The sequence below is a fragment of the Lupinus angustifolius genome, chromosome LG04 (genome assembly GCF_001865875.1).
Source record: "Lupinus angustifolius cultivar Tanjil chromosome LG04, LupAngTanjil_v1.0, whole genome shotgun sequence".
Taxonomy (NCBI): domain Eukaryota; kingdom Viridiplantae; phylum Streptophyta; class Magnoliopsida; order Fabales; family Fabaceae; genus Lupinus; species Lupinus angustifolius.
Window position 1 is genome coordinate 26,060,919 of NC_032012.1, and position 69,899 is coordinate 26,130,817.

General features: G+C 32.5%; 11 protein-coding genes and 1 non-coding gene across 15 annotated transcripts in view; 6 read left to right on the forward strand and 6 right to left on the reverse strand.

The window, feature by feature from the left end:
* Positions 1–793, forward strand: part of LOC109346668 (guanylate-binding protein 4-like) — an 8,700-nt gene extending 7,907 nt beyond the window's left edge. The window contains exons 16-18 of one of the 2 annotated variants that reach the window (XR_002107545.1): positions 1–170; positions 337–594; positions 745–793. The exon at positions 1–170 is cut by the window's left edge and continues 102 nt beyond it. Coding sequence is in view for 1 of the 2 variants with exons in the window: in XM_019586358.1 (XP_019441903.1) it covers positions 1–170; positions 337–475 (309 nt within the window). In the remaining variant the exon portion in view is untranslated. Of the gene's footprint in view, positions 171–336; positions 719–744 lie in introns of those variants that run through there. The other variant, XM_019586358.1, reaches the window with a different exon arrangement.
* Positions 3,048–7,043, forward strand: LOC109346669 (transcription factor UNE12-like). Its single transcript, XM_019586359.1, has 6 exons — positions 3,048–3,542; positions 4,737–4,856; positions 4,993–5,058; positions 5,370–5,435; positions 6,132–6,209; positions 6,287–7,043. Exons 1-6 carry the CDS (start codon positions 3,237–3,239, stop codon positions 6,500–6,502), a joined length of 852 nt encoding a protein of 283 aa, XP_019441904.1. The 5' UTR covers positions 3,048–3,236; the 3' UTR covers positions 6,503–7,043.
* LOC109346670 (auxin-induced protein 22D-like) lies at positions 9,817–11,141 on the reverse strand. The gene is made up of 3 exons (XM_019586360.1): positions 10,771–11,141; positions 10,353–10,658; positions 9,817–10,251 (listed from the first exon to the last, which is right to left on the reverse strand). The coding sequence occupies exons 1-3, from the start codon at positions 11,004–11,006 to the stop codon at positions 10,119–10,121; spliced, it is 675 nt and encodes a 224-aa protein (XP_019441905.1). The 5' UTR covers positions 11,007–11,141; the 3' UTR covers positions 9,817–10,118.
* LOC109346671 (auxin-induced protein AUX28-like) lies at positions 17,768–23,061 on the forward strand. Of its 2 annotated transcripts, XM_019586363.1 has the most exons (6): positions 17,768–17,779; positions 20,016–20,315; positions 20,762–20,982; positions 21,955–22,090; positions 22,624–22,685; positions 22,798–23,061. In XM_019586363.1, the coding sequence occupies exons 2-6, from the start codon at positions 20,044–20,046 to the stop codon at positions 22,836–22,838; spliced, it is 732 nt and encodes a 243-aa protein (XP_019441908.1). In that variant the 5' UTR covers positions 17,768–17,779; positions 20,016–20,043; the 3' UTR covers positions 22,839–23,061. The 2 variants fall into 2 exon arrangements, with proteins under 2 accessions (XP_019441908.1, XP_019441907.1); XM_019586362.1 differs by lacking the exon at positions 17,768–17,779 and having other exon boundaries at positions 19,921–20,315.
* Positions 24,550–27,030, reverse strand: LOC109344766 (FT-interacting protein 1-like). Its single transcript, XM_019583514.1, has one exon. It carries the CDS (start codon positions 27,028–27,030, stop codon positions 24,568–24,570), a length of 2,463 nt encoding a protein of 820 aa, XP_019439059.1. The 3' UTR covers positions 24,550–24,567.
* LOC109346672 (TMV resistance protein N-like) lies at positions 28,076–33,231 on the forward strand. The gene is made up of 6 exons (XM_019586364.1): positions 28,076–28,671; positions 29,375–30,473; positions 30,565–30,846; positions 30,932–31,846; positions 32,012–32,656; positions 33,118–33,231. Exons 1-6 carry the CDS (start codon positions 28,187–28,189, stop codon positions 33,193–33,195), a joined length of 3,504 nt encoding a protein of 1,167 aa, XP_019441909.1. The 5' UTR covers positions 28,076–28,186; the 3' UTR covers positions 33,196–33,231.
* TRNAD-GUC lies at positions 34,096–34,167 on the forward strand. The gene has a single exon. It is a non-coding gene; the product is annotated as a tRNA-Asp (tRNA).
* Positions 34,773–39,900, reverse strand: LOC109346673 (F-box/LRR-repeat protein 17-like). The gene is made up of 11 exons (XM_019586365.1): positions 39,353–39,900; positions 38,796–38,897; positions 37,555–37,699; positions 37,246–37,430; positions 36,846–36,950; positions 36,516–36,613; positions 36,210–36,427; positions 36,008–36,074; positions 35,805–35,890; positions 35,496–35,594; positions 34,773–35,086 (listed from the first exon to the last, which is right to left on the reverse strand). Exons 1-11 carry the CDS (start codon positions 39,859–39,861, stop codon positions 35,021–35,023), a joined length of 1,680 nt encoding a protein of 559 aa, XP_019441910.1. The 5' UTR covers positions 39,862–39,900; the 3' UTR covers positions 34,773–35,020.
* LOC109346674 (glutathione reductase, chloroplastic) lies at positions 42,285–47,608 on the reverse strand. 2 transcript variants are annotated; one of them, XM_019586366.1, is made up of 10 exons: positions 47,191–47,608; positions 46,155–46,380; positions 45,759–46,037; positions 45,496–45,672; positions 45,178–45,231; positions 44,913–45,061; positions 43,467–43,530; positions 43,213–43,383; positions 42,983–43,120; positions 42,285–42,588 (listed from the first exon to the last, which is right to left on the reverse strand). In XM_019586366.1, exons 1-10 carry the CDS (start codon positions 47,541–47,543, stop codon positions 42,547–42,549), a joined length of 1,653 nt encoding a protein of 550 aa, XP_019441911.1. In that variant the 5' UTR covers positions 47,544–47,608; the 3' UTR covers positions 42,285–42,546. The 2 variants fall into 2 exon arrangements, with proteins under 2 accessions (XP_019441911.1, XP_019441912.1); XM_019586367.1 differs by lacking the exon at positions 42,285–42,588 and adding an exon at positions 42,836–42,874.
* On the reverse strand, positions 49,797–50,796 carry LOC109346675 (photosystem II reaction center W protein, chloroplastic-like). Its single transcript, XM_019586368.1, has 2 exons — positions 50,609–50,796; positions 49,797–50,190 (listed from the first exon to the last, which is right to left on the reverse strand). Exons 1-2 carry the CDS (start codon positions 50,703–50,705, stop codon positions 49,880–49,882), a joined length of 408 nt encoding a protein of 135 aa, XP_019441913.1. The 5' UTR covers positions 50,706–50,796; the 3' UTR covers positions 49,797–49,879.
* LOC109346677 (GABA transporter 1-like) lies at positions 51,873–54,818 on the reverse strand. Its single transcript, XM_019586369.1, has 7 exons — positions 54,493–54,818; positions 53,709–53,831; positions 53,433–53,527; positions 53,131–53,317; positions 52,871–53,001; positions 52,530–52,745; positions 51,873–52,296 (listed from the first exon to the last, which is right to left on the reverse strand). The coding sequence occupies exons 1-7, from the start codon at positions 54,692–54,694 to the stop codon at positions 51,901–51,903; spliced, it is 1,350 nt and encodes a 449-aa protein (XP_019441914.1). The 5' UTR covers positions 54,695–54,818; the 3' UTR covers positions 51,873–51,900.
* LOC109346680 (probable WRKY transcription factor 21) lies at positions 65,163–67,807 on the forward strand. Its single transcript, XM_019586375.1, has 4 exons — positions 65,163–65,373; positions 65,771–66,584; positions 66,688–66,813; positions 67,332–67,807. The coding sequence occupies exons 2-4, from the start codon at positions 65,800–65,802 to the stop codon at positions 67,474–67,476; spliced, it is 1,056 nt and encodes a 351-aa protein (XP_019441920.1). The 5' UTR covers positions 65,163–65,373; positions 65,771–65,799; the 3' UTR covers positions 67,477–67,807.

The following is a 69,899-nucleotide window of genomic DNA, read 5'->3' on the forward strand; positions in this document are numbered from 1 at the left end:
ATTATAAAGTTCATCTTGATTGAAGTTGGAGCATGGATACTCTTTATATTTCTTGAGACCTACACCAGAATGTTTTGGACAGCAGAGTCTCTTTACTATAACCCAGTTTGGCATTTTATAGTTGCAACTTGGGAAACTCTTGTTTACAGCCCAATATTGGATCTTGACAGGTAACTTTAGCTTCATTTTCTCTTTAGTAATTGCCGCGTTCCGATTTTTAAGACTCAAAATATGTGTTTCCCATACTAACCTTTCGTTCTTTATCTTTTCTAATTAGGAATGGTAACATTTTATAGAATATGTTATATAATAATTTGATGATTGAATTTGAAACAGATGGGCTATTCCCCTTGGTGTAATGGTGTCATTGTTTATTCTTTATTGGAGGTGTTATGGTAGAAGGAAATATGGATCACAGCTATTACCTTTATACAGCAGCAATAAAAGTAGTCCAAATCGACCAAGAACAGATTAAGTCTACTGTGCAGGCATGCTTTAAGAATTTAATTAATCACTTTTGGTGAGCTTTTACTTTTTTTGTACATGAAGCTTGCCAACCTCCTTTTTCTCTTCTTAAAAGGTTCTTTATAGAGTGTAAAAAGGTGAAAAAAGAGAGGCTCAATAACCTCTCTATCAGCTTCTATATAACTTAAGTTCCTCCAAAATGTTCTTTCTAACCATAATTAGATCTAATTGATTTAACTAATGTGTATTACTAAACAGGTTACTTGTGTTGGATTTTAGAGTAAATTAATAATATTGGTTAGATACTTTGCTATTTATTATTATCTGAACTTTGCACAAACAAGTGAACTTTTTTTTTGTCTCAACAAGAAGTTGATATAGGTGTAAGGTTCCACTAGATCCCCAAAGTTGATGGTTCAATTCCTGAGAACGATACTTGTTAGGAGGACAACCAATAACCTCAAAATGATTAGTTCTTTACCCAAAAAAGATGAGAAAGTATAAAAAAATAAGTTAACTTGTGTTAACCTAACATCACATTCGAAATGGTGCTAGCTATGTTATTTGGGTTTTTTCCCTCTTCATAGGAGGATTATTTATTGTGGTCTTGGACCATAATATTTTTTCATACGGGTGAATTCATATCATTAATTTCTTATAAAACATAGATTGTTTATATACCCCAATTAATAAATTACATCAAATTAGGTCCCCTTTAATACATGGTTGGGATTAATTTTAAAACAATTAATTTTGTAGTTAATTAATACACATGTACCATATATGACTACATAGAAATAAGTATTAATTGTTTGTTAATATTTAACACTGCAATTGTAGCAATTAGGCTTAGATATGTTTTAATCCTAGAACATATAGCGAACCTTGATTTTAGTCCATGCAAATGCCAATAATTTTGATTTTTATCACCTAATTATTTTAATAAATCAAAATATTTAAAATAAAATGAAATCCGAACTTGGATATGGTTAGATAACACTGAACTGAAATGCACAATTTATTTGAAAATCCTAACTTCTATATGGTTAGGTTGAAAAACTTAAAATGAACACACTTACACTCATATAATTGTGTCCATTTGTTGTTAATTAGAGATCCCATGCACCCTCTTCCATTACTCAATTGTCTTAGGCAAGTGGGCACACTAGGGAAATGGATCTAAAGAGATAAACCTAGTTATTTAAGACCATATTTCACTAAAATAGTTTTAACTTTGAAAGAATAGTTGTATTAGTTTTATAGTGAAAAAGTGGAAAGAATCCTTTATTCCAGGAGGAAGTATAAACACCCACTTTTAATCTCATCCATCTATTTATAGGATTTAATATGTATACATGTAAGTGTTTTTTACACTGTCAGCAAATTATCTGTCATTGATTTATTAATCATCGTTAAATCTAAAAAAAATAATATAAATTAATGGTAAGTGATATGTTAATATTGTAAAAAACTTTACATTGTCGGTGCATAAATTTTAAACTTCTATTTATATTGCATTTAAGGTTAAAACTTAATCACCAAAATATCCATAAAAAATACAAATGAATAAAAATAATATAGGTGATATCTAAAAGATAATTTAGAGAGAATAAAATAATAAGTCAAAATCATAAAAAAAAACAAAAGCCTTATCCAAACCTACCAAAACTAGGTAGGCAATTGGATTAGCTATAACGTCCTGCCATAGAGTATCTAAATTAAGTGATGGGAAATAATATCTCAAATCTCTTACAACTTATGATTAAATAACAAAATTATACAAAGATTAAAATAATTTTTTTACATAAGAAACAAAACACATAGCTCAAATTCTGGAGCTTCACTTTGAGAACAGCTTCATCCTAAGTAAAAATAAAAATACATTGCAGGGTGTGGTACAAGTGGTGATAACTCTCAATCTACAAGGGTTGGATTTACTATTACAGTTTTGAGTAGAATGACAATTTCATCTATGAAATCAATATTTCAATTATATAACGTAAAAAGATTTCACACTAATAGTCAATTTAGTAGAGAATTTGATTACATATTTTCTGGTCACTAACCGAATATTATTGTGTTTTTTAATAATTAAGGGTATTTTCACCTATGTTGATTACATATTTTTTTGCCACTAACCGAATATTATTGTGTTTTTTAATAATTAAGGGTATTTTCACCTATGCTAACTAACTCTCTCAACAACTAGAGTACATAGTGAATCTTACATTTTTTTACATTTTATGTAATATTAATTATGATTGGTTTAAAAAATATTTAATAATTAAAATTTTAATTCAAATATATTTTTTCATCAAATTACATGAACATATATTATGAGACAATAGATGTAATTCCCAACGATGATCACTCACATAAATTGAAAAAAGATTTAGTGAGATCTTACATTAGTAATTTAACATTTATCGACTAAACTTTTTTTTTGTTTTTTTATACTAACATGGATATTCCTTCATGATTTTGGATAAAAATTAATTATTTTTGATGATATATTAATACTAGGAAAAAAAATAGATTTTAGTATTATTATATTAGTATTAAAGGGGGGATAAAGCCAAAGCCCTCTCTCCCTTCCTTGTAAGTTGTAACTGAGAAGTAGAAAAGCAGAGGAAGAAATAGAACCAGAATCAATCATAGTTACAATATTGGGTTATTTCTCTTTCTTTCTCTCTTTCTCTCTTTCTTTCATTCTCTCTTTCTTTCATTCATGTACATTATTCACTGATTCTAATTCTCTCACCTCAAAAAAAATGGCAAATCACCCTTCTCATGTGGCCCCCACCGACGACTTCCTTGAACAAATCCTCTCCCTTCCTACTTTCCCTTCCTCCGATTCCCCTTTCCCATCCACCGACTCTTCCTCCTTCGCCGCCGCCGTGTCTTCACCGCCTCCGATGATGCTTCAACTGAACTCCTCCGATAACCAACCTCCGTTTCATTCACCACCTGTCTATCACTTAGGCTTGAGTTTGGAACAAGCTGAAGGAGGTTTCGTTAAACCTGATGATGTTTCTGTTACTGCTAATCGCTATCGTGATGATGTTAGACCTAAGAATGTAACGATTTCTTTCATTTTCTATCTCCTTTTTCTGTTATCATTTTGTGCTTTAAGTTCGATGGGTTCAGTACAATATGGAAACTTTTTTTATGTTTTAGTAAGGGACTAAGTATCTTTGGTGAAATCGATTTCATGTTTGTTTGCGAGTTGGTTTTCGGAGGAAAAATGAAGAGTTGGGCCTTCTCATAGTTGTATTTTATGGTTCTCAAGCATTACCCTTTCATTCATCTCTAGAAACAAACTCACAAACAGATCCTTAACGACAATGTTTTGAGCTCTGTGGTAGATTTATTCTGTTTCGGGTATGTTTGTGAGTTGATTTTTGAAGGGAAGTGAAATACATGAAAGTCATAAAATCCTTAGTGAACATTGACAATAATTGCTGTTTAATAAATGAGAATTTGTTGATGGGACGGGATCAGATATTTGGTATGAAGAAAATGAAATGGGTGGAGACAGTTTATGGAAAAAAAATCAAATGTTATTTAGGGCAAGGTTTTGCCATGGTCATTACGGTATTCTAATCATAATATGCTCACTGTGATTCCCTTTTTACTTTATGTCAGGTCACTTGGCCTATATAATTCAAAGACATTAATAGATGTTTTAGACATTAATGGAATTAACACCTAAGCGGCAGCACCGTACTTTCTTCGCAAATAATTAAGTTTCAGAATTGAGGTTCTTTAACTGCCGGTTTAGTCACATAATTGTTGGGCATGCTTATGTTCATACCAGCTTGTTGTAAGTTGTAACCTCAATAATTGTTGTTATTGTAATTCTGCTTGATGGGCGGATGGATCATCCTGGTAGTACTTGCCATAGTGCATAAGAATTCAAGTTGTCGATGAATGATCTATGATTAGGTATGGACTGTGTAACATTAGAGGCCAATCTTTGGTCATTTTAGTAAAAGCCGGCTGGAACTGTTTTCACGGACTTGGTTGAATATGTCAGAATCTTAGTCTAGTAAAAATTAAGGCTATTTTGCCTTGACATCAGTACTTAGGGCCAGTATTGGGAATCTTTAAACTCGCCAAGTCTCACAGGAGAAATATATACACTTGGTTTTTTAGTTTTCAGAAATATTTATATCAATGCTATCTTTTCTGCTTTTGGGAGGGCCAGGGGGAGTTGTTGCTCAAGTAGAATTTCTTCTCCTCTCTCTCTCTTGATGATATACCCCTTGCAGGTTTTTCGTGGGCAACCCATGCCTACCAACGTTCCTACTGCTCCACACCCACCAGCAATGCGACCCAGAGTGCGAGCTAGAAGGGGACAGGCTACAGATCCACACAGCATAGCTGAAAGGGTGAGCTCCGTGATATTTTCAAGGCTACAAACTTTGCTTGTTATGATGCTTAACATTTAAAATGAGGAGAAAATGACATTGTTATTCTTTGATTAGCTAATTTTTTGTATTCTTCATCTCATGATTTTGATAACAGTTGCGCAGAGAAAGAATAGCTGAAAGAATCAGGGCTTTGCAAGAACTGGTTCCTAGTGTCAACAAGGTATGTGACTTGTCTCACCTCTGAAATATGTAGTTTTACATTGTTCTTCGTAAGTGGAATTTTTGTTTTTGGATAATAAGGGATTATTTTCCATCTTCACCTAGAAGTGAGAAATGATTAAGAGTAACATGTACAAAGATGGACATTTTGACTTCTACAAGTTAGGATGTTTATGCATTTAAAAATTTCTTAAGATATAAGGCTTCAATTCATAGATATTTTATAACATGTGGTCTGTGAGATTTCCCTCGACCCTCTGCCGTAAAATTATTCAGTTGTTGCTAATACTAGTTTGTTTTATACCCTTTCAGACTGATAAAGCTGTCATGCTTGATGAAATTGTGGATTATGTCAAGTTCTTAAGGCTTCAAGTGAAGGTTAATGCTCCTGTGATCCTCATGGATTTTACCTTTATTTTATTTGATTGCCTTCCTTATAGGTCTTAGTTTATAATTACCGACAACTTTTAGTGGGAGTTGTGTTTTTGTGTGTTAAATCTGCTACCCTATGCCTTTTGAGCCTCACTACTCAATCTTCATGATCATCATTTAGTTTGGACTCAACTTGTGGTTATGAATCCCAGTTGCAACTTTGGATAAGGACTGTTGGCCAATGGACTTTTTCCATAGCTAAAATAGCGACAGTGCACAATAGTGTGAAAATGCTACCCAAGGAAGCACGGATAATTATAACCTGTAAGGACAAGTTGTCAAACAACAATTATTGTTAAAATTGCCGGTGCTTCCTTGGATGGCCTTTTCACACTATTTTGCACTGTAGTTATTTTAACTACCCAATAATATCCATCCACGGGTCTTCATCTACAGAGTCACAACTAATTTTCCATCAATGGAAGCTCTAATTTTAAATAATTGTGAGCAGTGCAACAATATCTACAGAGATGGTAACAGTTCCATTGATTACTTTAAACATATGTGGAGTACGTATTGCTGTTTGAATATGAAAATGGATAAAAGTATGGCTCTTTGTAGGATCAAAATTTAAATTTGTCAGCAATAAGAAACTAAGAGTGCAAAAGACTTTAAATGACTAATATTTTATCTCCCTCTCAGGTTTTGAGCATGAGTCGACTGGGTGGAGCTGGTGCAGTTGCACCACTGGTAACTGACATCCCGCTGTCATCGGTCGAGGTAATTGTTCTATCAAAGATGTAACTGGCAAGATTTAGATTTCCTTGAAAATATTAATCAAATTTAGTATTGATCAGGAGGAAGGAAACCAACCAGCTTGGGAGAAGTGGTCAAACGATGGCACAGAAAGGCAGGTAGCTAAGCTTATGGAAGAAAATGTTGGGGCTGCCATGCAATTTCTTCAATCAAAGGCTCTCTGCATCATGCCCATTTCACTAGCATCAGCAATATACCAGTCACAACCATCAGACTCCTCTAGCATAGTTAAGCCTGAAACTAATCCTCCTTCATAGATAGAACTAAGCCACATGTTGCACCATCTAGTGGTCCTTACAAGGGGATTACCTAAAACTTCTAGGGCCCACTACTTCTTTGTCTGTTCCAAACCCTCTTAGTTTTTAGTCACTGGTGTACATCAAGTTGCAATCAAAGTCAGATGCCATAGTCCTTACTTTTTTGCCTTTCTTTCTGCTTTTGTTAATGAAGGGTTCAATTTCAATGCCATATAAAAATACAAGGGGACCCCATATTGTCTTGTCAGATTTCAAGTAAAGGGGAAGAAATTGTCAAAGTTCACTTGATATGCTCTTCTTTTTTGTATCCATGGTGGGGGTTAGTGGAACGTGATGAAAGCACTTTTGTAGTGGGCCTTAGATTTTGTAGTGGAAAGTGGGACCTTCTAAAGGTTAGAGTGGTTTGTATATTTTTATTATTAGTAGTGATGTAACTCTTAAGAGAATTTCAAATTCAGAAGTTGAATGTATAATGGTTGCTTTTAACAGTGTTTGGGTGTTGTAAGTCAATCTGAAAATGATGGTGCTTTTTGTTTGTTAAGGGCGTGCGTGACTTGTTTATTCAAAAGTAGTGTGACTTCTTTGGAATGCCAACTATGGTGCTCCCTTTACCTAATTCATATAAATCTTTTCTTTTTAACTTCTTTTTTGCTGAGACTATATCAGTAAACTCTAACTAAAAGTGAAAAAACCTTTACTTTCAAGTTTCCACTAATATGTGTATATATATTTATGTATATTGGTGGTATGGTTTAGAATATTTGAACACTTATTTTTTGTTTTCATACTTTAGGGTGAGTTTATTTGGAATATTAAGTACATGGTATAGCCAGAGTGATATGTTATTTAAGGACATACATGAGGGTTTATTTGGGGTCTAAAATTAAAATTAAATTGTTCTACTCAATAACTCAAAGGTGAATCTAAGACAAGATAAGTCAGAATATAAGGATCGTGCGGTGTTAATGAACTAATTCATTTATGCTAAATTCAACATTTACTCATCTATTCACCCAACTTGCCAAACAATTAAAGTTGGAAAAGGAAGCTTATGATACCCTATTGCAACACCATGATTCACCTAATATTAATTTATATCTAATCACATTATAAATTTGAAGTGTACGTATAAAATGAAATATAGCTGGATGATAAAAAAAACATGTACCAATGTGAAGTGATTGAACTTTGCCACGTTGGTAATTAGTAGTGATCTAAATCATTTCATGAACAAACTCCTTCTTCTCTATAACATGAAAAGTGATGGTACATCTATTCTTAATTGAATGAACTGAGATTTTAATAACCACATCAAATTAAAAACTCTCTAAAGTTCTCTCTAAAGAACTAATGTGACTCCAACTAGAGTCATGACAGAGTTAACTAGAGTCAATTTTCAAGCTTTAATTAGGAGTTTATCCTCCTCATAATAATAGAGTCATCATTTTATTTTTAATGCACAAGACAAACAGAAAGTTAAAGATCATCTTCGTGATGCAAGCCTCTAGTTGGTTGAATTAAAGGACGAAAATTGTTTCAAATTGTGGATAACATTATTTGATGTATTGACCTCTTTAAGTAATAACATTATTCCACTATTGTGGTATGATACTAAATGATAATTATTTGTATTGCAATAATATGATGAAGTTGAAATAAAATACTTGCAACGTTATTCTTTGATGGGATATTTAAAGATTAGGATGTGTCATTGTCCCTTTTACTCTCTAAAAGACCTCTTGCATTTCTAGAAAAAGTTAAAATTATTTTCAACTTGTTTATTTGGGAGATGGGCTAAGAATCATATAAAGTTTCCATGGTGATGGCTTGTGTTATATACCTCCTGCTTGATAACATCCCTTTGAACTTTTAGATTTAGATTTCTTTTTGTAAACCACCTTCATGGTTTTATTTACATTACTTACTTTGTTAACAAAATACCCGGAGTTAATTTTTTTTATACAACCAATGATATCTTCTCACCTTTTTTGGTAAGGAACTAATCTCTTTCGGAGTGCGTGACTGTCCTCTCAACAAGTGTCACTCACAAGAATTGAACTCTTGACCTTTTGGTCATCTGAGAATCTGGCGGAACCTTATACCATTAGATGAACAACTTGTTAATACCCTCAATTATTAATTAAGTGAAAATTATAATTAGTCTCATTAATAAATAATATTTAAAAATTATATTTAATCAGTTGACAAATTTAATAATGCTAACTATACTAATGACTTTTATTAATTCATGTGAAAATAGCTGAAATTATCTTATAAAAAGAATAGGAGAGAGTTGTTGATAGCTTGATTCTATTCTACAACATTTGGGACACTTTTCCTATACATGGTATCATAACCTTTGGGGTTTTGCTTTTCTCACCCTTTTTTATTCTCTCTTCCAGTTAACTATAGGACACATTTTCATTCTTTGGGAAGACTTGTCCTAAAACCAAAGGTTTAAAGTATAAACCCAAAAAAATGGAGTCTGGCTCCTCTCCATTACGGGAGAGGCCAAAGGCCAATACAAGCTTTAGATCATAACATCTATCCTAAAGTAAATTAATGGTTCAGATTTTAAAATGAAATTTGATTTAGTATTTTATTAAATAAAAAATTAAAAATACAGAAACAAAGGATACCAAAGGTTTGGAGGGAAAACAAAAACAAAAACAAATGGTACAGAGCTGTGTCAATGGGAAGGTTTTGGTTCTCATTAGATACCGTAAGACCTAACCGGATGAGTTTCAAACATTTCAACGTTGTCCTTCAAAGTTTGATAATTATAGTCATTGATATATTTGAATTGTGCCAAAGGGCAAAGCATAACCCAACTCTATCTAAGGCAACATGGTTATAATCATCTACTATTTGATTTAATAGTATAAAATGAGGTTCAATTTTCTCCTTCTTGGCTTTTGGTTTAACATGGAGTTTTCTCCCCCACTCCTTCAAACCCTCCACATCCTTTGTTTCTATTTTTTAAAATATTAAATCAAATTTTATTTTAAAATCTGAAGTAGACTCCACATCCATTAATAGAGATGAGCTAGACTCACATTAGCATGGGCAATTTGAAGTAGTCAAAATTATTTAGCAACTTACACAACTTGAAGGGTTGGTTTAGGAGGGAAAAAAACTTAGGTAAAGATAATTATTTTAGGAGTTAACTTTCTTAAAATATCGAACTTCTAACTTTATTATTCATCTTCAAAATTCTCCAAAACATGGATTAAATTTCTTAAAATTGAATTTCTTGAGGACTTAACTCTTGTAATGTATACATGAAAACAAATAGTACAAAAAGAAGAGAAGGCAACAAAAGAAAGAATGAAAGCTCCATTTTCTCCATCCATATAATTTGTTCATGAAAAATTATAGGACAAAGCGAGACATTACATATGCTTGTACAATTCAAATAGCATTTGCAAATTATTTTCTAATATTTTTCTCTTGCAATATCTATTTACCATTTCCCGTTTTGATTTTGAAGATTCACGAGAAGACTACATATAATGAAGTAGCTAGTGCCAGAAAGGCACGTAGCTATTGAAAAGAAAAAGAAAAGAAAAGTGTGGATGTGCCTCAATCTTCTTATATATCCGCTAAATATGACCTTTCACAAATAGCATAGGGAATTGTTTTGATTATGTGTATGGTCCTGCTTTGTTTTTAGGGTCAAAAACAACTCAACCCCTTTTTCTTCTGATACTTTCATAATTCTCAGCCTTTTGCAGGAAGACATGAACATGCTGCAATTAATTAATATAACCAAAAAACCATAAGATAAAGAACAAATTTTATTTTATAAAAAATAAAAAAATATTGATGAGAATGAGATGAAGATACTTACTTCCATGGAACATCTCCAACCAGCATCCAATCACCATCTTTGTCTTCATAAGTTGGAACATATTCAGATCCATTATACCCTTCTCTTTCTGAATATTCACCAAATGTGCACTTGAACATGTTCTCCAATGCCTTTAGGAGTTCTGTGTAGCTCTTATAAACCATGAGATCTATCTTTCTCAAATAAGGTGCACCAACCATGCTAACTTTTATATACATCCCAGACCCATCAACATGTTCATCCTTCTTGTGTTGTAAATTGTTCTTCCTGTAAGATCTAATTGGTGGCCATCCCACTACTTGTGCCCTGTAACCCAAGCAATGTTTTCATTCATTAATGGTAACCCAATTATACACTTAACATTCATATTAAACTCATGATGCATGTATATAAGAAAAGTATATATATGACTACTTACTTTGAAGGTGGGACATAAGTGTGTTGGTCATCACCACATGTGTTATTAGGACCATTCTTGTTTATGGATTCTTCTTCATGAGTGGATTCTGGTGAAGATCTCTTGTTGTTGCTTCTGACAACAGAGAAATTGCTTAAACATTTTTCCTCCATGTGATCGGTTCCGGGCAATCCTAACCTTAACTCTGTGTCCTTCAAATTCATCTTTGTTTCATAGCATCCAAATGAGTTCTCCATTTCTTGATATAGATATGTTCAATTCTGATTCCTGTTGTAGAGAGAGGGAGATATGTATGATAGTAATTGAGAAATTGAGAGTTGAAATAAGATGTACTGTGGTGAGTCTAGTTTGGTGGCTCATCAATTATATATATAGCAACATAAGGGAGGGGAGTTTACAATAACCTAGCTGACTTATTCTTTAGGTTTAGGTGCATGAATTTTCAAGACAATGAATGAACAAGAATTAATTAAACCTACTTCCTCAGCTTGTCACACGTGCTTGGTTACAGATCAATGAGATGGAGTTGAACTCATATTCAATACTCGATTCTTTAGTATTGAAATACGATAAGAAAATAGATATTTTAAATTTTTTATTAAATTTTTTTCAAATCATAACATTTTTGGCGCATGTCATAATTCTCATCCTGAACTCTCTAATACTGGAAAGTATCCCGATCGAGAGATGATATAGTCATAGATGTGGGAACCACCAGAGAGGGGTTGGAGGTGAGATAAGGGACATAAAAAGCAGAGTGCATAAGGGAGAGGGGACAAGCACAGCCAATGGTAGTGAAGACTATGGACCACGAATGGACATAGACGGCTATGATTTTGACTATAGAACATGAGGAGCGAATCCTGGAGCGTTGGATCACATTCATGGTCCTCACCATGTGGCTAGATGTTTTTATCAGTTACAAAACACTGGATGCTCATGTCAGGAAAAAAATCACATGTCCCTTATACTTAATTCTACACGTAAAGATTTATTATGATTGACTGAAATATATATTATAATCTATTAAAATTTTAAATAAATTTATTATATTTTGATCCATTGTTAATTTTTATCTTGTGCATGGGATAAGAGATGTTACCCTATTAGTGTGGTACATCATTCCTTATATATCTTGACTTACAAGTATTGTATAATACTATAATGATCACAATCCAAAAAAGTCTTCTATTAATAATGCAGCGTCTTATGATAATATTGCAGCTTAATTGATAAACAAGTTTGATTTAAGCGATCCGAGTGTTCTTTATTGCTGATCAAAGGAGTAGCCTTTGTATCTTAAAAAATAAAGGTGTAGACATACATGGATAAGAATGAAATAGATATAGTATATTTTTTTGTTTATATGTTATCCATCTATACATACATGAATCTGATACGTGGTTGATTTGTGTTTAGTTTATTATATGTGATTCTGATTTTGCTTTGTATGAGACAGCAGCATATACATCAAATAAGGATCTATATTTTATTTGCATGTAAAGATGTATTCTTAAGAGTTTCCGCTTTGCTTTTTAATTTCAGAAGTTGTTGACAGCAACAAATAATATTTTTAGGCTCTTAAATCATTGGAGGTTTGATGACAAACCTGCTTTAAGGATAAAAAAATCTGCTTGTAAACTATTATTGAAATTAAATTAGCCCTTCATAAAAAGATTAAACCAAATGCCTTTTTTCGTGTGCATTAAACCTTAACCCAAGTATACAGGTTTGTTTTGAGCTTATAGAAACCTTTCAAGTGACTTTTGTTTCTACCAATGTCTTTTTCATATGTGACAAATATTTGACTTATAATCAAAGAACTGCCCTATACACTCCCAATTGTTAAATATTGTTGAGGGTAGAATAATAGTTCCAAAAGAAAAGAAAAAAGAAAACTAATGAAGAATATTAGTCCATTGCTTAAAGGGTGGAAGGATGCCCTAACAAGTAAAAGATAATCACACATTAATACCCCAAAGTTGGTTCAACATTCTTTTGATAAAGCATTTGGATTGATAAAAAAGAGTTTACAAGAAGGAACCCAACAAAGTATAGGCTCACACAGCTAGCTAGAAAAGCATCCACATCATCCAGTACAGAATATATTATGTATATGTAGACACATAATTACACCTGGACATGCTAATATTATCAATACTAATTATTCACCACTAAAGTTGACAGGATTATCAATGTGATTTTCTTAATAGTGCAATCGTTTGGACACTGACCTGAATAAAAAAGTACTGCACAGTATATGATAAATGGATAAATATAAGTATATAACAAGGCTATTTACACATGTATCATTATATAATAAGAAGTAAGTTTTTTGTTAATAGAGCATCAATATAACCAAAACACAAGACACATGATTATCAAAGAAAAAAGACGACATAAAACAGGTAGATAGTAACGTATTGTTTGGACCACATAACAAAACCACGAGCACACAACTCCAAAACAACTCAGATTCACGATAGATGTTTGGTATATAATGTTAGCTAAAAAGAGAAATAATGGTCAACACGGTGCACACACAGTGTCATAGTAACTGAGGCACCATTTGTGATAATAAAACGAAGGTCATCCTTTTCTGGACCCAACTTATATCTCCTTCCTGGAATTGAACCCTAGACACATAGGACCATTACCTTTTCTTCCAGCCCAATTATGCTTGGATACAACAATGAATATTTGTTGGTTTCGTAGTTTGCCCAGTGCCACCAGCTATGCTCACTCAACTAATAGATTCTTGATTTTTAGGGTGTATTATTGTTGGTTTGAATGTGAAATAAGAGTGATAGAGGACAAATAGGAGTAATAATGGATATTGAAGTCGATAAATTAATTATAATTTTTATTGTATATGATAGGAGGACATTGCAAAATAGTGTCCATTTCTGACACTTTACTAGAGTGAATTACAAATGTGTGTCGGTGCCTACTTATAAGCATGATCTAACTCCTAAAATAATTATATTAAGTGTAATTGGGCATTTGTAAAGAATATGATAAAGCTAGAAATTGCTAGATTGTTATCACCAACTCTAATTGCTGCATCTTTGTAGATTGTTCAAAAAATGCAATATATTTCAACAATTATAGAATATAGTTTTGGATTTAGTCATTAGCAATTTGTGTGTGGAACACTAGAAACTGTAAAGGAATAAAAAATGGCTTAAGAAATTGAAGTATTTCCTCCTGAATTCACAAAAAAAAAGTCATCCAATTAAGAGTCCAAAATATTTTTCGAGTGGGGTTTAACTTCAAACCAAAACTAGAAGATTTTGTTTTTTTTTTATGATCCATTTCTATTAAAATGGAAAAAACTATCTGTTTTAGGAGGTATGGTTAGTCAAATGGCATACATGCTTCAGAACTTTATGCATAAGAAATATCAGGAATTCAAAAAGAAGGTGATTAGCAGCAAGTAATGTAGAATTTTAAAGCTGATAGCATCATATCATATAGGCAAAAAGGCATGACATCTAATCAAAGCACACACGTGAGAGGTCCTTCATAGTGAAGTATTGTGGACCCTTGAGCCACACGTGGGTTGTAGAAATGAAAAGTTTTAGATGTTAAAAGTAGGTAGAGTATGGGGACTCAAATGTAATTAGGTAGGTTAAGAGAGTTAGGTCCCATTCCCATGCCCTAATTGCTTGCTTTCTTGTTTCCTTTGATGCCCTAGTATTTCATGTGATCGATTGTTTTGGCCATGCATGGGCCATGAAATGCTATCAATGCGCCTTCTTTAAGCAAAAATGTTCTTAATTTCTACACTAAATTTGAACATTTTAAAGAAAATAGAGAAATAATCATAAAAACAATTGTGGGTTCTTGTTTCTTTTTCCAAAAAGGAAGTACACAATAATAATATAGTTCATTAATACTAAGTTATGATGAATATTGCAGCAACAGATACAATAAAGCAATCAAGGATGTGGTCCAAGTACTATTCTGACTACTGGAGCTGAACTGTTACAGCTAATAGGTTTGGTTGCTCTCAACGTACATAATTAGATGTCACAGGTCCAATTTAAGATAATAGTTCCACAAAAAGTTGCTAGAGGACTAGGGAGTATAATAAAGGGTTGAAATGTTATGGGAAAATAATTATATGGCTAGTAAACGGTAAGGACCAACTCCAACTACAAAATTACTTATTTCTGAAGTACGAAGGGGTTATTACAAGAGAGTTAGCATCTGCTAAGTACTAAGTAGAGGAAGGGGTTATTACAAGATATATATTAATAAAGGTTGAGTCTTTCTTCAAACTAGCTACCTAACATGCAGCTACTAAAGTATCTTGGATATTTAGTAACTTGTAACATGGCTTAACGTATTATACTTGCTCAATGTTTCCTTTGAATACCATATAGCAGGTGTTTGAAGTCAGATTTTGTGTCAAACCAAGTACCGAAAATCTCCACTACTTTTTTGTTAATGTAGTATGTACAACATTATAATTGGCCACCATTGTCTATCCAATCTCTTTTGGTTAGAATATTTAATAGGAGAATATATTATTTATTTAGTGCTTAGAAATTCCTAACATGCATGTTTCTGTGAATATAATTTAATTTCGGCTCTATTTGTAGACCTTGCAGTGATAAAGAAACTAAAGAGGAGTGTCCTAGGCCCAAATCTATATCTTACTCTACAGGGCACTGCCTTGGTTCATCCGCAACACTGAACAATGGACATGTATCATTCAAACCAAATATGGTCCCTGACCTTTTTAACTCTCTCATGTCATCTTGAACTTCAATTAACTTCTTTTTTTGTCTATCTCGTCTCCATCATCACACATGAATGACAGAAAAAATAACAACATTAAAAATATCCTAATCCCATAAGTTGTCAAGATATAATATTTTTTATGGACCTTTGTATCTGAAAATTGCATTGTATTCTAACTAATTTAAGTTCAGCCAAAAAGTTTAAGACGGCCGAAAAACTACTATTGTTTATTTTGTACTATTTGAAGACTCAAAAGTAAAATCTTACTACAAAAATCAAACATTTCCCACTTTTTTGTATCTGCAAAAGACAATTTTATTAAAGATGTGAGTATAAAATATTACAAAAGACAAACAATGATGCCACTTATATAAAAGGTGTTGATGAAAATAAGTAATTGAAACTCAAATGTTTACATCAAAGGATGAGATCGTGCATGTTTGATGGATACATCAAAGTTTGCAAGGCTTTTAGTTTAAGGGTCTTACATGTTTGATGGAAACATCAATCGAATTTTGAAAGGCGTTTTATTTTCTTCTTTGCCAATTAATGTTTCTTTAAAAAATAATACAAATATTTCATTGGATTTTTTTTAAATGTCCTAGTGACATTGCATAAAACGATTTTTGTGGAGGTGACATTATTAACGTAGGTTTCCATTACCAATGTCAAAATATAATAACGTCTAAACTTGGAAAGGGAATATTTCGAAATTGTAAGAAACTAGACAATAAATTTTTTTCATAAAATCCTACAACAAAATGATATTATTTAAGGGACATTAAAGTTAATTAAACCTAAAAATATCATAATTGTTGGCTACATTCAATTTAAAAATAAAAAAACGAACAAGTCAGCGAAGAGAACTTGGTAAGGTTATGGAATAAGGATTAAAGGCTATGTTCCAGAAAGGGAATATACGTAACGTGCTGGTTCTATAATCTGTATCGCCAAATATGTGAGTTATGCATGTGAAATAATGAAGCTATAGCGACCAAACTCAATTAATTTCACGTACCAATGCCTATATTCTAGTTTCTCTGTTTCACAAATTAAAGTAACCCTACCTCGTTAGTGCCGAATCCAATGTCATGTGCATTACTGACGCAAATTGAATCTGAATCATTGATAAAAGCAAAACCATGGAATTCTAAAGTAGCAAGGATAGATTAAATTAAGTAGTGGTTCTTCTCATGTTTGTGGGCGCAGTTCGTATGATTTATATACTCTATTTTCAGACCAATAAGTGAGGGAGAGATATAATTAATATAAGGATCATTTCCAGTAAAGTATGATTTTATTTTTTGCCAATCATAAAACACTGACATAATACTCACCTTCAAGGAATGGTTAAGGGTACCTATACCTATCATTCCAAGATTACAACAACTACTGATAATGAAGGGTAGGTATACCTATGATGTGCTCAAGCTAGCTTCACATTGGAAACATGAAGATATGATTTAAACCAATATTGTGAAACCAAGTCAGACATAGACCGGAAGAGGTCCCAAATTAAGTTTAATTTGTTTAAAGGGTTAAATTGTTTAGTTTGATTGGGTGATTTTATACATAATTAATAATTTTTATCTAGAATCATATAATTGTATGTAATTGTAAAGTTTTATATAATTAATAATCATGTATAATTATATTGAAATAACATATCTTCACCATTTTGGACAAGAGTAAAATAAAATATTTGATTTATATTCCATTTTTTTAATTTTTTATTTGAATCGTCCGGTTTACTTCCTGGATTAATGCGGTTGAACTGGATTTAACACTGTCACAATGAAATTTTCCCGATTCAACCCACATTCAGATAGGACTGCAAACCAATGTTGTTTTCATGTTTGGTCAACATTCAGAGAGGTCAAAGTAATACTGATTTAAACTATCCAAAGCCTTTATAAAAATACTTATAAATTATTTACCAAGATAGTTATCACATTCACAACATATTTAAATGTAAAACTTTATAACTAACAGTTAATTTCTTATTAATTAGACATTATTTGTTTGGGTTTCGGACTATATAAAATATAATATTCTATCTAACAAAAATGCAGAATTCTAATAGTCTACAATAACCTCAAACTCTATAATTTTGTTTTTTCCTATTTTATATTTATTGAGACATTATATTTAAATCTTACATCATATTCCCACTACTTTTATAAAGCTAAATTTTTCATTATCACTAATAATAAATTTTATTTTTAAAATTATAATTTATATGTGCTTAAATTTTATTTAGGTAATAACTTATTGAATTAAAAAATGAGTTGAGGAGTCAAAGCTCTACTATTTATAAAAGAAATGTAAACTAAAATTATAATGTTGCTTATATCTCATGGTAACGTAAGGTAATGGTAATGCATAGGAGAGGAATTAACAAGTTTTATAAATAAATTGAAATTTTTTACGATATAATAGTATATGAGTTGTATACATTATTATTATATTACTCACCATTCATATTTAATTATTATTAATTTTAAAAAAAATAATTCAAACAAATGATGAATATAATATAATGACTATAAATAAATATTTACATGAATAAATATTTAACTATGTAAACAAGGAGAAAAACTTGTATGAAGATACATGTAACATATCACATTTGAAGATAAATACATTTTATGATTTTTGATGCTATTATTTAAAATTAAATTTAATTAGAATTAAAATATTAATATATTGTCAAGATCTTATTAATTATATTTACATATTTTCGTCTTCACGTAAGTCTTTCTCCTAAAAAAAAATGAACGGGGAGAAGAGAGATTGATGAGTGGGGTGCCCTGCAGCGGCGCACATGGGATAAGGTTTCACTCTTCTTATTACTTAGCGCCAACGAACCACATGTCCTCTTCCTCTTTCCCAATCAATCTTACCACATGCCCCTTCGGTCCCACTCACCTTCTACACTTCCTACATGGACCAATATTATATATCATTTATTTCTACAATCAGATATCATAACTTCTTTTTTTATTATATATATAAGAATGAATATGAGTATTTAGCCATATAAAAAAAGTGTCGCAAAAAATATTATATCTTAGTATAACGTTATACGTATAATATTTTGATATTAGCCGCCTCATAATTTCTTATTTACAAAATGATACCCAATTGGGGTTTGATCATAATTACGTACATGATTAATACATAACTTCTCTCTTATCTATTTTGGAAAAGTGGAAGTGACTAGTGAGAGAACATTAGTAGAAATGTATCTGTAATGCAATGATTATGTTAGACTTGTTGAGTTTGTCTCAATTAATATACTAAAGATGTTTCCACTGGGAGCTATAATACTCGAAATTCTAGAACGAGTTTCTTGCTTTACATTGTATAAGTGAATGGAATCTGTTTGGAGAAATTCTAACAAAATCAATTTCTTTTAGATATTGTCCCTTAACTTGTTAATAACGAGGATCATGGTCAACCCATTAATTAATTAAAACCCATAACAAGATACAAGATTTTGGTATCTCAAAATTGAAGCTAGCTCTAATGTGTTATAAAAGAAATTATTGTACATTATTAATCTATCCTCTAGCACAGGTTCAAATCATGCAACAATTTCCTTTAACATGGATTCTAACTAGTTAGCTAGGGTAGGAAAATCTTCAGTTTCTAGTATTTTCTGTAGCTGTCAAGTTTGGTTTACGCCAATATAGAAGTGGTAATTGGCATTTGGGACAAATTATTGGTAAACGTGGCCATCATGTGTTCGTTCAATTCTGAAGCAACACCTTACAAATCAAAACCACAAATCTTGTATATATGCACAATGAAACAACAAAAAGTTGCTAATATCTGCTTTTGCTTCTCCTTTTAATGTCACTTATAATTAGAAAAATGTTGATAAAAATAAAGCCCCACTTGTTTTTAACTCATTTTCATTTTTTGTATCAGAAAATGGGTTTTATAAAAGATGTGTAGCGCCGATCAAGATGAAGAGTACATCAAAACTTTTACTTAATGTCGTTGTAAATTATGAAAACAATGATATCCACAAAAAAAGAATAGTATATCAGAATATTAATTAATATAATATATAGTAACTTGTTTCTCTTCATTCCACACCATTGTATTTCATTTTAATTGTAATTGAATATCCAAATATAACCTATGAGGCTATGAACAATAAAAGAGAGAAACGGAAATAATGTAGGCAACATTGGTTAGGTGTCCATTTCCACTTGTTGGAGTGATGAAGAATCATAGGAAAGATAACATGACATTGTCTTCACCTATCCCAACAAGGTTGGAAAAGTCTTCCTTTACATCCTCCACGTGTCATAAGCCCATTGCTCTTATAAACTCTTTTCATAAAACAAAGTGCCCCATGTGTCCTTGTATTAATGCCCACCCCTACCTAATCCCAAAGGCAAACCCTTCCCTTCTTCAACGTGCCCTTGCCCCTATACCCCCCACCCTACCCTTACTATTATTGCCACAAAGTAACCAAATATCAGAGAGAGAGAGAGAGAGAGTGAATAATTGATGGAAGTAGTAGGCTTGAAGAAGATGGTGTTTGAGGAAACTGAGCTGAGGCTGGGACTACCTGGAAATGGATCAGCCAACACATCTATTGAAGGAGAAGTTGTGAGGAAGAGAAGCTTCTGTGAAACTGAGAAAACCACCATTGATTTGATGCTTAACCTTTCTTCAAAGGAACCAACTTCAGATCCAAGTGATAAGATCAACAACACTACTTCTTCGTCTAAGGAGAGGGCTCTGCTTCTGCCTTCTGATCATGCCAAGCCTCCTGCTAAGTAAGTACGAAGTAGTTAATAATAATTTATCATAAATGCTACCTATTCTTTTCACCTAGGAGAACAAATTCTATGTTTGGAACATGAGATTTTACATAAGTAAACATCCACCACTTTTAGCTTTACATACAATATACAATAATATCTAACTTTATAATTCATATAAAGAGATGAATATTCCACTAAATATCAAATACGAGGGAGAAAACCCATAATTGCTGTTAGAAATGTTGTACATGTCTTAATAAAGATTTAGTAAATTTGTTTATTAGCTTTCAACTATATAAAGCACAAAGAAGATTATACTTTTCTTTGTCATTCATATGTAGTATACTATATCTTCTTGAGTAAACCATTTTATTATGAGATGTACTAAATAAATAAGCAAATTCACACACACACACACGCAAGTGGCCATTGAACTAGACATCATGAAATATTTTTAGGGCGCAAGTGGTGGGTTGGCCACCGGTGCGGTCGTACCGGAAAAACATGTTGGCAGTGCAAAAAAGCGGCGGAGAAGAGAGCAGCCCTAACAATAATGTAAGCTTTGTGAAAGTGAGCATGGATGGAGCACCTTACCTCCGCAAAGTGGACTTGAAGATGTACAACAGTTATCCTCAGCTCTCTGATGCCTTAGGCAAAATGTTTAGTTCCTTCACCATTGGTATGTCATCAATTAACCACATAATTTTATGTATATGATAAAGTTATTCAATGTTTTAAATTATGGCTGTGATCCCGATAACAGTAACAATTATTACTGTGACTGTAATATTACAGCCGCATCAGATGACGTGGTCCACAATTTAAATTACTAAGTGAATGCTAACCGGTACTTAATTTCATGATTTTGATTAATTAAGGAATATATATGAAAGGGTAATATAACATTAAAAATACACGTTTAAGATATTGAAAAGTGTTGCATGTAGATTTTCAATATATATAGTGAGTTATATAGATTAACTTGACCAAGGCAATCCTATAATACTTAGGTTGAACCAAGTCAATTTGGCCAACCTAGTTGGATCAAGTGAGCCTGATTACTTGAGGAGATAAACCCAATTACTTTGGCAAACCTGGCGAACTCGATGAGGCCAGTTAACCTGGTCAATCGGTATTAATTCACATTCTTGATATCTCAGTGTATTAATTAACATCATCTATTTTTATTTATTTTATGTGAATTTTTAGTATGAACTTTACCCTCAACATCTTTCATTCTAACCATCAATCATCTTATAATTCCATTTTTTTTTGTTGATGGTGGGATTCGAACTCACAACCTTTTCTACTTTATTTCTTAAGTCCTACTTATTCGCATTCATACTACCTTATAACTCCTAATTAATATCATCTATTCTATAGTATAATGAACCATGATTATATGTTTCCAAAATTTTCTACCTTTGTGTCTCAAACTAATTATATCTCATCAAATAGTATAAAAATGTTATTTTATGTTTTTTTATTATTCTTTTTAAATATAGGGCAACTTTTCAGTGGACTGTGACACAATAAAACATAAAATATGGGACAGATGATCCATCCATAGTGTAATAGTAGTAGGTTATAGTGTAAATTTGTAAGTTCATGAAACAGTTGATATTTGATTGGTGATATAAATTATTTGAAGGAAATTGTGAATCCCAAGGCATGAAGGATTTTATGAATGAGAGTAAGCTGATGGATCTTTTAAACAGCTCCGATTATGTCCCAACCTATGAAGACAAAGATGGCGACTGGATGCTTGTCGGTGATGTACCATGGGAGTATGTTTTACCCTTAACTATTTTGGCTTCTATATATAAATCAACCTCGCATTTTCAATGAGAATGGGAAGGAAAATAAATAATATAGAAAAATATAATGCATAGTTATATATTTCCTTGAAGTCTTTGAGGAATAAAGTTTACGTAGAAACTCATGTTATCATAGAAGTCTTTTATCATGTGGATGGGGATCCTCTGTCCCCAAAAATTCCTGTCCCCATGTACCAAGCCAATGAAAGATTATAGAATAGCGTAAAAATATTAATTTATGTTATTTAAATTTTATTTTTAATCAAATAAAATTCCCTGATTGGATGGGGACACCAAATGGGACACCAAATGGGACAGGTGATCCCCATCCTTATCATGTCCCTCCGTCATAATGTTTTATCTCAAAGCTAATTAATAATAAAAGGAGTAGTCAAACATATATTTAAATCATTCTTGAGATAATGAGATAAATCATACCAATTTCAAGTCATTATATAAAACAAACTTTGTACAACATGAATATTTTGTTCGTGTTAATTCAGGATGTTTGTTGAATCATGCAAGCGTTTACGTATCATGAAAGGAAAGGAAGCAATTGGACTAGGTTAGTATCTTTATTTCTTTTAATTTTATTTATTTCCAAAAATAAAACGTACAAATATAGGTCTTATTCACATATTCTAAAAGTAAACATTGTCTAATTAATATTATTCCAGCACCAAGAGCCATGGAGAAATACAAGAATAGGAGCTACTAGTCACGTTACTGGTCCATAACCTGATCCATCCCTTTGCCATGACTTAGTAACTAAACAAGCATGAGCTGAAGCAGAAAGAGGTGGACATAGCATGTGTTAAAAATAGTTAATTAATTTGTGTATCATCATTATGGTTTGTTATATAATATTTCAGACAAAACAATGAGATGTCTATTATATTGTCTAAGTATAAATTGTGAACAGAAAGATAGTCACTCTAAAACTTTTTGCGTGTTTGGTTAATAATAAGTTTAATAATGTGTTTGTTTATTGTAAGTGTATATTTGTCTGTTATCTACTTTTCTAATTGTCTTTTCCACTTATCATCATGCGATTCCTTAACTAATCAATTTACTTAATTATAATGATAAAAAATGTATTAACTCATATTTATTAGTTTTTGTCTTAGGTCAAAAACCAAGTATAAAGTACTTCAAATGTTTCCTGAATGATGTAGATGGGCATGTAGGTTCATGTATCCACTGTCACGTAATTTTTGGTGTGCGTGATTGTTCATCATAACAAATAATTGATGCTTATTGTCATATATCTTATAAATAAACAGATATTAGCAATGTAATTTATAAATAAACATTTATTAACATTTAGCATAGGTTTTATTTGAATTTTTTTTAATCAATAAATCTATATACTCATTATCTATAATTAATAATATTATAAAGGTAGTTATTGTTGAATGGGTATAATTTTGCATTCCCCTGTTTTATCCTCTTGAAGTTATCTCCAAAAGGCTCCTTTATAATTTAGAGGAATAGTCTTCCAAAACCATGCTTCTACCTCATGGTGTTTTCATAAGGCAAAGGAAGGAGAAAGAGAGAACAGAAGGGTAATGCACTGAATAACCTTGGACATTATTGAATGAAGTAATTAATTCATTACAGAAGCAACAGAACTAACTAATTACAAGCTTAACAAACTGTGTAACTGTGTACAATTATCTATGTGTGTATATCATTATTCTTCAAAGAAAATGATGCCATTCACTTTTGGCTATTCACATTTCACTTTAACTCGTTTATACTTGGTAAATTAATCACCTTTCCTTTAAACAGAGGTAATGTTTTTGTTCTTTACAAAACAGATAAAAGAAAGTTCAAAACATTTTTGTTCCCTTTTGTTTCTAACTCAATCAAGCATATCCAGCTTCTTTGTTTAATATGTAAAAACAATGAGTGATATTATGCTCAATAGATGTTTTATGAGTAACTATATGTCTAGTTTAACCGTAATTTGTAATCTTCTTTGAAGTTTAAAATAAGAAAATGAACAAAAACTAACTCAAACTTGCTTGTTACGTAATCAAGAAGGGTTAAACCAGAAGAAACAGATATGGAAAATCAGATAACAAAAGCAGAACAGCAGAGTAAAGAGAGCAGATAAGATACACAGCACACAAACAATTTACGCGGTTCATCCACTTCTGGGCTGCACCCATTGAGAGGCATAACTCATCCATGGGTCTAAAGTGACTAGTGACTACATTGTCTGGACTCGGAAACAAAGTGATTATTTACTCCTTATATATACAGCTCCAATGAGGATACTTGCCAGTTGCCACTACCAATATGTAGTTAAATAGCATAACTACATACACTGGTCTGTTACAGCGTTCGCACCACCTCAAATGCCTGTTTGACAAAGGCAATAAAATTAACACTCATGATTGATGGAAAGTAGGATAAAAGGGTGGTTTGAATTGAGAATAAACTCAAACAAACAGGCTAATAGTTTGCTGGAAATCTTCCAGAATTCTAATAATTAATAAACCTTCCAAGTCCAGGCATCCATGATGCATAGTTTCAGAAATCAAGGTATCATCCTTACTTGGCAATCTACAGTAGAAGTTAAGAACTGGAGATGCTAATTTACTTCTGAACCTTGGTGGCCTCAGCAAGTACAATCCGAACAGAGCCACCACTACCCGAATGGTGACAACATAGAAAACAACAGCAACAAGCAAGCAGAACAGCAGACATGAGAAAGTAGCTCGTGGATCTCTCCAACTTAGCAATGCTTCCAATCGTTCCAAGAGTGTAGCAAAATCTCCCGAAATACCTAGTAGCCTCCCGGCCACACTCCTCAGCCTGTCATACCTCCACCTAACAATATCAGAACTGCGAGTTGTAGGGAAAGTATCAAATTCCTCGTCAAGTTCATCACTTAAAACAGTGTCAGCAAATGACATTCTGATATCCAAGTACAAAGGGTGCTGTGGTCGATGAGTATAGTTCCAAAGCCCCACAAGCACCAAGTAGAAGAAAATGGTAGGGAGGATGAACTCAGGAAGCATCACCAGCGTGAGAGAGATGATCAGGAACAATGTTGAGTACAATGGCTTCTCCCAGTTGCGGATTGCTTCCAGCCACTTTACCATGGCAATAAGCCATGACAGAGTGGCCATTATCCTGAAGAAGACAACTTTACTCCTCCTGAAGCTCCACATAGGTGAATCATTGTGATCAAGCATGTATTCCACTACCTCACTCCCCAGTGATGGCTCTACACTACTCAGCCTTGATGCCACTATGCCCACGCCCTTATACCTCAATCTGCTTATTTCTTCCGCACTCAAGGGATGGACATAATGCATCCTAGGCAGCATTGGTATTGTGTACTTATGCAGCATTTTAGCCATGTTGGTACATGAAAACCTCATAGCCAATTGAAGCTCCCCCATTTTCTTAAGCCCAGATGGGCTAAGCTTCAACAGAGGGTAAGAGTAATTGTAAACTCTATCAGTTTCAAGTGTGGACAATCTGATTCTAATTTTCCCAATCCGGACATCCCGAGCTCCAGCCTTGTTGTTCTTATCAATCCTATGGTTGTGAAAAACCCCAATAGTCACTACAGTGCAGGGATCATAAACTTCCCAAACATATTGTTCATTCCACTTCGGTGACAAGGAATCAACCACAGTGCGAGTTCGAAACCATTTTTCTCCATACATAGCCACACAATAGGCATCAGTTGAACCTCTATTGTTGTCTGTCTTCATTGGCAAAAGCCCCGTGGCACCCACGATTCCAATCTCAAGCACACCAATGGGAGGATCCCTAGGCCTAACATACATTGTGACATCATCAACCACATTGTATTCTCCATCAAATGAGACTCTCAAGTGAATCCGAGAATTAAACCTTGTCATTAGCTTGGTATTGTTATCACCTACATTCTCAAAGTGGCGGTCGAGGTTGAACCATCTTGAAGTCACAGGCTTGTCACCAGCTCGCTTCTCTATCGTGGCCACTGGAAGAAGCATTCTGGCCACAACCACATCCCTGCCTGGCTCAACTTGATCGTCAACCGAAACCAACAATTCATTTTCAAAGGGCTCTGCAACCACAAAAACTAACTCCTCGTCCCAGCAAGGATTGGAGAAGCTTCTGGTGGCACTAGGAGCAGCATTTTTAGTCCTCAGACATTGCTCTCCCAATTGGACATCGACTAAAAACTGAGGAAACCTCACCACTTGTGATCCTTTGTGAGCTGGCATGATGTCTTGTGCTTCAATAATTGAAACTCTCAGATACCATAGCTTTGGAGAAAGGTATACCTTTGGCTTAATACAGCTAAGCACATCAGGATTCACATTTGGAGTTTCTGAACAAAATGCCTCAGCAAATGCCTCATCAGATTGAATTCCAAACCACATAGATAACAATAGGTCTCCAGTTTTGGCCTTATGACCCTTCTTGTCCTCCATTCTGTACCACTGTGGTTCCAACTCACTATTCGGCGGCACCCTGCGAGGGACCTCTCTCAATTCAAACATAACTCGACCAATGTAATTATTCTTGTTTCTTTCTTTGACAAAGATTTCCATCGTTGATGAGTATATGCTATCTTTGGGGATTGCAAAGACCTGATCCCATTCTGCATTACTTCTCTTTGTGGTTACTTTATAATCACCAAGCTTCACTTCAACAAACAATTCAACCCCACCAAATAATACTATATCTCGTGCTTTCACAACTCTAACATAAAGATAATGGATATGCTCCACGAGATCATAGGTTGAACCTGTTTTATCCTTCTTGGAGGACTCACCTCCGAGCTGAGGACTAATTTCTTTGAGTAAAAACTCACTTGGGTCCACACTCGGTCCAGCACCACCTGAAACCAAGGGTGAAGTATTGGAAACCTTATTTGGCTTTGGATATTTTGGTTCCATTACTTTTGAGTACAAGTTCTAAGTCTGCTATGTACTTTGCTTTTGATTTATTCTCCTTCAACCCTAACAACTTCCTATACACAAAGGAAGAAACTAAAGGTCTATGGAGTTATTCATTGAATAGCAATGACTAAGTGTGAAAGGCCTGAGATTCTTTCTTCCTAAATCAAAAAAACTATTCGCACTAAAAATATATATATTAATGTGTGACACTATTTCAACTCAGGTATTTGAATATTGTTTGATATCCTGTGCATGTACAACATCACAATTGTATGTACCACAAGCTTATGATGAATTGAAAAAATATTTTTGAAGTTAAAAAATTAATAATTAATTATTTTTTTGACTAAACAAATAATGGTATATACAGTGACACAATTTTTAGGACAACAAATATAACGATTTTATCTTATAACAACAAAGACAAGAAAAAAACTTAGTCTATTAGCAGTGCCTTCTTGGCAATTGTCAAAAAGTAATTTTTTTAGTGTGATAGATACGGCCAAGATTAATTAAATGTTTTCTCCAAGCTCGATAGAAATTATACTCCTGTATACATCATCACTCAAATTAAGTTATTTATTCAATATGTTGTGCATTATCTAGTTTTTTTATACTATCAATATATTATTTTACCTTATGAAGAAGGAACTAATAGGATTTGTCAGTCCAAACCTCAACTTTCAATCCAATATGGCCTACATGAAAAGAGAAGACAAAGAAAATTGGAACACCTCGAGATTAACGTGTATTAACGTGTTTACTAAATTGGAACACCTCGAGATCCATAAATTAGTGGCGCACCCCACTAAAAAAGATGAGTGTGGTGTCTTCCTCGGTAGTTTCCACATTTTAAAAAAAATGTAGCGTTCTTGAAAATCAATGAAATTCAAAATCTCCGAGATCATCGTTGAATTAAGATATAAAAAAATATAAACACTACAGTGCATAGTTTAACACACTATGACTATAAAATCTGATTAATTTATATACAGTCAGATTATCTTCCACATAAAATCTGATTAATTTAAACATGAAAGAATCATAAATAAAATTGTGGTTGAAGGGACATACGAATCTCATTTGTGAGTTACTTGTATTGCTTTAGTTGTTGCAAATTCAAGTTTTGTACCTATTGCACCGTGTTTTTTCAATGGCAGTGAACATAAATTCTTCACCAAAATCAAAATGGAAGTTCCATGTTTTCTTGAGTTTTCGGGGAGAAGACACACGCTTAGGTTTCACTGATCATTTATATGCAGCCTTGCTGAGGAAGAGTATCATAACATTCAGAGATGAAGAAGAACTTGAAAGAGGTGAAGTTATCTCCAAAAAGCTCCTTCATATAATTGAGGAATCTCTTTCTTCAATAATCATAATCTCTCCAAACTATGCTTCATCCACATGGTGTTTGGATGAGCTTCAAAAGATCGTTGAAACCAAAAAAAAATTGGGTCAAGAAGTATTTCCAGTGTTCTATGGGGTGGATCCTTCTGATGTAAGGCACCAAAGGGGAAGTTTTGCAAAAGCTTTCAGAAAACATGAAGCAAAATTTGCAGCAAACAAAGGAAAGGTGCAAAAATGGAGAGATGCTTTAAAAGACATTGCCAACTTATCTGGCTGGGACTCTAAGAACAAGTAAGTTATTTTTGTCTCTCGTCTTCTGACATAAGTTGTAATCGGTTGAAAATAATATATTTAAGTTAAAAAATTAATTATTAGATATTTTTCTGACTAACAACATCTCATGATACATGGAGTGACACATCATTAGGGATACAAGATTTGGTCGCTTATGATACATAATTCTAATCTATGTTAGCTTCAGCTAAATACAATCACATGAAAACAGAACACTTTATGTTGAGTTGTGGAAGGGGGAAAAAACTTCCATCTATATCTATTTTTTCACTCCAAGTCAAAATGTTAAAAGCTGTTTTTTGTACATTAGGAGCTTTTTTTGGGGTATGTCATGTTAAAATTAGGGTTGAATTAGTTGATGTGTGTTTTTTCCAAGATTTTATATTTTATATTTTTAAAGTGTCTACTACTATCTAAAGTTGAGCAGACAATATAAATGGCTTTAAAGGTTTGATTGTGTATAAATATTAAATACAAATAAATTGTTGATAATGTAGTGATTGTATATAAATCTATAGACTGATAATGAGTGATGATGGATGATTCCCGATATGAATTAAACTAATTAAGAGAGTTAACTAATTAATCTAAATGCCCACATGTATGGTGTGCCTCAAGGTTTGTTGATGAATACGGAAATTTGTGAAATGATAAAGATATTCAAATTGGTACAAGATTAATTCTTCTTTGTTTTATGTAGGCATGAAATGCAACTCATTGAAGAAATTGTTGATGAAGTATGGACAAGACTAGAACGTAAATTACCATCATATAATGATGGACTTGTTGCAATTGATTCAAAAGTAGATGAAATGTGCTTACACTTAAGGCTATGGTTGGAAGATGTTCGTTTTATTGGAATATGGGGTATGGGTGGCATAGGAAAAACAACTCTTGCTACTGTTGTCTTTAAGAAAATCCGAAACCAATTTGATGTCAGTTGTTTTCTTTCCAATGTTAGAGATGCTATGAAGGGAGGAGAACAAGGTCAAGTTCATTTGCAAAATAAACTTCTTTCACATGTGAAACTAAAAAGCATGATAGTTGAGACTGCAGATCAAGGAAAAGACATTATCAGAAACCTTCTATGCAACAGGAAAGTTCTTCTGGTCCTAGACGATGTTAGCGCCAAAAGCCAACTAGAGAACTTGGCTGGAAACCAAGAATGGTTTGGTCCCGGAAGTCGAATAATAGTTACTAGTAGGGACACACACCTCTTGCTATCACATAGAGTATCGTTTGATATGTATAAGATGAGAACCTTGAATTTTGATGAGTCACTTCAACTCTTTTGCGAAAAAGCAATTAAGAGACACCAACAAAAAGAAGATTATTTGGACTTGTCCAGAAGTGTAGTTAAGTATGCTGGAGGCCTTCCTTTGGGACTTGAAGTACTAGGTTCTTTCCTTTGTGGGAGAACTGTACATGAATGGGAAAATGCTTTAATTAAGATAAGTAAAGTGCCACATGATGATATAGTGAACAAGCTTAAGATAAGTTATGATATGTTGGAAGAAGAGTGCAAGACTATATTTCTCGATATTGCTTGTTTTTTCAAGGGATGGTACAAAGATAAAGTGACAAAGATATTGGATAATTGTGGCCTTCATGCAACAATTGGAATACAGGTTCTTATTGAAAAATCATTGGTAACCTGCGATGGAAGAGTTCTAGGGATGCACGATTTGCTTGAAGAAATGGGTAAAACAATAGTTTACCAAGAATCTCCAAACGATCTTGGTCGACGCAGTAGATTGTGGTCTCAAGAGGATATTGATAAAGTATTGACAGAAAATACAGTAAGTGTCCTTTTTCCTTCATGTTATATTACTTTTTCTCAATTATTACTAATGTCTTGTGTTACTTATTTGACTGTTGTTTTAATATTAGGGGACCGAGAAAGTTCAAAGTTTAGTTTTGAAGCCACAAATTGAGGCATATGAAGCATATTGGCACCCTAAAGCATTCTCTAAGATGTGTAACCTTAAATTACTCATCATATTATGTGACATGCACTGCTCGCTTAGTCTCAAATGTCTTCCTAAGTCGTTAAAAGTTCTTATTTGGACGGGATATCCTTTGAAATCTCAACCGCGTGGTGTGCAACTGCATGAACTTGTTCACTTTCAGATGAGTAATAGCAAAGTAGAAAAAATTTGGAATGGAAGTCAGGTAAAGATGCTGGACAACAAACTTTTAATGAAATTGTGTTAAGGGCTTTAATTATGCTAATAAAACTTTTGTTACTTCTGTTCAGATTTTTGGGAAACTGAAAGTTATTGATTTGAGTTATTCCAACAATTTGATTCAAACTCCGAATATTTCTGGGGAACCAAATCTTGAAGAGCTCTTCCTTGATGGTTGTGTATCACTTATTGAACTTCACCAATCTGTTGGACAGCATAAGAAGCTTACAGTACTGAGTCTGATAGGATGCATTAAGCTTAAAATTTTGCCAAGTAAATTGGAAATGAGTTCCTTGAAAAGGCTCTTTCTTTGTGACTGCTTAAACATTAAGAGACTTCCTGATTTTGGGGAGAGCATGGAATCTTTGTCATTGTTGAATTTAATGAATTGCTCCAATCTTCTTTCCCTTCCAAATACCATTAGTAATTTGAAGTCACTTAGACGCCTCAATTTATCTGGATGCTCGAAAATCTGCAGGCTCCCGGACAATATAAATGAAAACAGGGTTTTGGAGGATCTTGATGTAAGTGAAACCTCTGTAAGAGAAGTGACTTCATCCCTATTTCATTTGGAAAATCTCAAAAGACTTTCTTTTCGAGGGTGCAGTGGGCCTGTATCCAACAACTGGGAGGAACAACCTCCCACATACTTAAGATTGCCAGCTTCTGTCTCTGGACTTTCCTCTCTAAATACTCTTGATTTAAGCTATTGCAATCTCAATTTTCGATTAATTCCTAAGGATCTTGGTCACTTATCATCGTTGGAGTCATTAATCTTAAGTGGAAATAAAGATCTTGTTCGACCTGCTGCCAGCATTTCTAATCTTTCTAAGCTAAGTTATCTTGAACTAGAAGATTGTGGGAGATATGCACATGGAGCTGTGCCTCAGCATTTGTTAGATTTTGACGTGGAGGCTGGTTTATTCTTAGATCTATGGAAGTTTTGGAAGCTGTTTGAGTCAGATGACAGCGAGCTCTTGTGCCAGGTATGCTCTCTTGCGTAGGCAATTATACCAATCTCTCTTTGTTCTTGTTATGAGATCATATATGCTGCTTAAGCTTAAGTACATAAGTAAAATTGACAAAATATAAGAACTATTATGAATGCTTGATCATGTGATTAGCCTAATCACTTTATAAAATTGTTACAGGTTAGGGATCCTAGTTATCCAATTACTTACCTTGAAATTCCTCCAAAGTTTGGTAATGATATATTCTTTCCCGTGGGTCAACGTTTGTCGAAGCTTGAATCAAGTGCATCAGTAACAGTGGACATCCCTAATGAATGTGGTAAGGGTGAGTGGTGGGGACTTGTTGTATTCATTACCTTTGAAACTCTGGTGTCCTCATCATCATTTTCAACTTTCAACATAGAGCTCTGCTGGAGCTTCGAAGCTTCCCATCCTGAAGCTGGCCCTTCCTTATATCTCTCCTCCCACGCCGAGGCACATTATAACAGCTGCCTTGTAACAATGATAATGAACGATAACTATATATACATTCAGCTACATCATAGAAAGTACCACAACATAAGTGAATCAAAGGCTTTTAGCAAGCATCGAAAACCCGATTTCAGTGAGAATAGTAGGTTGCGTTTCGATGTGCAAGTTGGATTGCAAAAGATAAGGCAGTGTGGTTATCAAGTGTTATGTAAGGAAGATTTTATATCTGAAACCTTGCTAAAATGGCACAAAAGGAGTATTGACGATCCAAATTCTCAGGACTCCAGTGCTCTCAACAATTCAGATATGGAATTCAGGGGGGAATATGCAACCACTTCAAATGGAGAAGGATTGGTAAGTCACCCTCTAAAATTCCTCTAAAATGAGGTTCTAAAAATGCAAATAACGGTTTATCTACCCTTAAATCAAAGGTGTTTGTGCCTTGGTGCATACGTTACCTATTACTTGTCCACTTTGCAGAAGAGCTTTTTCCAAAAGAAATAAAAGATTCAGATGGTGATAAAATATGTAATTATGCATCTATAGTTAGTATCACTTAAAATTACCTTACTTATTCTTTCAGAAAATTATCCTAAAGTTGAATGAAAAATCTAAATACCATTGGTTGTACTAGATAGAGCTCTTTCTAACAAATATTGATTGAGCTCTGCTTCCCAATCCAATCCCCTTTATGTTCATTAGCATTTTGATCATTCTTCATTATATTAAAGTGAATGGCCTCCCTTTGTAATAATATATCAAAGTCTTTGTAATAATATTTTGGCAGATAATATGGTCATTCTACTTATTTTCAGGATGCTCAAAGCTTGAAAAGAGGATTTGGTTTGGCCAATATGATAAAAGGAGTGAAGAGGTTATTTAAGCAAACATAGCCAGGCCTATATGGATTACTTCGGGAGCATATTTGTTGTCCCACGGTTTGTGTCACTCCATGTGCTATCATGATTGGTCAGAAAAATACTTAAATATATTTTATATGACCAATCACAAGTCCATGGCACATGGAGTGACACGAACTGTAGGACAACAAATATGTACCCGAGTTACTTCCATGCTTGTTTTAAGATGAGGATTCAGGCTCAAGTTATCATGGCCTAAGTGGTTTTAATGCTCTACTATTGTTGTGTGGTTGTGGAAGTTGAAGTTAAAAAAACCCTGCTATATTTAACTATTTGTAGCATGTTAGTTCTGGTCAAAGGAACCTGGTATGTTTAACTATTAACTATTGTATGAATTGTTTTTATGGGTACATAACTATCATATAAATTGTTGATTGAATAGATAGATAGGTTTGATTTTTGGCTTTAAAATGAAATGCATCATTAGTATTATTTCTTCCAACATCCTTATAATAAAATAGTTTATTCGTCATACCAAAGTTCCATTTGAGTACTTCAAGAGTATTAATAACTGTCTTATTTTTAATTTCCAACTAATCAACCACTCTTATATATAACTGAGACTTATCTTGGTCTCACAATTTTCCTTGAATTTTGGCCATTTTTATAAAAATTATACTCTAAGCTATGCCATGTGTCACGTTCTTTATAAAATGGATTCAAGAAAAAGAATGTAGATAAAAAAACAAATCGTGTTGATTGTTAATAATTTTGTCATATCAAAATTCTGTTGATTAGTTAAAAATTCTCTAAGCTAAAATATGTACATCAGGCTTATCTAATAGATTCAGTTATTAGATTCATTTCTCCTTTTACATGTTCCGTCAAAACCAACCATTAATATAGCAGTAATTGTCGAATTCTATCAACAGGGTCGTTGTAGTATAGTGGTAAGTATTCCCGCCTGTCACGCGGGTGACCCGGGTTCGATCCCCGGCAACGGCGTTTTTCTTTGTTTTTAACTTCTGTAATCCACCGAACCATTTATGGCCTCATCCACTTCGACTTTGAACCATTTGTGTTCCCTATAATAATGTTAGAGAGCTTTTTAAGCATAGAGACCAATAGTGTTTTTAAGGGACTAATTTGAATATACATTGCCAATATTCACTCATTTCTCCATCAACATCAAATGTGGATAGACTGGGTAGATTATTACAACAAACTCTCCCAACGTTACACTTTAAAATGTAATAGAAACATCAAAAGTCCATAACTCATTCCTTAATCCAAAACAAATTGCTATAATGTAGCACACCCTTCTCATTCTTCTCACTAGTCACATCTATCCACAAATTTCTCTATCTTGTGTACACATTTAATGATAGAACAACTAGAATGGACTAATAATGCCTTCGAGATAATGAACCAAGGTGGACAATTCTTAATGATTTTGTTTCAATTGTATGTATTAGATCTGCCTAAAGTTCAAGCCTTCCATGGTATCCGAGTATTAATCACATCACTTGATCTATTATGTTCCAAATAAAAATATTTAAACTCTGCAGCAAAGCTCCATCTAGATTATTTAGGTGGCATAGCTTGGAGAATTTCATAAAGACTTTAATTTTATTGAAAAAGTGAGGCAGTAATCCATATAGTTAATACAACAATAATGCTAAACATAAACATCAGTTTAGGATAAGATACAGTTACAGGGCACCAACTTGAGGGCCTAATTGAAAAATTATGATTTGTTCGGTAGGTAGCTAGGGATAGTTTCTCTGGAAATTAAATGAGAACATACAGTATATAGCACATGTATACATTAGAGTTGGTCTCTACTGGAAAACAATGTTCATTCCACCAACACATTACAAAGCCGCTTCTCAATCCTCCTCAGCTTTTTTTCAGGTTCATGGCACTGCAAAAGCAAAAATGTATGCTAAATTTTAACCTCATAATAAAATTATCTTCATGTGTAACAATGTAAAGCATATCATGGGTTAAGAAAACTATGCTAGTTCTAAACTCAATTTTCCTTTTTCATGTATGTGTTTGGTGTTGAAACAAAGATCAATTCACATAAACATGACCCTTTTCCTGGTTATATGCTTTCAACTTTTCCACACAAGCCAAAAAATAAAAAGGTGAGGCTCCCCACTTAGTGGGGTAGAGGGTAGATGTGTGCAGCTTACCCCTGCAAGTGGAGAGAGGCTGTTTCAAGGATTTGAACACTTGACCTCGTGATCACTAAGCAACAACCTTAGTGTTGTGTCAAGCCAAAGAATGATATACAAAAAGATGTTTGATATTGTTTCTTTAAACTTTACCTCGCCACTGAGCAAATGAGGAACCTGGATCCTTTTGGAGCCATCAGGTAGATGTTTAGAAGGAGAGTGGTTATCCATGTCAGTAAAGGCATTGCAGACCTACATACAAATGGTTAAGAAAATTTGAAATCAATCCCATGAAGAATCGAAGCACAAGGTCAGAGGTATATCTGCATGATACATAAGCTGGGGGTTTGTTTGCAGTTTCTAGTTCTTCAGATCCAAAACCAACTCATAAAGCTTACGTTTCAAAGAGCGCATTATTTCAGGAAACTATGGAAGATAATATCTGGAGACTTCATTTGTTACCTGACTTTGGATAGCCCCGATCAACATATCCTGACAACCTGATGCATGCACATTTCCTAAAGCGGGACAATGAAGCAACAGTCTCTCTGGAAATAATTTCATTGTGTGAAAATAATCAGCCTTAGTATTTATTAGGAAAACTGAAAATGTTGCATCCAAAATTTTCAGCTGATAATTACTAAACAGGAACGTGAAATGACTACCTGGATGCAAATTCCTACAAGAATTTAGATTCAAATCATTGAGTTGTGGACAGTTTAAATATAGAGCCTGCGAAAAATTTGAAAAAAGTATATAAAGATTAGAAGCCTAGTGGGATAAAGGTTTGGTTGATGTTGTTGTATATAAAGATTAGAAGCCTGATAAAGAATATGCAATAAAGTTCTCCAGTCTAATAAAACTCACATCCAAGCCAGAGCAACCCCATAAACTGAGTTTCTTTAAATGGTCATGTTTGATAATTAACTTTTGGTTTATAAGGTGCAGATTAGTGCCAGTTGTTTTCTGTAATTTGCCGTTGTTTTCATCAGCAGTTGGATCTTGGGAATTAGGATCACAAATGGTCATGCCACAGTCCATAAGTTCAAGAAGTGGCAGCTGAGCTGTAGCAAATTGAATGCCACCTGGAACGTGTTACAGCATATAAGTAGGCAGAAACTATTGAATATGTGGGAGTTTTGTGAAGTAATTGAATATGTAAAAGGTAATTACTTGAAGTCACGTTAGGGCACAGAGAAAGGAGGAGTCTTGACAATGTTTCAGGGAATGCATTGCAAATTATTCCAATGCCACTGTCACTTATGCCAGATCTGTGAAAAAAGTTATACGATCAACATAATTTCTTCAAGGGGATAGATAAGAAAATTAAGAGAGGAAAATGCAAACTTGAATTATTAGTTCTCATTGAATATTTCTTTTATAGTGTTCATAACACTGGTGTGCTGCATCAAGTTCCATCAGATTTTTTGTCATCAAGGTGAATACATCTTTGAAATTCCAATCAAACAATCCAATGCAATCAGAAGCGGTACAGAAACATACCCACTGAGATCGAGCAATTCTAGATTGGGATAGCTAGAGGCAATTGCAGCAACAGATGCATCAGTAATTTCAGATCCAAGAACAAGAGAAAGCATTTGCAGCTCCCTGATAAATTGCATATTTAAGGGTTAACGAGAGGAAGCATAAACAAAACCCTTAAGTGCACATTTGCTGATTATAATTATGTTATTTGGTTTCATTTCATTTCTAATACTCCTTGTTTGGTGTGCCATATAAAATTGGAGAATATAGCTTAAAATGTTTAGTGCATACACCAGATGGTATGAACTTATACAGATGAAAAGATCAAAAGTGATATGGATTAAAAATTTAATTTCAAGGGGACTTATAACAAGTAACTGGTAAATAGAGATAAGGATGCTGCTAGAAAACGACAAACCTCAACTGGGCAGCCGAAAGAGCAAGCACAACAGCATGAGAAAGCTGCATTGAAGCTATATGTATGTTTTGCAATCGCAGGCAACTTCTTCCCAAACCATCTATCATAGCTGTGAGATCAGTATCATCATTTTCTTGGCGGGAAAATTCCAAGGAAATCTCTCTCAGCTGGGGACAGTTAAATACCTGCCATTTAAAAGTAACTATTAGTGACAAAAATTCGATCTAAATGCAATCTCGGGGATATTATTAAATAAAAAAATGGCCACAACATTCAAGCTAAAAGGAGAAAACGAAAGGTAATAATCACCATCTTAGAAAGACAGTACAGATCTGATAGCCAAAGTGTACAAAGACTAGACGAACAAAGGACAAAACCACCAAGATTAGAACAACCTTCCATCTTGAGACTTTTGAGACTTCTTTTATCAGCAACAAACCGGCCTAATTCATCACTGCATTGTCATATTTCAACAACATATATAACTAATCAGCAAAAAAGAACAGCACCTTTGGCATGGCTTGCATATGTTAATGCTATACATATCCTGCAGCATATGAGGGGCTAAAAAAACCATAAGTCTATAATAAGTTTAAGTACTAACAGAACAATCCATTATAGTTTATATAGATATAATTACTAACCCCACCAAGAAAAGAGAATAATAACTAACTTCTGAAATGTGAAGCTGTGATTGGGCAAAAATTACACCCCTACTGATAAAAGCAAAGTTACAATATGCCATCAAGATTTGTTTTTACATAGGGTTAGATAAGTTAATAGTCCCCAAAAGTTGGCGACTTTTGGTTTTAGACCCACATTTGTTTGACTGGTCTCGCTCTCCTTAAATTTCTAAAACTTTGGCTTTTAGTCCTTACCGTCTATTTTCTCTGTTAAGTGATGACATGGCTAAAGGCTTGCCATGTGGATGATGACTTGGAGGTTACATAATCCCCAAAAGTTGAGTGAATTTTGGTTTTAGTCCCGCTCAACTTATGGGACTAAAACCAAAACCCGCTCAACTTATGGGACTAAAAAGTTATACAAGGCAAGCTGTTAGCCCCACAATCACTTAACTAACTCAACTTATGGGACTAAAAAGTTATACAAGGCAAGCTGTTAGCCCCACAATCACTTAACTAGATAGATGGTAAGGGCTAAAACCATATTTTTAGAAATTTAAGGAGCAAGATTGGTCATAAAAGGCAGGGACTAAAACCAAAAGTCACTCAACTTCTGGGGACTTTTTAACTTATTTAAGCCTTTTACATGTGTTTCACCCACACGATATATAAGGTGCCTAAGCAAGACCCTTACTAATTGTATTTTTTTCATACATATAATATTGAGATCAACCCCAACATTCCAAGATCCTTTCATTTAGACCCATCCACATTAGTAACATGTCATCGAGACTTCATCCCACATACTATGAGGCATAGAAATCATTTAGCAGTTGCCTACATAGGAGCTCTGAGAATGAAAAAAACTCATTTTCTATACAAACTTAAGAAGAATTCAAAATAAAAAGATAAGAACAAGAATAATACCCATTGATTCGATTGATTGCAGTATCAAATGTGGAGACCTCAATATGTTCCAGATTAGGGCATGAGAAAGCAATGCAGGCCAGCATCGTTGAATCAAAATCACTGCAACATCAATCTTGTCAGATTTAAAATATATATATAGACACTTTTTACAATTAAAAAGAAAGCCAATGCATATTAATAACCTGGTAAGTGACCATAATCTCATTTTCAAGATCCATGTTTTCTTAATTGACAGTGACTAAGTTTCTGGTTATCAATTTCAAAAGCATTAAAACAGTTCTCAAATAAATCTTGATTTAGATTGTAGCAGCATTCTTCATATTAATCCGCACATTTATGCAATATAACCAAACACTGCATCTTTGTAAATTACTATTATATTATTATTTTAAACCAAGTTAACCAAAATTTTGCAATTTAAAGCTTCAATCTTTCAGATTTCTTTGATTAATGCTTAATCTTAATCGTTGAATTAAAAATGAACGAATCAGCAACATAGAACAATGGATCTGAAAGCTTCAATTGAATCAAAAAATCCCCACACACAAACACACCTTTCCATTCTAAGCGATAGCCTCACTATCCCAGGACACTTCTGCAACATCGACGCAACAAACCCAACGTGAACGCTCGCCGGAACCCTAAGCCTCAACTCCTCCGCCGCTTTCCACACCCTCCTCGCCACCTTCCTCCATCCCTTACACACCTTCGCCGCCGACAACAGCCCCGCCGGCGGCAACCTCCTCATCACCTCCCACACCAAACTCACCGGCAAACCACACGAATCCAGATCCAAACCCACCGAATCCGCTATTTCCACAACGGAATCTCTATCTGCCATTTCATCACACTCCGCCGGCTCGACATCGACATCATCGAATGATAACGCACGGCGGAGATGCGACGGCGGATGGCGGAGCAGCGGCGATGGTGTAGCAGCGGAAAATACGGTTACAGAATGAGAAGGGGTATTGAAATTACAGATATGCCCCTTTTTAGGTTGGCCACAACGGCCACAATTATAACCACCTCGCTTCTTAGGTTGAGAGTGAGAGTTTTTCATAACTCAAAAAATGTGGCAATGGAAAAAAATGAAACTCAGAAAATATATTAATAATATAAAAGCCACCGCGGGATGCTTCGCGCGCTTTTTCATTCTCTTATTCATTTATATATATAGGCACGTGACTCACTCACTAGGCTTGTGATATTCTGTAATTAATTAATATTTGTTACAACGGTATCTTCCTTAATTGAAACGTATTTATAAACTATAATCCTCTCTTTTTTACGAGATTTTTAAGCAAATCAATAGCATTACTTTAATTTTTGCTTTTAATTATTTTTTATTATAATTTTATCATTTCCCATTTATTCTCTGTAATTATCGTAATAAAAAGTAAGTGTATAAATGATATAGATGTAGCTAATGATGTTTTATACTATGAGAACAAAAGTTAATTAAGAACAAAATTTCTGGAAAACAAATTATGCGTATAAATGAATAAATGGATTAAAATAAGTTTTGTTTTAGCTTAATTGTAAATAATAATGGGAATATGAATGAAGAGTAAAGGGATATACAGCGAAAATTAGTCACTCAAGAAATAAACTATTTAGTTTAAAATCGTCTTATATGATATCTATATTACGGTCAAATGTGTTATGAGTTTGAATCAACTAATTGTTGGTGAATATTGGTGGTATAAGAAATTGGTGAAGATCTTATATTTATTTGTACAAATAGTAGAGACATAATTATGAAGCAATGTCAAAACAAAATAAAAGCATTGAAGTTTATATATTTTACAAGAGGTAACAAAAATAGTGATTAAATGTAATTTAGTTTATAATTAAAAGCTTCCTCTTCATTTTTAATATTTTATTTCATTTCTTATCGAGTTGGGATATGCAATAAAAAGCATAAAATATTTCGTGGCAGATGAGATTTGAAAAGAAGAAAACGGTGACGTGTGCATAGTTGGAATAGTTTTAAAAAAAACAAATTTTCAAATTTTCAGAAAAAAAGATTTAATAAGCAAGTGGAATATACCGAAAAAATAAACAATTAAACAAAATGTCACACATGGTGAATCAAGGAAATAAATGTCGTGCTTAAAAAGATGGGTAAAGATTCTTCTTAGTACTAAAGAGAAAAATACATTAAAACCAAAAGAAAAAAACATGATATAACACTTCTACTTTTTCATATAATGATATTACACTTATATTGTTAAAATTAAGAAGTGGATGTCTAAATGATTTGAAGGATTGGTCAGCCACAACTTAGCAGATAATGTGTAGTGAAAACCTGTTGGCCCATTTATATACTAGATTAATATTAACCCAATTAATCCATGTGCCCTCTTTTACAAATAAATTTAAATAATTTTAGATAACTAATTGTTTTGAATTAATAAAAAAATTGCAAAAAAGCTATGGTTACTATTTAGCATGTATCTGATATTGCATCGATTTAAGGGGAAATTTAAAATTAGTTAAATTTACTTATACTCATCACTAAAAATATCATGCTTTTTTACTTATAATAAAGTTCCAAGGCTTTACAATTTTTGGATCTTCAATGCAAACACATAATATATTCCGTCTCAATTATAAGGAAGAAATATTAACATTATAGCTTACATGTAAGCAAATTTAATTTAACTACTTTTACAGTTCCAATATCACTTTTAATTGAAACAATTTCTCATTTACCACATCTTAAATAGAAATTGTAGTTGTGAACTATTCGAATTTGATTCATTATGTGTTTGATCAAGGTCGTTTGTTTAACAAAACTGCTAAACAAACTTAAGCACCAAGTTCAGCTTGATTAGTTAAATGAGTAAAGCTCTAGCTTTATAAACTTGATAATAAGAGCTTTATAAATAATGGGTTATGTCATGTATTGTCCTGAAAGTTCATAATCTTGGGATCATTCTAATTTTTTTTACCAATAACTTGACAACTATGCCAATGTCACATAACTACAACTTGCTTGGTTAAACATAAGAGAAAATGCAACTAGCCTCTCGGTCACTGAACTTACATACCTCAATTAAATTTGACCACATATTATTAACATCACAACAGAACATTATAATATGAGGCAGAATGAAGACATGGTTCAATGTTAAATAGAAAAGGTGAACCAGCTCGAGAGTCGAGACATACTTTTTGGGTTGTGCTCCTCTAATGTGCATCAGTTTAGACCATTGAATATGATGAAGGGTTGAAATCATAATACTCAATCAATGAATCTGGCATAGATTCATGCACCTTAGGGGAGTTTTGCCTGACTCTTATTTTACTGTCAAGTTGAACTAAGAAAGTAAAGGGGTTTACAAGATTGAACATTATGACCTATGCTAGTAGAGAACAAATAAAGCACAAAATAGCAATGAATGGTCACGCAAATAGAGACAGACATGTTTCTCGATCCATAAATAAGAAAAATAACCTTTTTTTAATATCAATGTGGTATCCTGGACAACAAGACTAGAATTGTATTTATTCGTTTATTGTCACAGAGTAAAAGTTGTATTGTAATTGAATACTGTTATTGCACAAGGATAAAATAACCTTAATTTACCATATTGAATTCCATATTTAGTATTTGCATTAAAAATTAAATGGCACATGTGCCTCACTAAACATTGTATTTTTCAAAAAAGTAGGATTTCATCTTTACCTTAAGTCCCCAGCTGGTTTCTTTAAGAGTAACAATTCAAGTTTAGTAATATTGTTAAACCCCAGCTGCAGCTTTTACTTCAGAATTCGAAGTTCCCTGTAATATATTAAACAGAACACTCATCATTCAAATGCAGGTTTATTATACAGATTCATAAAAATCACATCAAGAAGAAATGCAAGCATTACTGGAATGAATCTAGTGTCACGTTGCTAGACTTTACTGGAAAACAATTACAACAGACCTGAGCAGGCTGTTGATCTGAGAGACAGAGTCATGCATCCACAGCCCACACAGAGTTGCAGTGTTTTTTGTATTTGTTTTATTTAACAAAGCTGTTGTCTTTCAATTGCCAAGCTCAAGGTATGGACATGTTTTGTGTCTATTATGAGTTAAAAAAACCATGGAAGTATTCAGGTTGCGGTCCAGAATAGAAGACTAAATCTGCACAAGATATCAATTGAAGACAATACTGAGAATCCTTGCTTACATCAGAAGGTTGGCTCTTCCTAATCTTCCTAGTGGGAGTCCTCATGGTGACAAGTTCTTCAGCTGCAGTTGGGTGAACACCTATTGTGGCATCAAAGGCTGACTTTGTCAAACCAGCTTTAATAGCAACTGCAAATCCCTATATATCAAGAAAATGTGTAATAACGTGAATAGAAAACTCACTATCACTATCAAAAGCAAAATAGAAACAGTTTTAGCAACTACAAAAACCTGAACAATTTCCGCTGCATCCTCTCCACAAATGTGCAGACCCAGAACTTCATTGGTTTTTGCACTGACAATTAATTTCATAAAAGCTCGGTCTGGAAGCCCAGAGAGGGTAGCCTTCATCGGCCTAAAATTTGCTGTGAAAATGTCAATGTCACCATACTGTTGCACAGCCTGTGCAAATCACCAAAATGGTAAGCAAAACATTCAAATGACCATTGATCTCAAAGGATTCAGATATGCCATCGTTCTTTCACCTGTTCCTCTGTAAGACCAACTTGTCCAATTGGTGGTTGGGAAAACACAGCAGAGGGAACGGCTCTATAAAGTAGGAAAAATCAGTTAGAAGGCTGAGTTACTAAAACACAGCAGACTGTATGCTACAATGCAACATTACTAGCAAGATTGAGAATTTGAGTTATAAGGTTAAAATTAATTCATCAAATGGAAAAGGAAAACAGAAAGCTAAAGGAATAATAATGTGGAAAAAAGTGTCCTCGTAGCAATCCGACAATAATCACCAAAAAGTCTTATCCCAGTAAACAAGGTTAGCTCCATCTATCAATCAATGCCATTGGACAATACCAAAACCAAAGTTTCAAAGCTGTGAGCAAACCATTAAGTTTTTGTCATTTATCCACCTCTTTTGAATTACTCAACTCTGTTCTCATTTTTTCGCAAATATGTTAAAGGAAATCAAGGTAGCGTCTTGATCTTTCAAGAAACAAAGATTTCATAAATTCCACCTGACAAATGAGTCTAGATCAATTGTTAATTATTTATAAATTATCAAAGAACAATGAATAAAATACATTTTAGTGTTCGGCATGCAAGATTAGCACAAAAACTAAAAATAGTTCACAGATGGATTTATGAAAATCAATTTCTATAAGAAGCCATTTGATGACACAAATGTGCAGTTTCACACTGGGCACTAATGTCACCATTGAAGGTCTGCTGAGATTTCTTGTAGTCTTTTTTTGGGACCAAGCAGTCTTTTAAATAATAAAGAATTCTTACAAATTGACAACATATTAGTGAAGTATGTGGATTGAAAATATGGAGTCTATAAAATGATCAAACCAGAACTGAATTGTAACAAATGGCAAGATTATTTTCGCAGGTTAGTGTTGGGTAAAAAAGCCATTATGAGCCTTCACCTGACAACTTTAGGCTTTTAGGATCTTATCAAAAAGAAGGAAAAAAAGGTTTTTAAGAGATTTGGTCCTTGACACAATATTAGAGCTTCTTTAATCTAGTGGCTGTCCTTGCCACCCACATTCTTCTAAATGAAGTTAAGTTTTAACACAAGGTAGGGTAGGTCCATGAATCATCCATGCTTCAAGACCAAAAGGATCTTGTGTGAGGGGGCATTTCAAATATAAAATCCCTCTTGAACCTTCGTCTAACAACTCAAGCTTTTAGGAGAGTTGGTCCTTGACGGAAAGAAGCAGAAAAATAATACAAATAGGTCAAAACATTTCATACAAACTTTAAGAGTAATCCTTATTATCATAATATAAATTTCCGCTTTCTAACTTGTTTACTAACTGATTGTCAATGACATTCTGTTTAAGAACCCCATCTATACTCAAGCTTAACACTAACAAAAGAAGCATGCACTGAAGTTAAACTAAAACTGTTTTACGTTTAAAAATTCAGACTTATACTCTAGCTTGGCATGTGCATTATGGATATTATACCTAAAATCAGGTTTTGTTGGGTCGTCCTGAAATAGTGTTTTAGCTAATGCCATTCCCTCCATCAATGCAACTGGAGTGAGATTTATCCTATTTGTAACATCTCCAACTGCCCAAATTGAAGGTACTGATGTTTGAGAGTATTCATCAACCTGGGTGGAACGGGTGTATTAAGAAGCAAAAGAATTAGACTCCTTGATCATAAGTATATATATATATATATATATAAGTATATATTACATATAAACCAATGATAATTTTAAGCTACCTGTATTGCTCCATCTTTATCCACTTTCACACCCACAGACTCCAGCCCTAAATTCTGCAGTAAAGTTGCAGTTAATAAATGCACATCCACTGTGTTATCTCTTTCTATTCTGTGTATAAAATAAAACATCATTTGCAAAGGCAAAATCAACTTTAAAACTTTCTTAATGACAAATCCTGCATGTAATATGCAATACATAAAAACGGGTACACAATTCACAGGGTTCTTGAGCAAATCTGGAAACTAGTTTCAGCACTGAAATTATGTTTCAAACAGGCAACAACAGAAAAGTAAAGCTACATAATTGAAATTTTATACCTTAGTATTAGGTCTGCGTCCTGTTGCAAAAAAAATATGTGAGAAACCTTCCAATGAACCTTTGTTGGTCTTCAAAGAGAACGACCCATCAACTGACTTTATAATAGCTTGGGGAGACTCCTCAGTGTGGAATTCAATACCTCTTAGAGACATCTGTTCACCAACAAAATCTCTAACCTGCAGATGTAATTCACTGTTTGAATGTGAAGAAAGTATTATTATGTGATAACCATCAAATAGTTGTATCGCCCATGATTGTTTACCTCTTCATCAAATCCTCGTAAAACCTTCTTTTGCCTTATAAATACATGAACATCACTCTTCAAACCATTGAAGATACCAGCAAACTCCAAGGCAATGTAACCACCACCAACAATAGCTATTTTCTCAGGTTTTGAAGGTAAATCAAGGGCCGCATCTGAATCTATTGCATGCTCCCTTCCAGGAATATCAGGAATGAAGGGGCGCCCCCCTACTGAAACTAAAATGTGCTTAGCTGAATATAGCCTCCCATCAACATCAACTGTGTGAGGATCTATAATCTGTGGATTATAAAAGCTTTATCAGTTTATCGACGCAAAGTAAAAATAAATACTCCAATCCTATTTCAATTAGAATGCTATCAAGTACATGAACATGGACCCAAAGCATCATCCCACCTTTCCACGACCTTCAATCAGCTTGACACCAGCATTTTTCAAAGTATTCTTGTAGAGACCAGTAAGACGCTGCAACTCAGCATTTTTATTAGCTATCAAGGTACTCCAGTTATGCTTGGGTTCACTGTCATATTTCCATCCAAAACCATTACTTTCTTCAAATTCATGTGAATATTTTGATGCATAGACAAGCAACTTTTTTGGCACACATCCACGTATCACACATCTGCATGGAGAAGACAAGAAGATAAAGAGAAGCAATTGGATGCTGTCACAATAGCATAATAAAAAATTTAAGATCATGATAGAATACTAAAGGTAGAGGCCACTAATGCAAGAAAATTTAATCATTGGCAGTGCTAAATTGTGAACTTGTACCCATATAAAACCTACCACCAGCTGAATTGAAGGGTCACTCAATCTTATGCTTCTATATGCTAATGGCAACCCTTAATATATACCACTGTTTCTATTTAATTACTTATTTGCAACATATTGCTTGTTGAAAATTACCCATCCAAACCCAATCAGCTCCTAATAAACTGACTCACTTCACACCTTTTCTCTCAAAATCAACCACTCACAACTTAAAGACAAAGTATCGCATAAAAATCCAATTATATTTCTCACACTCTACCTTCTAAACAAGCATGGTTGGCATTAATCCTACAAGTCATACTTCAATATCACAAAGGAATCATTTAGAATAGTTTGTACATAGTTTATTTGAGTTTATGAGAACATCTCATAACTTATACTCTTATTAACGTAGCTTATGCATCTCTATAAGCTTTTTTTAGTTAAATAAGCGTGTTAGAGAAGCTTAAGATAAAAGCTATTTTTACCTTATTCCATAATAGCTTATTGAATAAGCACTTAAATAATATGTTTAACCAAACACATCCAAAATCAAAATTCTCTTTTGCCTATAGTAAGGTCAAACATCACAATCAAACCCTAGTAAATTCAAATGAACATAATCCACAAAAAAAGACATATTATCATCACAAGTATATACAAATAATGATTAACTCACGTTCCGCCAACACCTCCAGTAGTATCGGAAGAGATAGTGGAGAAAGGGAGCTCACAGATAGCGACATTAGCACCGTAACTAGCAGCGAAGCGAGAAGCTCGGACTCCACCGCTTCCGGCGCCGATGGTGAATAGGTCGAAGTCATAGTGCGGTGGTGCATCGGCGCCGTTCTGGGATTGAGCACGGACGGCGAAGGTGCGGCGAGGGTGGGAGAGAGAAAGTAGGGTTGTGGGAAGAGAGAGAAGAGAAGGACGTGAAAGATGAAGGGATTTAGGGAAGAAGAGTGAATTAAAAGTGAGAGTTGCAGAAGAAGAGAATGAAGAGAGTTTTGGGGTTGTGAGAGAAGTAGCCATTGTTGCTTCAATGCTTTCCCCTTCGGTTTTGGTTTTCGGGGTTTAGCTTGGAAAATGAACAAGAATAATACTTATCAACAAAAACATAATCAAGAATAATAATAGTCTTTTACTTTTTCAAGAGCTTAAGAATCTTTTTTTCTTAATTATTATCAATTATATATTATAAATAAGTTTTATCTTATCAGCTTTTATTCCCCTTTCTCCTTTCAAATAGTTTTAAGTTATAAAAAAAAGTTTACCAAATATTGCCATAATCGTATACAAAACTAATGTGTTGATTACTAGTAACACATTCGTGTAGGTATATGATGACTAAAAAGTCAAATGTTCAATTTTTATGAGTAATATTTATTGAAAGAGACAATTATTTATTTATATATAAGGTATAGAGATTTTGGTGTTTAGGACAAAATCAAATGCCTTACATCACATTTGATTAAAAAAATAGTTTTTTAAAATAATCAATTAACTTTATTACGTTTCGGTAATTATTTGAGACATTGATGACACATAAGGTAAATCAGCAGATTTTATACATTTTGTATAAACTTGTCTATTATGATCATACAAAAAAACCATCTATTTATTCGTTGTTTAATTGTGAGCCATATGTATTTACTTTCATGATCTAATTTCTTACAAGTTAAAAGTTTTAAATTGGGCGATGTGCCACTTGATGAACACAAAAATACAAAATTTTAAGAACTATTTATTTATTATGTGGAGATGTTGCGGTAAAAGAGGTTATGAAATTTGTTTTATATTCTTAACTTTTTGTTATTTAAAATATCTTGATATTTTATAAAATCATTACAAACTTATATTTTACTTTTAACTGTATAGTATATACTTATTTATTATTTATATTTTCACCCTATATATTTGTAGTTTAATTTCCAATGTATCTTAAATACGTTTTTAGTCAAATAACATTAAATTTTAGATCATTAAATAATGTATATAACCTTAAACATAAAAAAGAATACTAAATGGTAATAGATATTTATGGTCACTAAACATGTAATCACCGATAAATGGAGAGTTTGATTCTAGAAATTTAATTTTGCCATCTATAAATTGAGACCCTATGAAAATTCCCCTTCTCCACCAAAAACAAAGAAGAGGCACCGATACTAATTTAACTTTGTTAAGTGCCATCCACTAACCACGGGAACATATCTGTTCTACCATAAAGTGTGTTATTTTATGTGTCACTATTTGTGATCGGTTAAAAAAAAAATTAAAATTAAAATTTTGATAATTAATTATTTTTCTGACCAATCACAAGCAGTGATACATAGAGTGTAGATATCCACCCACTAATGGCACATCCACTAAACTGAGGAGTTGAAATATAGTCGTTAACTTGTTATCCAAGTTTGAAACTCTAGACCGTAGAAATGAGTGTGCTACATATAAAGTTTATTTATATATTTATATAGTTTCAATAATCGATATAAAGTAAATATTACCTCAATAATAATAAATTTGTTATTATACATCAATGTAATTTCTTATCAAATAATTTATACTATATATAAAGCCAAAACTTGAAATAATTTCTCTCATGGTGTAATTTTCATTTCCTATATTGCCCTTAATATTATTTAATTTTTACAAAAAAACTATATAATCCTAAGCAACTACCACCAATACATTAATTAACCACATATGTCACCTTAAATTAAACATTATCATAAACACAAAAAATACAATATAAAGTATACCAAACACAACAAATACATTTTAATTGAAAAAAATGAAATATATAAAAATTGAATATGTAGTATCACATAATATTCGTCGACGGGCACGAAGTGCCTGTACACACTGGTAATAATAAAGTGTATTATGTATAATCTTATACTAATAAAAAGTAAAGTATATTATACAAATATTAATGTTGAAAAAATGAAAATATAATAAATATTTTTATCTACATCATTTATTAAAATAAAAATGTATGATTTAGTAATATACTATATTTTAGAAATATAAATAAATATAATAATTATATGTTTGATTATCTAGAACAATATTCTGATAAAAATTAAATCACTTTCATAAAAAAAATTATAATTTTAAATGTAAAGTGATCAATATAACTTATATGATTAAAATGAAAATCAACTCATAAGACTAATATAATTATTATATTATACTAATAGACCGATCAATTATTAGAAGATTTTCATAACCATGAAATACACAAAAAAAAAAAATGAGGTTCTTGTTCAAAGAAAGAAGAGGAATTTAATCACACAATTTCTTTGTATGCACCATAAAATGAGTAGATATTTTGCAATTTGTACAATTAATACATAACTTAGGCTTCAAAGGGATAATCCAGAATCTTCATCCTCATCAAGACCAGAAACATAGAGAAAATAAAGAGTCCATATAAGACCAAATACACCAAAGAGTATCCAACCAAGAAGATTATTACTGAGCCCAAATGGAAGCCCTGTTCCTTCAGTGCTGAGTCTCTCATCAACCAAACCCATGGCTGGGCTTGACATGGTTGCTGCAAAGGTACCTGCTATCATTGATGCCCCTATCCCCATTTTTGACCTCTTTTCTTCCACACATGGCTTTACCTCCATTGAGCAACTCACTCTTCCCACAGTAGACATTGATGGCAATCCTAAATAAAGTTATTGCTCTCAATTAGTGGAAAAGATTGATCTATCAAAACCATAATAACTCTTAAATTCATGATAAATTATTTTGTATTTCAAATAACTTTGTTTATAATCTAACATGTGTTATATCCTCAAACTATTTTAGATTAAATGTGTAACTTGTATACTATTAACTAATAACATGTGTTTAGGACTATCACTTTAATATATTGACATAAACACATATATGTGCCATAGAAAGATATCATAGTTATTGAAAATACCAACAAAGTTTGGTATTGGTGTAAGACTCAATTGGATCTCAAAGTCGAGGTTTCGATTACTCGAAACGACATTTGTTGAAATGGACAACCACAAACTCTGAAATATATTAGTTCCTAAATATTATAGAAGGAAATATGAAGATAAAGTAAAACATACCAAGAATATGAGAGTATGAGACCCCAATAGGTCTCTTTTGGACAAGACTTGCATGAGTGATGGATGAGGTTGGGATGGTAGCGGATATGGTTGTCATTTTTCTCTCTTCTTTTTGTGTGTGCCTAAATTTCTTATCTCCCTATACACAAAGTGACCAAGAGTGTATAATGTTGTTTACTTGAATGTACTATCAAAGATCAAAATTAATATTATTGGTCATATGCACAACACAAAACATGGATAAACTGGAAACCCCTTAGATATCCTTATCTTCAGCAATCCAATAGTTTTCATCCACGTGTCAAATAGTCAATCTGATAACCAATGTTCCCTTATAATTATTGCATTTATTCATTTGTTCAGATAATTAGATATGAATTATGAATAATACATTAAAAATGTATAAAATTCATTTATAATTATTGTATACATTTTCTCTAAAATTTAATGAGTTTAAATCTATGTATTGTCTGTGTAAATTGATATTTTACACTATTAACAAATCATTAATCATTGATTTATAATATTTTTGTTTGAGGGTAAATCATAGTTAACATATTAATGATTGGCTGACAGTATAAACAACATTTACAATATCAATATATACATATTACATCCAAATTTAATTTATATTCTAACTAATGGCTATATTACTAATACTTGTATAAGATATGAACTCTGGAGATTACATTATACTTATATACATATAAAATAAATTATCTTCTGAAGATTATACTTATATAAAAAAATGTGATTAACACTCATTTTAAAGAAACATTGCTCAAATTTTATTGAACAATTTGGCATTAGATTTTGGCAATTTACCGATTGAAGGTGATAGAATTAAAAAACTTAATGCCCAAGATTATAATGCATGGAAAACATCTATAGAGTCAATTTTTGAAGGCCAAAATTTATCAGAAAAATAAATGAATTGTGAGTGTATGAGAATTAGATTTGACAATATTCAGCACATATTTCACTAAGATCAAACCTCTCTACACCCTATTAATTAAGTAATAATCTCAGTGATTCATAACCTTAAAAAATGTAACCAGTACTAAATCCTACACAATCATGAGTATTAGTAGATGAAACAAGGGAGCACTAGCTAGCAGGTAACTATTACACAAATGATAAATGATAACAATTTCTAGATTGATATGCAAAATTTTGAGAAAGTAAATTCATATATACATGAAATACAAACATGAACCTCTTCCTAGTATATGGCTTTATGATATGTAACTGCACATTTACATCAAATAACTGTGGAAAAGAACAGAGTTGTTTCACATATCATGGAAGAATTTGTAGTTCTTGATATCTTGGACTATGAATCTGACTGCACCAATGCAACCCAAGATGGCAACAATTGAGAACCAAGTAGCTATTAAGATATTCAGTGGCCTCATCCAAAGGCCAAGTTTGGAGTTCTTGCCTATACTTCCAACCTTAAGATATGCTAAAGCAGGGAAGACAAAATCCAGTGGAGTAAACCCAATTGCCCCACAGATGGACACAAAATCCCCAAAGAAGGGCACAGCTGCAGCAATAAGGGTAACAAGAACCATGTATATAGATGTATACGAGAGTCGCGCCAAGCGATTTCTGAGGGAGAAATGGCTAGTAGATTTGTTAGTCTTCATTCTTTCCTCAAAATATGCATATGTTGGCCTGCAATATATCTGACAAATGATGCAAGGAACTTTATTAGTAGATGCATTTGAACCATAAGGTTTGATATCAGAAATAACCAGGGAATGATACGATGCATTGCGCAAAACTACGCAATTACGCATATCTTCTACCACCAGTGATAACTAAAAACTAGTCCAAAGGTTTAACAGAATTAAGCAGGAAGAAGTAATCTCTTATTCAAACAAAAAATAGTCATATATTGAAGTGCTTGAGACTATACCTGAAAGCATCCTGATATTTGAATTGCTGCAAATAAATTTGCCATAACAACAGTCCATTGTGGAATAGACAAAGAAGCTAAAATATATGGTTCGACTTTTGATCCGAAAGCCCAGTATCCAGTGAAGGCTAACTGCCAGTAACTCAAAACAATAACACTATATGCTGCTGAAATACTTTTGTACATATTCTTCTTTGCAGGTTCTCTCACTGTATTCTAGAAAGGAATAAATAGAGTGTTATTAATTTTCAACTATGCACAAAACAAAAAAATCAGAACATAGCATTAAGCAAGTGAAGATGTATTATATAACAGGTTCAGAAGCAGTAGATACATCATACTTGTATTTCTGGAAGCATTGCATCACCAAATGAAAAGGCAATGGTTCCAAGGGCATTGAATGCTGTGAAGGCCTTAGAAGCAGAACTACCATGAACACTATAATTTACTGATGTTCTGTCAATCTTCTTCCCTGAGAGATGTTGGAAATAAGAAAGCTAAATATGTTATCTCTGCGACACATCGAGAAGAGGAATCAATTAGATGTTGAGGAATTGGAAGACAATGAAAAGAAATGAATCATGGAAAATCACCAGCATACCATTGTAAATTGTAACACCAATGGTTGTACCAGCAAAGCCAATTGTGCTGAAAGTGCACAATGCATTTACCCATCTCAGCGAGTGAATATCGGGGAGCTGAGAGAGAAGTAGTTCGAAGATTCCGAAGAAGATAATAAAATGCTGCAGGGTCAGTTTTCCATCCTCATGATAGTGTTTGTAAACTGCCTGCACTAACATAAAAATAGAACAGTTAACATTGTGACTAGAAATGAATGGAACATTTCTAATAAGACTAATATATATGTCTTATAACTACACAAAATATGGTTAGATGCATAACCTTAAGGCTGCTACCTGCAGCAATGTGTATAGCAATGTTATTTCCCAGTGAAGCTACCTGCTGAAAAATGGCAATAGACCAGTACCCCCAGAATCCTTCATAAATCATGAACAAGAATATTATGGTCAAGGATAATATAAACTAAGGAAACATTTAAGTATTGAATATAAGACAGATTAAGACTATAAGAACCATATGAAGAGATAACTATAGATACAAAAATTTACAGTGCATTTTGGTATGAGTATAAAAGTAAGATGAAGATATAATAGCAACCAAAAATACTGTGTGCAAGATGTCTATAGGTAAGGTGCTTCTTCCCATTCCATTTCCATAAAGAAGCAATCAAAATGCTAGAGTACCAGGTGGCTAGTGTTGCACTCACCAGACAAGTCACACCTGAAATAAATATGAAACACTTCATACAGAGACTGCCATGTGTTGAGACTTGAGATACATAAATCAATACTTTCCAAACTTTAAGGGTTCGTTTGCGAGTTAGGTTTTGGAAGGGAAAGAGAAGGCTTTACAGACATCCCACAAGTGTATGTCATGACACTTGAAACCTTTCATTTCCCTTCTTTCCCTTTCAAAACTCAACTCTCAAACAGACGTAACACTTTTTAAGATAAAATATTGGCTTTAAATCAATGAAGAAAGCATCAGAGTATGAGAGCTTGAAAATTTGCCAAAAAAGTAAAATACAACAAAAAATCATTACCTCATGTTTACCACAATTGCTTAATGGTTACAAGGATTTTATGATTGTTTTTTTATGCTATCGATTAATCAGTTTATCATTTAATATTCCAAACAATTGTTACCCAACTCACTCCTAACTATAGTCTTCAAGAAGCATAAAAGTTTTGTATTAACTTATGAATAGTTGTGTCAAAAGGGTTAATCTGAAACTGGTTAAAACAATCTGGTTAATTACTTCAACACAACACCAACTATAGTCATTTTTTAGTGAAATAAACTAATTGCCATATTGTAAGTGTGTTTGATTGAAATAAAAGTGAGTGAAGGGAAAGATAGAAAGAAGTGAAGAAGAACGAACCAAGAGGCCAACCCAAAGAAGCAAGAGCAAAGGGCAAAGGAGCATAAGCAGCAGGAGTAGCTATAGTAGTAGCAACATGGAAAGCTGCATGTTTCCACGTTCCTTTACCCACCACCAATTCTTCATCACATACTTCAATTCTTCTTCTTCCTATCTCCAACGTTGAGTCATAACCATCATCACTTGGTGCTGGTGACTCCATTCAATGTTTCACCAACTATTTCCTTATTCAACATAGTAAGTAATCACACTATTCTATTCTACCTATACTTTGTAATGTTCTTCGTATTTGTTGACTTTTTCCTTACAAGAGCCGTAACCTTGGACGTAACGAAAACGACACGATTAAGAAGTAAAATATGTAGACACGGCATGATTAAGATCAATTATCAGAAAGTGTCTCACATGATTTATTAATGTGAAAACATCGAAAGTCAACAACTTGCAAACAACTTAGAATAATTAAATAAAACAAATTATCGATCTCCTTGGGGGGAATACAGTAATTTGATACAAGGAAACTATGACAGGTTTAGGGTTGGTGTCTTTAAGAGAAATTTTTATACTCTCATGAAGTCATAGAATCTAACCCTATGTTCAACTAGTATTTAGCCCAATAGTCAAGTGAATATTTGGCTCAATAATTGATAATATCAAGTTTGGTCCTTAGTTTCTCCATGCCTATCCTATTAACCATTCATTCTTCTCTTAATCTCTTCCTAATTTCACTCATTATCTCATTCCATTACTGTGCATTGTGACGGTAATGGAATGATTGCTTTAAAAAGTCGTTGTTGATAGATAATGGCCCTACGTTCTTGGGCATATTGTTTAGTGTACCAGTTAACACAAACAACATTCTTGAGGGATACTTCAATTGACTTGTTCTTTAGAGAAGTAGTCTTTAGTAGGGAGGCATGAAAATTGAAACTTTTTTGTGATGCTAGTTTAGCCATGAGCATGCCTGATTTCTCTTCTTTTTGAACTTAAGACATATCATGATGTCACAACATTGCATGCAGTATATAGAAATTAAAATATGGAAGCATTTTTCGTCATGTGAAGAGATAGAAGTTTAAACAACATTCTTTAATGGTTGTTCCATTTAGGATCATGAGATCGTTGAATAATTGTAAACACACTAATTATTTTCCATGGATTTTGCTTGTTCCAAGCATCTACCCATTTAACTTTACTTTTTGGGTAAATCTTCCCATATACTTCTATAAGTAACAATTGCTAAAATCCGGGTCTATATCATGGCATTGAAAATATATCTGCTAAATAGCTTCTATATGTATTAATCTGTATATTTGTTACTTCTACTTTTATTTTAAAGTATGTATTTATGAGCTTTTCTTTCCTTCTTTATTTGATTGATAAACTGAAGGGTGAAGAAAGATTAGGTTTTAGACTTTAGGCTACTTGTTATACTAACAAAATGAAGATTTATATGACATCTTATTCCTTATATAAAGATGTGATAAGCATGATGCTATCTCTAGGAATCTGCAGTGTTCTCCACTAGTGAAGGAATTAATGCAGTGGCACTGGTTTAGTGAAGCATTGAAATCTTTATATTCCTCTTCCCTTTGGGCGTTGGTGATCGATGACACGTAGTTCAGTTTTGGTAGTTCTGCATGTTCATTTCTGTAGAGGTACAAGGGGAAACTACCTTACCATATATAAAATTCTTAGGTGACCATTCAAAGTTTCACATTTGGAAACTTGCTTTCTGTTATAGGAGGATTTGTGACTAGGCAATTGATGTGACTCCTCCTTGCATCAATGATTTTTGTCTTGACTACACTTTTTTGCTGAACCATTTTCTTGAATAGAATATAGTTTTTGTTACTTGTATATAAATTCCATGCATGCAGGGACGTGCAATAAGCATATTCGTTGGACTGGAACAAAAACTTTTCATCTACTTTGCCTCCTACCGTGTCAGTCACATCTCAAGTATAAATGTTCTAATTGTCTTTTACCAGTTTGTATATGAAGCATGATACAGCCAAGCACAAGAGGCTAAAATGAGAAGAAAAAACAATAATATATTCTTTGCTTTGATGGCTCTGGGACCTGAAGTGCCTATTGGTATGCTTTGTTGATTAGGACACATTTATAGGCCCATACAGAGTGAGACCTCTCTTAAGTAATGGAGAGACAGGTGACATTTTCCTTTATATTTTAAGGATAAAAGTATAATATTATTTTAAATAACAAAGATGTAAATGTTACATAATTGTCTTAGAAATGATTTTCGTGTAATACTAGTACATGTTGAAAACATGGAAAGTATAGTGAGTAGAACTTCAATTCTTTCTTTTTAAGATGAATATATGATTTTTTATTTAAAAGAAAGATTACTATATGTTAAAGGTGTTAGTTTAGGATGGACATAAAATATATATTCCCTTAAAATTGTCCAATGGAGCATGGAGTTGATTACTTGTTTGGCCAAATTTCTCCAATGTAAAGTACTGTTTCTTGGTACCATGCTTATAAAATATTAATGCAGGTTATGGTTATTGTAAAAGTAATGCCAAATTCTTAATGATTTCTGAATTTTCTGAACTCTTTCTGAAATTTTCTTACCACAAAGTTATTCACAAGTCATTGACATTTTGGCATCAGTTTTACATATAGCTACTTTTATTAAATGTTAGCCTGAGATAGAGTTCATGATCTCACAGTTGTCATTAACTAAATTATGTCCACCTTAAGTGTTTTATCACTAAGAAAACTACATTTAAGGGCTGATAAAAAGTGCAGAGGATCCTAACCCGCAATCTTCTTTTTGTAGAAGCCCGTGTATAAGTGTTTGAACCAAACATCTGTTGGGCTTGAAGGCCCTTGCCTCTTCCTGAACTTAAAGTCGAAAACTCCTTAAGAAATAGAACCACCTTGCTACATAAGTACATATATTCAAGTTTGCATGCATGCCTTTTGGTCTCTTTCAAGACCTTTTAGGAATATCTACTATAAACCTCAACTAATATTAATTACCTGGTTGGTGCACTTGTGCACTAAATATATTGGAACTTTCTTCATTATGAAAGTGATAAGCAAAAATGACACTTTCCTTCAGCATTCATATCTGCTTAGTGTAAGAATTTTCCCTATTTGAGTATCAATGATTGCTAGAAGCTATAAGTTTTGCTGTTCAGATTATCATACTTGTTGAATCAAATGATTAAGCATACAATTCCAACTGTTGTACTTTCAATCATGGCCATGTTATAGAAGTTAACATTATACCAAGAGTTATGCAATTATCTTACCACCAATTCATGTTCCAAACTTTCAATCATGGCCATAGTTGAATAGTATAGTCCTAAAACTGTTCAACCAGATCCCCATGCTACCTATCTACTTTTATCTGCTTTGTTGGCCCATTAAAAAGTAAAAGCATTAAATCCATGTGCCATGAAAAAAGCTAGTAAACCAGTACCCTTTCCCCTTCTCATGAAAGATTATAAAGAAACAAAGGCAATTTGGAAAATATGCTTCAATCAAATAAAGGGAAAACAGATGGACAGAATGTTTTTTTGGTGGGTAATGTGCAAGGACAAAGTGTATTGCTTTGCTTTATTTTTTATTGTCATTTGTTCCAAGGTCATTGTGGACCTAGTCTTCATTAGGGATGGCTCAGGAATACCCATTACCCCGCAAATAATACGAGTATGGATACGAGAAAGCACTACTCGTACCCGTCCGGCCGGCCTGTTGCCATCCGTACTTATGGTGAGACACTGACTGGTATAATTTTGAAGGAGCATAAGGTATCTGCTTGTCTTTGCAAAGTTCTATGACATCATGAGAAAGCTTGAGTGTGAGTGCATAAGTTAGTTTCTTGATCCTGCAACAAAAATGCAATGACAAGAGAGAATAAAATTTCAGAATCAAGGCTTATTAGGATTCCTTGCAAGGGATAAAATCATAAAAATATGTGAGGAAAGGGAAAAGACTGAGAAGAAGGTAATAATTATGATTAGTAGTTGAAGGAATATAACAGATGCTCATTGATTTTGAAAAAGAATATTGAACAGGTTTATATGCCACTTTTAGCCACTCAAAAAATTAAAAGAAAGCCAAATTGAGAATATGTTGTGCCACCTAATACTTATGGATGATGTTGAACCATAGATGAATCACTTGCTTGTAGTAATGCTTTAAAGGTGAAAAATAAAATGTTAAAGATGAAAGATCTTTAATCACTGTACTTTTTTTAGAGTAAAGTTTACTTTTGGATTTTATATAGCTAATTTTATTATGCAGTGCTGTTATCTTTTCCCTCCTTAACCCATTCAATCTTTCTGCTGTTAAATTTTCAGTTATTGGATGAATCCACCTTTATATGTACTTCATCAGAATCTTTGAAAATAGTTAAATAACATAAGAATGGAAGATATTTTATGTTTGATGGTTAATACTTCATAGATAGGTTAAATAATATAATTAATTGGTCCCCTTTTAGTTGTATCATATGGACTAATATAATGTTGGTCTAATAATGTAAAGTTCGTTAAATGTGTCCAGATGACCAAAATGTTCATATTCAATTCTTGATAACAATATTTGTTGGAAGGGATAGTTACACATCCCGAAAGGGATTAATTCCTTATCATAAGGATAAAGGTAACAAAAAAAGTTATGGATTAAGATTGAAATATTATGACATAAGTTTGTTTAGATTAGAGTTAAAATCATGGAATGTCACAATTTTTTTGTTAAACTCTCCAATCTAGGGTCCTTCAAGAATAAACCTAGATAATATTAAAATGATATAATTATAACATAAGAGTTAGATATAATACTACATCATTTACATTTATATTTAATTATGATTGATTCTTCAAAAAAAATAACAATTTAATATAAATATATATATTTTTTTAGACTCAAACATATATGAAAATCCAAGTAAAGGACAGAAAAGGTGAAATTTTACCCAATTTATTTCCTTTATGTGTTTTCATTTAAACTCAAAAGCCAGTCCTAAAAAGACAGGGAATAAAAGTAAAAAAAACACAATGCAGTTGCTTTACTAGATTGCAATCTAGAAGATGAAGACAATTATTGGGTATGGTTTCATTTGAATGAGTGACAATCGAACACGCTTTGATTGGTTGAACCTTGTGTACAATATGCAATGAAAATCTCATTCGGACCAGTTTTTGCAATATGACAAAAACTACATTGTGTTGATGAGTGCATTATATATATTACTTTGTAGACAATGCAAATTATTAAATAAATTAATGAAAGCTGTCATAGAAATATGCTACTTCATTTCCTGCAATAAGAACAAGATAAGATCAAGCATACTGTACAACATACCGGATTCAAAACTTCAATTCAAGGAGTCCAAACTTTCATTGATGTAAAAGCTTTTTACATTGTCAGCAAATCATTCACCATTTATATGATTCATATGTTAATTAAGGAGATTGTAAAAAACTTTACATCAACAATGCACAGATTTTAAACTCTATTATTATTTTAAGTAAGGAGATTTTAGGATGATAGAAAATTATTTTCCTAAATTAATAGTTTTATTTATAGAGCAAGACGATCTAATTTATAAGGATGTAACATATCTCAAAATAATCTTATCATCCATACGACGATTTAATTGGCCTAGTATAAGTTCAAAGACTTTAAAGTATTTTATTTATGTAGTGGGTAAATATACAAGAGTAGTGAGTATTTTATACACTTATTAATTAATCACTAGTTTTTTATGTGTAAGCAATTCATGCAAAAGTTGACATGGTTATTACTACAAGTCTACAACCATTGCTTAAATAAAGATGTTAGTAGAATCAAACGATTGAAATTTATCCCAAAAAATAAAGAAAATGTCCCCATCACCTTATGATATTTGTCTTATGCCTGTATTGAGTTTCATTATCTTTATGATTCTATGTATTTGAGGGTTGTCTAAACTCTCATCCAAACTTTATTGTTGTTGTTGAAAGGATGATTCAAACTCTTTTGTAGTTCAGTTTGACATTATTAATCATTGCCCTATTCTTTACTTTTCTTCTTCTTTAATATTAAGTTGACAAATGGCACATCCTAATGCTTTCACTTTAGACTACTAGTATTGGGAGACTCGGTTTTTCACTTTATTTTTCTTTTCTCTTGTATATGTAATAAAAACGAATATTTTTACTAGAGTAATTTGTATTCTATGAGTAATTAAAAAAAATTACTTAAATTTAAATTTAGTGAAATTTTATACCATTAAATCAACACATTGTTCGTGGGTTGAATTTGACTTTACCTTCCAAGCACTATTTTGATAATAATATGAAAGTTGGTTATCTTTTAAAAATAATATCAATTTAAACTACTATTTATATAATACTATCAATTAATTATTAACTTTACATACTATAACCTTTTATATTTACTATTAATTACTAATAACATATTATCTTTCTTAATCAATTCAATATAAAATTTTAGAGGTGCATATTCAAATTATATTCCTTTCTCATTCGAAAGTATAATTTTTCATAAACAATAGTAATAATTTTAAATAAATTATAATTGGTGTCAATTTTCGCTTTGTGAAAATGGTCATATACTTAGGAAGTGTCAAAATTATATTTAAAAGCTCCCAAAAAAAGTTCATTCATCATGTTTTATATTTTCAAAATTTCATTAATCCAAATTGTCTTTATACTCCAATCAATAGTTTTAGAAAGAATGAAAAAATTTGTTAATTTTTTAAAAAAATTCTAAATTTGAACTAATATTCATAAAATATTGTCGAATATTACTAAAAATGTATTATTCTTCACTATAAAACATGTTAAATATTATTCTTCATCGATTGAAATTGACTTTATATTCTAAGCAAAATTTTGATAATAATAAGAAATATTGGTCATATTTTAAAAAATAACAATTTGAAGTATTATTTATATAGTATCGTCAAAGAATTATGAATTATACTCTACTATAGCTTACCTTATTTACTATTACTATCAATGTTTTATTTTTATCCACCTCTTCGATATAAATTAAGTAAGTGAAGATTCAAAGTATTTATTGTTTTTTTATTTTTCATTTGGGAATCGAAATAATATTATATACTTAGTGTTAATTTTCTTCATTGAAATTTAGTATTATACTTAAAAAAACGTCAAAATATATTTGGAGACTCCAAGATATTTATTTTTTAAGTTTATTTAACATGTTTGACATTTTTAAAATTTCATCCGTTGATTAAGTTTAAAAAATAGTTTGTGAAAGAATGGAGAATTTGTTCATCTTTTAAAAGTAATTCAAATTAAACTACTATTTATATAATAATATCAAATAATTATACTAACTCTACTGAACTGACCATGTTTAATTTACTCTCACTAATAACGTAATCTCATTCTTAGATACTTCAATGTAAAATTATAGGGGTGAATATTCAAATTATCTTTGGTTATTTTTCTTTCTCATTCAAAAATGTAAGTTTTTGGAAACAATAGTAATAATTTAAATAAAAATATAATTGGTGTTTAATATTTCACATTGCAAATAGTCTTATACTTAGGAAGTGTCAAAATATATTTCAATACTCTAAAAAGTATTTTCAAGTTCATTCATCATGTTTCACATTTTCAATCTTACATAGTCGAAATTGATTTTATTTTCCAAAAAATAGTTTGAAAAAGAATGGAAATTTTGTCTGCCTTTTAAAAAATCTAAATATTAACTAATATATGTAAAATAATGTTGAAATATTATTAACTCTAGTCTACTATTACTAAAAATATAATTATTCTTCACTATAAAATGTAGAGTAGTAGATTCATTTTTTCTTGGTTTTATTTCCCTTTTTAAAATTGGATATTTAATTTTTTGGAATCAAAATATTAATAATTTAAATTAAAATGTATTTGACATTACTTTTCATCATTTAAAATAATTGATTTTCAAATAATACTATTTATATAATACCATTAAATAATTAATAACTTTATTCTATTATAACCTACCTTATTTACTATTACTAATAATATAATAATATTATTACCACTTCCACGTAAGTCTATAAAGGTGTAGATTGAAATTATATTTGGTTTATTTTATTGAAAATAATATTATGAGTTTTCCTCATTGAAAATAATATTATATTTAACAAGCGTAAAAGAATATTTTTAGACTCTAAAAGATTTTTTTTCAATTTTATTATGCATGTTCAAAAATTTCAAAATTTCATTGGCTGAAATCGTCTTTTAATTTCAAAAAATAATTTGAGAAAAAAATTACAAATTTGGTCTTTTAATCAATTTTGCGCTTGAAATATTTAAAATTCTTAACATTATCAACCAATGAAAATTAATCCATTTAACCAAGTTTCCTCGGTTTATAATTACATAGTTGGATATTTTTCATTTGTTTCTTTATCTATAGAATTACGATTAAATGTCTAATAAAAGACTCGTAACTTGATAACAAAAAAAGACTCCTAACTTGATAATAAAATAAACAAATAAGCATTGTATAATTTCAATGAGAAAAAGGAAATTCCCGGAGGAAAGATACTTTCTCCATACACGTAAATCCGATTATCAAACATGAGATTCCACCTACTTAATAGACTGCACTTTTGAGTAAAATCCTCTTTATGTTCAATATGGTAAAAAAATTTAAATAAATAGTATATTAAAACTTCTCCGTTGTTATAAGTGCTTATATACAATAACGTTTGCATGGCTGAAATTGTGGGGGTGCATTGATTTTGTGGTTGAAACATTTAAGTGTTTTATATTTATCATTAAATAAAACTTCATTCATTTGAGTTTATACTTTTTCCATAGATGTTGAGTAAAAATCCAAACCTAAAACCACATTTAATAAATTAAACTAGCTAGACTTTTGAACCAAATCCTCTCTATGTTCAATGTGGTAAACCATTGTATAAAATACTATATTAAGGTTTCTCTTTTATTGCAAGTGTTCTGATACAATAACACTTGAAATACTCAAAGTGGGAAGATGTATAAAATTCGCGAATGAAAAACTAATTAATCTTTTAAATTACAATCATAATATAATATACTTTTTTAAAGATTGTTCTTAGTAATATCTTTCTACATATACATGAATTTTAGCTTGAACCTAGCTAATATCACTTACTCGAGGGATCTAAATCCTCTTCTATTCAAGTCAAGACAAATGATAGTATAAGTTTTATCCTCAACAACACTAAATAAATAAATAGCTTAAGCATACAATACAAGACTATTTTTTTCCATCTCAAAAACTATTATCCAATTAAGAATAACGGCTCGGTATACAACCCTCTCACATTATAAGGTATGAAGATAATATCGTTTCCTGATTTGAACTTATAGCCTTCACTAATGTATTAACACGCACTTCATGTTTGTTAACCCACATTTTTATTTTATGTATCTAAATATTTAATTTTTATATTTTTCATATAATTAAATGTCTTTTTTGCATTTGGTGTATTTTTTATTAGATATACTTTAAATTATAATTTTTTGTTTTTATTATAATGTCCAATTTAAGGAGAGAATGATAGTTTCAACTTGCAATTTTGGTGGTGTTATTTTTAGAAATTAGAAAATATTAAGAACAAAATAAAAAAATAAAAATTACATCACTATGATAGTTGCACAATGTTTTAACTTTATATATAGTATAGATAGATATCTAAAGAGAAATCGTATCATCATTGCACGGATGGAAAATCATATTTATGCTTTATAATTTCTTGAATTTGTTTGCAATATTCTAAAAATATGAATGAATACTCTTGATACTACCAAAAAAATATTATAATTTATATCTGAGGTTTAATTTCTAACTAAGAATTCAAAACAGCAACAACAGAAAATAAGTAATACAAAAATAATAGTAATAATCTAGAACATTAAAACAATCACAGGTACATATAGTGAAGTAATAGGACAAGTTGCTAGTTGATGCTTCTAGGGCTTTCCAACGGTGGCAGCGACGGAGGTTAGGTAGTTATTAGTGGACGTGCCAGTGGTGGCGACATATAGAGGATGTGGTAGTAGGATAAGAGTACAAGGTTAGGATAGCCATTTCTATTATATTTTATTTTGTATTTATATTTTTATTATTGGAATGATATTTGATGTATCATAAAGTTTACTGCTTCATATATTATTTTTAACCGATCATAATAAAAGATATGCTTTTTAGACATATGTATGTAGTCAAATTTGTTATAAATAAATCCAAAAAAAATTGACACTTTTTCATATGGGTACTATCCACTTTAACGTATGAGTAAGGAATTAATTTTATTTAATAAACTAAAATAAGGGTGTTTGTTAGTAAAAGGCATAACTATATCTCTAGAATAATTAAAATGTCAAAAATTTGATTCCTAAAAATTAGTTATAGAGAAAAAATGGCACACTCTAATAGAAATTAATTATTTATCTGTGTAATATTGTAATAACCTTGATAGTAGACCCACAAAAAAGATTAAATTAATTCTGAAAATAAGGAAAGAAAAAGAATAACAAAGGTCTTCATATGGGACCCACCTTCAAATCTGTGACAGATACAGCAGTTTCATTTCTAAGCTCTTGTTGCCTCTACCCTTTGCTTATTTAAACAAACTCCTCTCTTTCTTCTCTCTCTCTCTTCAGAGAGAACTACAGAACTATAGTAATATTTTTATTTTATTTCCTACTATATTAGTATATTAATTAAATATATAGTCTAAAGTTGGAAGCTTTGTATTCTTATGTATCATGATTGTGTGAACTCTTAAGCGAAGCAGAGTCCTCTCCTTCACACCTTTGAATTTCATTGAAATGGATGAACAAGAATCTAGGGTTTGACAACACCAAATTCAATCAGGTCTGTGCTTTGGTGCTTTCTTTTCTTGTTTTTTTGTCACTGCTAAACTGGGTCCATTTTTTTTTTCTGAAACCAGATATGCTGCAATATATTAATCCCAGTTGTTTCTGATCCATGGGTTTTCTCTGTTTTTTTACAAAAAAATATTAACCCATTTTTTATGAACTGAAATTTTGAAACTTTAACTTGAAATCCTATTTTTGTGGCCGTTTTGTCTGGCGAAAATGAGATTTTTTTTCTCTATCTCTATTTGGGCATGTTTACCTGCCACAAATGGTTGAATGTCTGATATGTTTGTGGATAAATAGGATGTTCTGTAAGTCTTATGTTGTGTTTGGTTTAGTTCTGTTACTCTGATTTAGGGAACTTAATTTTTTTCCTTTTTTATTGTCTTAAGTTTTTGATAGATATATAGAAGATAATAACATGGAGGAGATTGAATTAGCTAACAGAGCAGCTGTTGAAAGCTGTCATAGAGTTCTTAATATGTTGTCTCAGCCCAAGGATCAAAATCAGCCAAGGAATTTAATGGTGGAAACTGGTGAAGCAGTGGGAAGGTTCAAAAAAGTTGTGTCCTTGTTACATAATGGTTTGGGTCATGCTAGAGTCAGGAAGCTTAAAAAACTTCAACTCCCCTTTTCCGAAAATATCCTCTTGGACAACCCAAATTGCCAAAGCAAAACCACCAACCAGTCTAAAAATCTTTACTTTCCCCAAACCCAAACCGGCTTTCCTGATAATTCAATTCAGGAATTCGGCTCAAGTGTCAGGAACACACTCTCTCTTGGAAACCCTTCGTTGGAATTGAACTCGAGTGGGAAAACTCCTCTGCAGCTTGTACAACAAGCTTCGTCTGCGCACTATCAGTTCCTTCAGCAGCAGCAGCAACAACAAAGGTTGATAGCGCAGCAGCAACAAATGAAACATCAAGCGGAAATGATGTACCGGAGGAACAATAGCAGCAGCATAAACCTGAACTTTGACAGTACTAGCTGCACGCCCACAATGTCGTCTACCAGGTCTTTCATTTCTTCCTTGAGCATAGACGGAAGCGTAGCGAACGTGGATGGAAGCGCCTTTCATTTAATTGGAGCTCCGCCGCAGTCTTCAGATCAGAATTCACAACAGCATAAGAGAAAATGTTCTGCCAGAGGCGACGAGGGCAGCATGAAATGTGGTAGCAGTTCTAGGTGCCATTGCTCAAAGAAGAGGTAAGACTAGCTTGATCCCTACATTATTCATGAATGTCTTTTACTTTAAAATTTTGGAATTCCTCCTAACTTGTCATCACATAAATTTACGTGTTCTCTCCAGGAAGCATAGAGTCAAGAGATCAATCAAGGTGCCTGCTATCAGCAACAAACTTGCAGATATCCCTCCCGATGACTATTCCTGGCGGAAGTATGGGCAGAAGCCTATCAAGGGCTCTCCTCACCCTAGGTATGTTCAACTTCTGGTTTTAATGATTAGACTGATTCAAATGTTACATGAGTATAATTGTGCTGCAATAATTTTGTAAGGTTTCTGGATTATTTGGTCATCTCTGACTTTTATGCTGTTCTGTGTGCATTTATGATTTTATCCTTTTCTTTCAACGGCAAAAGCAAGTAGCCTTTAGTTATTTTTCCGGGTATGTGAATCTGTGGTGGTGCTTCAATTGAAGTTTCTATCCTAGGAAGTATTCATGTTGAACAGAACATTGTATGGAACAGAACAATTCTATTAGTTGATTTAGTTTCTCGCTTTAGCTAAACTACAAGAACAAATTCCGTGTCTTGAAAATCTGGATGGGCAATTAATCAGGCATTTTAGTGTCTGCGTTAAACCCTTCCTGCGGGTAACTGTGAGATTTATTTTCTACTATTTCCACATTAACGCCAGTTAGTTGAAAGGTGAAAGTGAATATGAACCTTGAAATCATATTTGAGGAAATTGACTGTAGTTCCTCTTTTTTCCAGGGGATATTATAAGTGCAGCAGCATGAGAGGCTGCCCTGCTAGGAAGCATGTTGAAAGGTGTTTGGAAGAGCCTACAATGCTGATTGTTACCTATGAAGGCGAGCATAACCACCCTAAACTACTAGCACAATCTGCAAATGCATGAGATGCTGTGTGTACATATGTCGAGTGGTGGTGCAAGCGGCGATGATATTCTTGGCGATATTTTGGCTTTTGGATAGTTTGGTCAGTTTATTTAGAGGCGGAGATGAGGATCAGTGATAATATCAACAAGTCTGTAAAATAGGGTAGTTTCAATTTGTAAGAACTATTTTGTCCTTTATTTAGCTTTTTAAACATCTCAGGGTTTTCTAAATGAATGGAATGCCTTTGAAAAATTTGAAGTTATTGCAATTGAGTTTTCAGTAGTTCTTAGTTAGAATCAAGAAGTCTGTAAAATTGGGTAGTTTCAATTTGCAAGAACTATTTTGTCCTTCTTTAGCCTATTAAACATTTCAGGGTTTTCTAAATGCCTTTGGAAAAAAAATTAAGTTTTTGCAATTGAGTTAATATAGGATTCATGATAGAATTGCACTTGCTTTGGAAAATTATTTAGTACATATTGAATAAATGATTAGTATGTCTAACTAAGAATTAGTCATACAAATTGGTTTTCTTAGTACATAGAAACAATCTATCATGAGCACTAAAATTATCATTTAATTTGTGTAAGGTTATGGCATTCATGATAGAATTGCACATGTTTTTTTTAGAATGTTTGAATAAATGTTGAAAAATGATTTGAAAATCTTACTAAGAATTAATCACACGTGGATAATCTACCAAATTAAGAAAAATAATGGCACCTGCTAGTGACAATGGAGTGCCAACAAATTTGACTACTATTATTACATTTAATCTACTTAGTAAGTTGAAGCTGATTTTGGACCATCAATTCTCAATTTCAACAGCTCAACACATTGTACTCTAGATTGATAAATATAACTTATGTAAAAACCGTATCATACCGGCCGCTTTGATCGGAAAACCGGTGAACCGGACTCCTAACTAGTACGGTACATATGTTGAACCTGCCAAGTATCAAAATCAGTCAAATTTCAGTTAAAACTGGTGAACCGGCTAGTATTTGACTAAACGGATTGGTTTATACACATATTTTTTTTTATAAAAAAAACCTAAAAACTTAAAAGTCCATTACAAGTGACTGATCTTTCCAACCCTTCAATACTTCAAGACACATACTTTCCAAGGCATACTTAGATTGCACATTTTGGTTGCTAACATTCGTGTGTATCTCAGTGACATTTGTGTAATCTTGGAGTACTGTCTGAAGATAGGATTTGGTGCAAAATTATAATTTCGATATGAACAACTTTGACTCATTGGTGTTAAATGTTAAAACTCCAAATTTATTTGTTTTGTAGACTGCGTTGTGAACTTGTGTCATTTATTTATATTTTGCGGTTGTTAAGTGATAATTTTGAATTGATATATGTTTTGTAATTTAGACTTTGAATTTGTTAAAACTTAAAATTGTTTGTTTATATGAATTTTGAGTATATTATGAATATGAATTATAAATTTGAGTATCTACCTGTTTGAAAAAAATAATTGTTATAGGTTTATATATATATAAATATAAGGAGGTATGTCTGGTTTAACCGGCATGCAGTTTAATTACTGAACCACTGTACCACTATACCAGTACCCTGACCAGTTTGATAACCGGTACGGTTTTATATAAGAGTAAATATTCATTTTAATCTCTCATATTTTTCGACTTTAACAGTTTAGTCATTCAAAAAAGAAAAGACCTAAAATGGTTCCAAAATTTTAAATGTGTGTCAAATTAGTATTTTTGGGTCAAGTTAGTCCATATCAAGTGTTGTAAAATATGCTAAAAATGACTAATTTGACGTATATTTAAAAAAATTTGGGAACCATTTTAGGTCTTTTCTTTTTTGAATGATTAAACTGGTAAGGTCGAAAAAATATGAGTAACTTAAAATTGGTACTCTAAATATAATAATTAAAATTGGACTTTTGAACATTATGAGGTAAATGTGACAACATTTATTGATTTGCATTAGCTACAATGAGAGCATCAATGAGCTAGTTATTTGTTGGTTTGAGGAAGTTTCTCAAACAGAGCATGTGAGTTGCAAGGGGACCAATATGGGCATTCATGCTTGATCATATTTTCTTGGGTCCAATACCAACTGTTGCCAATATTATTACAGAATAAATTCTATTTTTGACTCCTTTACTACGGCATCATTATCCCTTTTATGACCAAATACTGCATTCAAAATTTTTTTTAAATTGAGGGGTGAGGAATATACTTGGGTTTGTGATTGACATTTAATTTTTCATCTTAAGATTAGGATGAAGAAAATATCAAATAGTAAAGTCTCTATATACTTTTATAAATATTTTTTTCACTCTCTCATATTTTTCGACCTTACTAGTTTGGTCTCTCAAAAATTAAAAAACTTAAAATGACATCAATTTTTTTAAATGTGAGTCAAATTAATCATTTTAAACATGTTTTATAACATTTGATATGAA

Excerpts from the sequence above, each read along its gene's own strand:
- LOC109346669 (XM_019586359.1), top strand. The coding sequence starts at position 3,237 with ATGGCAAATCACCCTTCTCATGTGGCCCCCACCGACGACTTCCTTGAA. Across the intron at positions 3,543-4,736 it reads ATGATGTTAGACCTAAGAAT|GTTTTTCGTGGGCAACCCAT; the intron begins GTAACGATTTCT and ends TACCCCTTGCAG. Across the intron at positions 5,059-5,369 it reads TGGTTCCTAGTGTCAACAAG|ACTGATAAAGCTGTCATGCT; the intron begins GTATGTGACTTG and ends ATACCCTTTCAG.
- LOC109346670 (XM_019586360.1), bottom strand. The coding sequence starts at position 11,006 with ATGGAGAACTCATTTGGATGCTATGAAACAAAGATGAATTTGAAGGAC. Across the intron at positions 10,659-10,770 it reads ACTTATGTCCCACCTTCAAA|GGCACAAGTAGTGGGATGGC; the intron begins GTAAGTAGTCAT and ends CTTGGGTTACAG. Across the intron at positions 10,252-10,352 it reads GTTGGAGATGTTCCATGGAA|CATGTTCATGTCTTCCTGCA; the intron begins GTAAGTATCTTC and ends AATTAATTGCAG.
- LOC109346671 (XM_019586363.1), top strand. The coding sequence starts at position 20,044 with ATGGAAGTAGTAGGCTTGAAGAAGATGGTGTTTGAGGAAACTGAGCTG. Across the intron at positions 20,983-21,954 it reads GTTTAGTTCCTTCACCATTG|GAAATTGTGAATCCCAAGGC; the intron begins GTATGTCATCAA and ends AATTATTTGAAG. Across the intron at positions 22,091-22,623 it reads GTCGGTGATGTACCATGGGA|GATGTTTGTTGAATCATGCA; the intron begins GTATGTTTTACC and ends GTGTTAATTCAG.
- LOC109344766 (XM_019583514.1), bottom strand. The coding sequence starts at position 27,030 with ATGGAACCAAAATATCCAAAGCCAAATAAGGTTTCCAATACTTCACCC.
- LOC109346672 (XM_019586364.1), top strand. The coding sequence starts at position 28,187 with ATGGCAGTGAACATAAATTCTTCACCAAAATCAAAATGGAAGTTCCAT. Across the intron at positions 28,672-29,374 it reads GGCTGGGACTCTAAGAACAA|GCATGAAATGCAACTCATTG; the intron begins GTAAGTTATTTT and ends TGTTTTATGTAG. Across the intron at positions 30,847-30,931 it reads AAATTTGGAATGGAAGTCAG|ATTTTTGGGAAACTGAAAGT; the intron begins GTAAAGATGCTG and ends ACTTCTGTTCAG.
- LOC109346673 (XM_019586365.1), bottom strand. The coding sequence starts at position 39,861 with ATGAAAAACTCTCACTCTCAACCTAAGAAGCGAGGTGGTTATAATTGT. Across the intron at positions 38,898-39,352 it reads CTATCGCTTAGAATGGAAAG|TGATTTTGATTCAACGATGC; the intron begins GTGTGTTTGTGT and ends TTGATGTTGCAG. Across the intron at positions 36,951-37,245 it reads CTTTCGGCTGCCCAGTTGAG|GGAGCTGCAAATGCTTTCTC; the intron begins GTTTGTCGTTTT and ends GCAATTTATCAG.
- LOC109346674 (XM_019586366.1), bottom strand. The coding sequence starts at position 47,543 with ATGGCTACTTCTCTCACAACCCCAAAACTCTCTTCATTCTCTTCTTCT. Across the intron at positions 46,381-47,190 it reads ACTGGAGGTGTTGGCGGAAC|ATGTGTGATACGTGGATGTG; the intron begins GTGAGTTAATCA and ends TTCTCCATGCAG. Across the intron at positions 46,038-46,154 it reads TGATTGAAGGTCGTGGAAAG|ATTATAGATCCTCACACAGT; the intron begins GTGGGATGATGC and ends TATAATCCACAG.
- LOC109346675 (XM_019586368.1), bottom strand. The coding sequence starts at position 50,705 with ATGACAACCATATCCGCTACCATCCCAACCTCATCCATCACTCATGCA. Across the intron at positions 50,191-50,608 it reads CTCATACTCTCATATTCTTG|GATTGCCATCAATGTCTACT; the intron begins GTATGTTTTACT and ends AACTTTATTTAG.
- LOC109346677 (XM_019586369.1), bottom strand. The coding sequence starts at position 54,694 with ATGGAGTCACCAGCACCAAGTGATGATGGTTATGACTCAACGTTGGAG. Across the intron at positions 53,318-53,432 it reads CTGCAGGTAGCAGCCTTAAG|GCAGTTTACAAACACTATCA; the intron begins GTTATGCATCTA and ends ATGTTAGTGCAG. Across the intron at positions 52,746-52,870 it reads CAATGCTTCCAGAAATACAA|AATACAGTGAGAGAACCTGC; the intron begins GTATGATGTATC and ends ATTCCTTTCTAG.
- LOC109346680 (XM_019586375.1), top strand. The coding sequence starts at position 65,800 with ATGGAGGAGATTGAATTAGCTAACAGAGCAGCTGTTGAAAGCTGTCAT. Across the intron at positions 66,585-66,687 it reads TGCCATTGCTCAAAGAAGAG|GAAGCATAGAGTCAAGAGAT; the intron begins GTAAGACTAGCT and ends TGTTCTCTCCAG. Across the intron at positions 66,814-67,331 it reads AAGGGCTCTCCTCACCCTAG|GGGATATTATAAGTGCAGCA; the intron begins GTATGTTCAACT and ends TCTTTTTTCCAG.